General features: G+C 36.9%; 2 protein-coding genes across 2 annotated transcripts; both read right to left on the bottom strand.

Annotated features, from left to right (window-relative positions):
- Positions 1–35,350: 35,350 nt before the first annotated feature.
- Elp3 (elongator complex protein 3) lies at positions 35,351–46,246 on the bottom strand. The gene is made up of 11 exons (XM_071592860.1): positions 46,133–46,246; positions 45,797–46,038; positions 45,523–45,726; positions 44,021–44,175; positions 41,748–41,970; positions 41,558–41,623; positions 41,216–41,433; positions 40,057–40,189; positions 39,736–39,863; positions 36,804–36,991; positions 35,351–35,462 (listed from the first exon to the last, which is right to left on the bottom strand). The coding sequence occupies exons 1-11, from the start codon at positions 46,149–46,151 to the stop codon at positions 35,386–35,388; spliced, it is 1,653 nt and encodes a 550-aa protein (XP_071448961.1). The 5' UTR covers positions 46,152–46,246; the 3' UTR covers positions 35,351–35,385.
- Positions 46,247–54,626: 8,380 nt separating this feature from the next.
- Positions 54,627–56,892, bottom strand: LOC139694358 (heterogeneous nuclear ribonucleoprotein H2-like). Its single transcript, XM_071592861.1, has 2 exons — positions 56,062–56,892; positions 54,627–55,980 (listed from the first exon to the last, which is right to left on the bottom strand). Exons 1-2 carry the CDS (start codon positions 56,762–56,764, stop codon positions 55,565–55,567), a joined length of 1,119 nt encoding a protein of 372 aa, XP_071448962.1. The 5' UTR covers positions 56,765–56,892; the 3' UTR covers positions 54,627–55,564.
- Positions 56,893–72,089: the final 15,197 nt, after the last annotated feature.

Here is a 72,089-nt window from a genome sequence, read left to right as displayed (position 1 = left end):
AAGAATCATATGTACCAGAACTCTAACGTTCATCAATTTAGGTATTTTAACTAATAGGTTTATTACAAATAATTATCAATACCTCTAACTAAGCCTACGAAAATGATATATTTAATTTCGAGGTAATCTTGGCTCAATGCTCCTATGCAAACCTAAAATGCACCCATATAGCTCCACCATGAATGATTATGTCTTATCTAGAAGGTTAAACATCTTGAGAAATATTATTCTATGTCTAAAATGACTGAAAATAATGAAATTTTACATCAATAAGTAAAAATCAATAGGAAATTGTGAGTGGGGTACAAATTCACCAATAAGTCGGCGAGGATGTCCCTATTAATTATTAGTGCCTATTGGGCAAATGTAAATAGTAAAACCGCTTTCGAAAACCTGGTTATACTTAAAAGGTTAACTGGAAAACATAATTGCAAACTTTAAATTAACGTATGTGTTGCCCTCGCTCTTTACATCTAGATTAGATGGAATGGCAACGTAGTGATTAGAAATTTAGGCTGCTAATGGTAGGTTCTAGAATGAAATCCCAATGATGCCTTTGGCAATCACGCATAAGGTGCGTGATGTTCGAAAAGCCAAAAAAACTTCCTGCTGGAAACCGCAGGAAGTTTTTTGGCATTTCGTAAGGGAAAAGGGATTACCACGGAAAAGTCAATGTTACATAAAGTAGAGCTTAATACAAGGTTATCTACATACTAACAATAAACCAACTACATCGAATTGACCGTAAGTTGTTATTCCTAAATTAGACTACACACTCGTATATAGCTCTCATAGCCCAGAAATCTACATGCCACAGATCTAAAGTTGACGAGCACCGATAGCGAAGAATTCCATTTCCTGGCCACATTTCACTCAGGATACAACAAATACTTTCTAAAAATAAAATCAAGACAGCTTTTTACAGCACACATACTTTAAAAAACATAATAGGTTCACCCAAAGAAAAAATTGACAAAATGCGACAAAGCGGGGTTCATAAGAGTAAACTCAATTGTGCGGACTGCACCGCCATCTACATTGAACAGACAGGGAGGACATTCGATATTAGGATCAAAGAACACCGTTCATACTTCACAAAGAAAGACAACAGATCCCAATTTGCCAAACACCTCTTAGATAAAAATCACACCAGTAACTTCACAGCAGACATTCTTCACACTGAAATGAAGGGATGCAGGTTGAATTCTTTGGAGGAGTTGGGAATTTGGCAATCCCTTCAGTCTTACAGGTTTGAGGTGATCAATGAAACATATTACATCTCCCGTTCTCCCTCCTAAAATTCTTAAAAGACTCCATTATCTTTCCGCGCCAATCCTACCCCCGCCAAGGTAGTGGTGATGATCGACCGTCCCTTAATAAAGTTCAAACCATTGTACACAAACACCCCCCCTAATTAAATGTTGAACACAATGAGTTTGTTTTTTCCGCCGCTATTTCTAAGAACGGTTGAGTATTACACTGTGTTCTTCATTCAATGATCATTTAATTAATATAAACTTTCACAAATTTGAGCCAGTAACCTTCCAATACATAGCCTCCCCCTCCCCTAGACCACTAATAGGCTGCTGCACTTAAACTCAACTTACCCCCTCGCCCTTACTCCCCCTACCTTACCCCCTCCCCTATCCCTTACTCCCCTCTTGTAGCCAGACTATTTAAGTTGAAAAAATGTTGATGTATGTCACCTGATGATGATGCGCAGCATCGAAACCATGGTCGTGAAATAAAAAATTTTTATTGTGGAAGTGTAAAGTTTCTTTTTTGCCCTCATACATACTCGTATGCCCATTATAAATAGGAAAAATAGCAAGTCACACAAAGATATCCATTCCCTAAGTTCTGTCGGGTCAAATATTTCATTGTGGATGTACGGAGATAGAAGAGAGCTCGTATTCGGCCACCCACACGATACACTAGCCCGTAAGCCGTCGCAAGGACGTTTAGTTAGGTGTGCTGGGTCACCAGCCGTTCTCTTTCTTCTCCTCTATTTCCTCTCCTCCACGTACAAGTGGTACTCCACGATCCGCTGAAAGGGCATATGGAAGAATGGCGACCCAACTCCATTCCTGCGACATCCGTTATATACATCAAGAATATTATACTGTTTGTAACTACTCCCCTGATTACACTAAGAAGGCAAATAAGGAAACCCATTTAAAGGGCTGACTCAAGTATTCATAACTAATTCCCATGCACCATTCCTACAGTAATTTGGCTGTTTTAGACGAAAATATTCCGGAAGTACGGCACTAACCGTATCTTTCCGTCATTTTCTTACCATGAAAGCTGCTCGAGAAGGAAAGCGCGTTTATTTATGGGCTTTTTTCGTGATGATTGGTGAGAACTAGCGGGAGGGATTTTATCAAAATCGCATTAATCATTTTCTCAGAAACTAACGTTCTTTCTTTTCAACTTTCACGTCCCTGTGTTAAAGAACGTCAGTTAATGGTTTGTTAATCCAAGGAGTCTGTTGAATATAGTTCGAATTTTAAGGGAAACTTCTATAGTTAAATACAGAACATTTCGATTGTTGATGATCGATTGCATTTTGAAGAGTGTGGTAGAGGAGAGAACATCGGTCAAGCGAGGTAGGGATAGGAAACGCACAGGCATGTTGGATGGCACGAATTGAGAAAGAATTTACGCAGAATTGCGAAAGGGTGTATTGTAATGTGTGCCGACCGGTTGAATTGTTAGTCGAGGCTAAAAAATGTAAGGTTGTTCAGTATGTGTTCATTCAAACCCTACATTAAACGATAGACTACAAAATATTAATGAGCAGTTTGTTCTCGCGTGATTCTTCAGAGAGCGATCAGGGTATCGAGGAAAGAAAATCGTGAAGTCCCCAAGTCCACAACTCTCTCACTCCTCGTGGGAGAAGGTTGTCGGACTGCGTGGGCGTCGTCTGCAGTTAAGGTCAAGGCGACTTAACGGAAGGCACCCAATCGCGCAAAGAAAGTTGCTACGAAATTAACTGCTTAATATACAAACGCTTTCCATGCTCCCGTCAATGCCATCACACGACCTTAAGCTTATGAATGGCGGCGAGGAGATGCGGAGAAACAGCCGATGGATCAAAACAAAAATGTAAGGGCGTTCGCTTATCGCATCACAAGAAATTACCATACGACCAAATCATCTCTCAGAAGAATGTGAACCAACTATACCGATGGTGTTTCCTCTTCGTTTGCCCTCTGTTTTTTTGTTCTCCTCTCTTTGGTCGTCACGGTCGGATGGACGTGTTGATTCCCGGTGACACTGTTGATCTTTGCGAAGACCGTGGAGGGGAGATGGACGAGGTTTTTGGGCGGTGGTCAAGTTCATAGGTTTGCCTTCACTAAAATGCTTCGAGCAGGTGTTTGTCCCGTAGGCGTTCGCAAATACAAAGAAACCGCCGTGTGAGAGAGAAATTCCATGAGAGAGGAAAGTGTACATACCTTGACTGTGCTGAGTAAACAGCTGAAAAATGTCCGCGCGTGGTGACTCGAAATCTTTTAACCGCAAATCAATTCCTAGTAACACATTTAGTAAATAAGTCCTCACCTACCTTCGAGCATGGTCGGGATCAATAAGTTAGTTAAGTATAATCGTTTGCCCGAGAATTCGCTGAGGAATGTCTGTGCGCGTGCGGGCGCGTGCATTCTCTGTCTCCTGCCTACCTCGAACCACTTGGATGACCCCTATTAAACAAGCTTTTAAGAAGCTGAGGGGGCAGCAATTTATTGTTAAGTGTCTCAAAATTATTACGTCGATTCACACCTTGTGAATTTAGGGCATTGCCGTAGCGTTACCACTGACAGTTCCTCATCACTGTAAGCCTGTTCATGTACAGATTTAGGATCACAGGCTAAACAATTGTGCATAGTGTTATTACCCGCGTACACGGGACAATATACGTCAGGATATTTTATAGGTCATATGCCTTCAGGGATGAAAGGAGGAAGGAAGTACTCAGAGATGGAGAGGGATCTGATGCAGAGTAGGTTACTGGATTGTGTTTTACTAGGAGTCACAAAATATTTATTCGGTAGTTGTGTCCATCCAAACACCTACCTTAACCAGTAGATTACCTTATAATAATGCCTTCAGGAATGCTTAAGTAAAGAACTCGCAAACTACTTATGAATGCACGTTTTCTCGATAGTAATCTTCCTGTTGCTGCGGTGAACTCGTGAGAATTTTCGTCCACGATCACAAACGTCATATCCTTCGAATGATAGAAATGTTTCTATTAATATAAATACGCATTCAATCTATAATTAATTTTGCACGCACTATAAATACAGGGTTGCACCCAAAAGTGGTAGGACTGATTTTTTTACAAGAATTTCATTGACGATATACTTACATCGACTTAATAATCTTCAAAGTATGCTCCTTGAGCTGCTACACACTTAGTATAACGTTGCTCCCATTCCCCGTACGCCCGCTGGAAATTTTTTTGGGGATGCCGTTGATGACCCTCGTCGAAGCCTCTTGAACGGCCTTTATCGAGTCAAAACGTCGTCCCTTGAGCTGTCTTTTCATCAGGGGGAAGAAGAAGAAGTCCGGTGGTGCCAGATCGAGAGAATAGGGCGGGTGCGGCAACGTGGCAACGCCGTATTTGGCCAGGAGCTGTCGGTCGACACTCAGAATTTTCGGCACCATCTTGGCGCACACCTTGCGCATGGCCAAATCCTGTGAAATAATTCGTTGGACGTTGGATACAGACAGACCCAACTGGTCTGCATTTTCTTCACTGGTTAAGCGTCGGTCTGTGTTCAGCAGTGTCCTCACTCTGTCCACACTCGTGTCGGTTCTTGCCGTCGACGGCCGTCCGGAGCGATGGTCGTCTTCAACGAGCTCCCTACCCTCTTTAAACAACTTGTGCCACTCAAATACTGTGGAACGGCTTAAGACAGTGTCCCCATAAGCCTGCTTGATCATATCGAGGGTCTCAGTTGCCGCCTTCCCGAGTTTCGCACAAAACTTCACGGAATAACGTTGCTCTAAATTCAGATTCATTTTGTTTTTCGACACGGACAAAAAACTTGCTTCACTAAAAACGGTGTCCTCACTCAACGACAGCCCGGAGGGGACTGAGGTTGGTGTCGGTCTGTTGCTAAGAGCGCCCTTCACCTTATCCTGCCAGGCAGACCCCCCTCCACCGCTCCATTCGTGCCAGAGAAAATCAGTCCTACCACTTTTGGGTGTGACCCTGTAGCAGCATCACATCAAATAAATACATTTATTCATCATTTTTAATCATTATCTGTGAATCTGATATTACTTCAATTGCGGTATAGGTGTGCGTTCGAGTTGATTGAACGTCTTTATAGACACTAGAGGTGAAAACTTAATAATTTCTCAAAGTGTTCTTAAATGCAACAATGTCAAAGTGTACAAATCACTCGACTAAATGTATGCGCTGTAGTGCGCATTAGCGAATGACTCAGTTGAAAGTTACTGTTGTGACATCTCCCGCAGTTTCTCAGAATTGGCATACTTAAATATAATACGAGAAGAGGAATAGTAAAAATAGCCAAACCATGCTAGAATATAAAAAACTAAACGGAATATTAATTTATCTCTATTTTTTGCCAAGTTTAGCATTTTGACTAAATGATACGATATTTTGTTTTAGTTACTTCTTTTTTACTGCATAATCTCTAGTAAATTTGTGCCGCACGTAATTTGTTGGTTTTTAGTTTTGCAATTATTATGTAAAAGAACAAAATTGCTGGAGTAAGTTTTTCCTTTAGCGGAAAAAATGATTTTGCATATGAATATATATCTGCACGTTGGAAATCAATGGGAACAAAAATATTAGTATGAAAAAAGCATAACTTCAGAACCTAGTGAAAGGAAAATATTGCAGAGAGTGAGAGACCACTTTATTCGCGTAAATTCGGGCGAACTCTCATTTGGTGGTTCGACATAAAAATATGTATGCTTTACGTTTCCAAGTAAAGTGGAACACAGGCAGCAATATTCCCTTCGCTAATTCAATTATTGATCCGTACCATGTACTCACATGCTGTTGAGAAGTATGGTACCCCCATAGAATTGCGGGGTTACCTGATCCTCGCTCTCATAAAATGCAATCAATAAAATGAATATTAAAAAATTAAGCAGTAAATACGGCTCTAGAGTGGAACCTTTTTTTTAAATCATGATCCTATATCCTCATAGGGTTTTACCACCCAAAATAGCATCCGAATCTCCAATTCGCTTCCGCAAACAAAAACATGAACTTCACCAGCTATCCGAATTAAGGGTATAGAAAGATGCCCTAAGTCTACTTAACTTCGCATTTTAAGAAATTGAAAAAGGTACATGAGATATTTCGTAAAAATTAAACGCATTTTTTGCAACTTCCAAGGGGATCATTAGAAATAATGCAGATGAACTGAAAAACTTCACGAATGAGACTACTTGATATGCTACACGTCTATCCGTCGGTTTGTCAGCGATCAGTTTTCTATGAATTAATTTTCCGAGATAGGATTTTATTTCGGATACAGCCGCAAATCTGCACAATTCTCCTGTATCCATTTTAGAGTGCATAGTAATGTAAAGATAATCTCTGGGCTAATGACCCTACTGACACACGGCCATCGAAACATATTCTTTCTTCGGAAGCCGACAGTCTACCTTTGGAATACGAGTTTTATTTACGAATGAAGCCTAGAATTGTATTAATCGCCGAGCATTACTTTGATGTGTACATTAGGAGATCAGAGATAAGCCCAAGGAAGCAAAACCGGATCGATAATAAGAACGAAAGGAAGGCGAGGAAAAAGAGAAAGTAATTTTAGAAAAACCCTAGACTACCCGCAAGCTAGCAGGATGAGCAGTTGAGTGATTTCCGCGAGAAAGACACCATAATCAAGAGCTTAGCGAACCAGGACCAGTTAGGAGGGCGCCCATAGTGGTTCCCTCACACCGGTGTTCTAATACGGAAACTCTTGTAAGTGATATCTAGATGTATTCTCGGACGCTCATGAGTCAAGGTAAATTTCTAAAGCGGAATACTTGGGAGTTTGCCTTTCTCCATACCCAGGAAGCACATACATTAACATGCATAGAAATTTCCATTAATGAATAATCTGAAATTAGAAAAAAGAATAAGAGAGGAGACGGTCTTCATCAGAACAGCATTCAATAGTAGATCTTACACATTAGCAATGGTGGAACGACGATAATGAAATAAAACCGACCTAAAAACCTCGGTTCTCGGTATGTTTCAAAACTGTAGTTCGGTCCGGTTGGTATGGAGTAAAGAATACCAAAATATTCGATAAAAAGTAGAATTTCCATGCAAAAATTTGGATTTAATTGACCGCTTTCCATATTAATATGATCGTTCATAAAAAATGGATGTTACTTTAAATGGCTGGAGACAAACATTCTCGTGTCTTTAATAAATTACACATCTTAATAATTGACGTCAATTTTTACAACTCCTAAATGAGAATTTCGAAACAGGCGTTGTCCATAAAATGTTCACTTTTTGCATGTTCGCGCCGATAGTCTTATGAACGAATAATACAGAATATACATGTGTATATCAATTTTTACATGCAGACATATGAGCATGAAAGTAAAAACTAATGAATATATTGGAGAAAATGTAAATAGTTTGGAGGAATATGAGGCTAATCCGCAATCTGTACATGTATCAGACTGCTCTGTTGCGAATGGAAATTCCGAATGGGCAGTGTTAGGAAGAAGAATAAAACAAGAGTGTCCATTATCACTTCTGCTGTTCCACGTGCGTAGGGAGGAATTGTTTAAAGAGGCATGGGAAAAACTCTTAATAGGAATGAAAGTCGGTGGAAAATTCATTAAATAAGTTAGGTTTGCTAATTATCAAGCTTTAATTTGTCAGTAAGTCAAGGGGATACAGCCATTACTGAACGCACTGAAAATTCAGTGCAATAGATATGGAATGAGAATAAATGTAAGTAAAACAAAGGTTACGGCTGTTTTGAAGAAGGAGAAAGGCTAAGTTAACTATTAAATAGAAGGGCAGAAATTAAAGAAGGTGGAATAGTTTACGTATCTCGAAAGTGTTTGGACCAACATAGTCAACACAGTAGAGACGTAAGGAGAAGAATTGTACTAGGCAGAGAGGCTTTCACTAGGAGGAGAGAACTGATTACAGGGGCGTAGAGCAAGTATGTTAAGAAAAAGTCTCGTTAAAATTTTGATAAGGTGGGTAGTTGTGTACGGCGCGGAAACGCGGTCATTAAAACAGGAGGACCTGCGTAGAATGGAAGCTTTTTAAATTTGGGCGTGGGGAAGGATGGAGAAGGTGAAATGGGCGAAAAGGAAAATAAACGATGAAGTGCTAGGCATGTTTGGCGGGAGAGGGGATGGTTGGGAGAAATCCTATGGAGGCAGGAAAAGTGGATGGAGGGGGTATTGACCGGCAGCGGGATGTTGAAGACTGTAATTGAGGGGAGAATTTTAGGCAAACGAGGAAAGGAAAGGAATATAATAGGGATGTTGGACGGGCTGAAGGGAGGAAGGAAGTACAGAGAGATGAAGAAGGACTTGTAGAATAGGATGCGTTGTATTTTGCTCGGAGAATCAAAATATTTATTTAGTAGTCGTTTCCTTCCAAAACCTACCCTTACCGGATTATCTAATAATAATAATATATGTATACACACATCTATTAAGTCATTTATTTATCTGTTTGGTGCTAAGATCCACACATTACTAATAAACTCGAAACATTTTGGCTACCAAGCATAAAGTTATCCATTACAAGGTGAATTGTGGTTTTTAATTTAGTACAGTTAGTTTTGAATGCATCATGATGTTCATCTGATTTGTGAAAAAAGTGTTATAAATACAGTATGCCTCCCTAGAGATTTTACAGATCCGTAACTGCCCCCACAATACCCATTCAAAAATCAATGAATCGGTAATTACACTATGAAATCCCCACGAAAACCTGACATTTCTTTCATATCCTAAGTAATTCTTTCTGCACGAATCAGCAATTATGCACAAGCCCTCTCGTGTCGGGCAGCAAGCCCACTTAGAGACCTATACTTTCTTCGGCAGCGGTCAAGCACGGCGGGTGCCCGTCAACGTTGCCGCGGTGGAGACAAAGACGGACGTGCAGCAGCCCGTCTGCAATGAGTAGGGTCCGCGCGGAAATCGATTAGAAAGTTCCTCGAGCAGTCGTAAAACCCACATAGCTGCGAGGCGAGCTGAGGAGCGTGAGAGTGTTCCACTTCAGTTGCTCGTCGGAAAGCGACCAATGAGATGCGGAAAGGTCCTGAGGTTAAGTCTTCCTACGGATCGCTTTTAAAAAATTGCAAGCGGAATAGTCGGAAGTACCTTTGGCGCCAAACGACAAGATGAATGCAGGTATGCGTGGGTGCTTGGAATATGGGTTGAAGGAAGTAAGTCTGTAGATACGGTAACCGACCTCCCTCGTCTTTCCCACTGCGTTTGTCGGAAATGAATATCACCGCACTCCCAACTTTTAAAAAAATAACGGTTGTTTTTAAGTATAATGCACCGCTAATGAATCGATTGCTTCGTATTCGGTACTAACTGGTTTGATTCCTGAAATACAAACTTTTTCCGCAAACCGCAAGAGTTCAGGATTTATAAAACATCCTCGACAGGATATTTCTTTGGCAGTGTGGTCAGGTATATTTTTCGTGAAATATTCAAGTTAATCAAACTTAAACTGGAATTCCTGAATGTTTCATCGTTTAGTATAACCTGCGTAACATCATTAAAGGGTTGTGTCAAGTCAAAAAACCTTAACGAAAACAACGGGCAACTATTTCAGTCATTCTTACCCGTCAAAAACTCTAGGACAATAATAGATAAATCTTAGACCTTTTCTTTGAGAAAATTATATGAATTTGTATCAAATGGTTGGCCATTTGGATGTTGATATGAATAAGAAGGAAATGTTAGTTGAGAGAGAGGATTAAAGAAAGAGTTTTTCTTTCGGATACAGGAAGAGAGGACTTCTACGGAGGAAATTGAAAGTGAACTTGAAAAGTAGAAAGAGTATATATTGAGAGGTGGCGGGAAGTTGACGTCTGTAAAAAAGATGATAGAGAAAAGAGAGGGGAAGGGTATTCTGGGACGCATAAAGGAAAGTAAAAAGTATGAGCAGCTGGAGAAGAATCGTGAAGAGAAAGACATTTATTCAGTAGCCATTGTCCTTCAGAAATTCCTAAGGAAGACTATTGTTCTTTTGGTGATACCTCAAATCTAACCTCAGAACATCAGGATACTGATAGTAATGTCATTATGAAAATCGAATAGCTGTCCTTTCAAACTCGTTTTATCGTGAGAAATAATCATGGATGTATATCTTTCATTATTACCACAGGTAATTGGTATTTAGGAGAAAAATTGGTTTTCCTTAAATGAAATTACTTTCTCCTCCAGTGAATTTGTTTCCCTATCATCGTAAAAATGTAACTATCGACTGCGGGACAGGACAAAACCTACGATTCGCAATAATTGATTTCCAATGTTGTAGAGGTAACAAGTATCTACAAGGCCCTGAAATATTTGCCGAGTAAAAATATTTATTTGCGTTGCATACATGTATAATTATAAAAGACAATTTCATCGCGATACCACGCCTAATCATCTTAATTAGCTTTTTAAGTCATATATTTCCGTTCGTCTAAAACCTCAAAGAGCCATCTATCGGAGAGCATTTTAAAACATTTTTGCACTTCGTCCAAATCATCAATTGGTTTTGGTTTGCAAGTCTTTATGTATCCTGCAAAATCAATGACGAAAAGAAATATGTACGAGGGGTGAACCTTGTCTAAAAGTGTATTGCCTTCAGCTGATTTTCGAAAACTACTGCGTTGGGATTTTTCAATACATTGTATCAAAACATTTTCCATGAAAATAGCGAAAAATGGTGGTTCCATCAATGGCGACTGTATTTGCTCCAAAATTTAAGTCATTCGAATAGTATTCAAATCAGGGAAATCAATAAGTTTTATAGCAGTCGAGATAGAATCGAGATAAGGATAATGGACTAATTTATACCAGATACTAAAAGGAAAAAATGCTACATAATAACCAACACAATGCTAAGTCTTTTTTCGGTGTTTCCAAATCTTAATTTAAATACCTAAATTAATGAGCTTAGTAACTACTTCCGTAGTCATTGCTAGCACCTCTTTTTAACTGCGGCGGCTGAACTGTGATTCATCGAATCCATGTCTTTACTCTGCATTAATTACCTGCTTCCTTGAATTCCATGGTTTAAGGGTCAACTATTTGGAAACTCATATTCATGAAATAAGAAACAATGTAGTCTTTAACTGAATTTTATTAAAGAACTACTAGTTTAACGCTTCAGCGTCATCATCAGGTACAATTTTAACATAATTAGGCGCAGGTATACGATAATACTGGTATACTTTATCCCCCGCAGTGCACCTCCTCTCATTGCCTTACCAGACAAACCTTCCCAAACACTCTCCACCTTCCACCTTGACAAAGCATAACAAACAAACATATCCTCCCCCTTTTCCCCAATCCCTTTCCCTCAAGAAAAGATGTGTGTGTCCATATACTATATATATATATATATATATATATATATATATATATATATATATATATATATATATATATATATACACGTATATTTATAGCTACTCATGCTCAAATTTTACCAGATAATGACGTTGAAGCGTTGAAACGAGTCGTACAATAAAATAAAATTCAGACGGTAAATACAGTGTGCTCCTTATTTCATGATCTGCTTTTCTTGTTTTAATTTAAGTTGCATGCGTGCATAAATTATTTCCATTTTACACTTTTTTTATTTTTACCCCATCATCAAACAAAAGATATATTTTGCACATGCATAGATTACTGTGGCCACGTTTTTTTTAACTCGCAAAATTAACGATTAGGTTATGAAAAATAAAATAATGAGAAAGTACTTGATAGCAACTGAACCTCACCATCACGAAGAAATATTAATGATAATAATCGACATTTAACATGCAATAGGTGCCAAACATTATTTATTTATTTATAACAGAGCACAGGAAAATCTGGGAAGGAAAAAATATTCGAATGATGCGTGGTATGTTAAAATGAACATCTTAATAAATGAAAAACAAGCTAGTAATGGCAAATGTCAGCGTAAGGAGCTAAAATGAAATTAAGAGACTTGAAGGGAGCAGGATAGCTTGGCAAGCTGCTACAAACCAATTCTCTCATTGATAATATGTTGATGGAATAAAAAAAAAACATTATTGCATCTATGTTATGCCATAAATCTTCTACATGGGAGGCAGGAGGCATTGAAATGTCCGTTATCAGTTTAGTAACTGAAACTAATCAAGAATTGCTTTGTGATATTTAAGGGGAAAACATACGTGTCTAAGACTATAGCTAAGACTAATGTCGACTCTTCCTAGACTGGGGTGATTAACTTTGTTGCTGTGATTAATAATTGTGAATGATTCCATTTATCAGATAAAATGAATGATTCCATTTATCAGTTCTGAAATGTATCACTCTTCAATCTCACATATAGTCTGCCGATATGAATAAGGCATTTACAAAAATTCCCTCGGCCTCAGAAGTAAACATTGTATCGTATGTATCATTCTAAGCCATGGCAATGGGCTCCAGGGAGGATACCCAGCGCTCTACATGAGACTAGAGGTGGCTTCCATCATCATCATTTTACAACTCCATAGCGTGCATCTTACAGAAATAAAAATTCTAGTGGATCTCTATTGAGCTTCGACTGCTTCATCAAAATCAAATATTAGGTAAAAAATTAAAAACGTCGCCAGACGTTTCTTTGCGGAACCAACGCATTACTGACGAAAAATACGCAGTAGACTTCAACGAGTTCCAAAAAAATAATTCATCAAAACAATACAACCTACAATCGGCTTGAATAAATTAAGTTTTGAGGAATTCAACAGAATCTACTGCGTACTTTCAACAAGGGAAAAACTTGATGAAAATATTCTACAATCCTCGTAAAGCATCTTATACTTGGCCTCATTACGACGAAATAGAATATCTTCCTTACATTTTCACTACATTCACCAAAACTTTCGTTTCATGAATACCAACGTATTTCATAGCTATTTCTCACTCCGCTCCAACATTCTCACAGCAGCAACACGCTGACTGGATAATCCTACCTTGTAATTTAAACTCGCGAAAAAATTATGAATGGCAAGGACTCACAGACTGAGCAGCCGGGGAAACTTGGTTGAAATTTTCCTGGAAAAATCGTTAGCAATGGAAGCAAAGTTCTGGAGAAAGGACTTCGTGAAAATAAAAAAATCGAGACATGACTCTACATGTTAGACTAGAACATGTAAGTTTGTGGACGCCTTTTATAAGAAACCCCGAGAACCTTAAGCAAGTCTTAAAAATAATCTAATTACGTAAGTGTGGAAGTTTCACCTAACAAAGATACCCAATCCAATTGAGCAAAAAACGGCATCCTTATTTTGCAATATTAATTTACTTGATTTACCATTATGCCCTAATTGACTATCATAACTGGGGTCTTGATGCCAGCATTCTCATGCTGCAAAAATGAGCGTTTCATCAGGTTAAATTGAAATATTATGCAAAGTGCATTATCGAGTGCCGTGATCGAAATCAACAGGCCTCGAAACAAGTCCTTTAGCCTCCAGCTTCAGAGAGAGAACAAAAGAAGCAACAAACAAACAGAGATGAGTTGCTGCGAACGAGGAAGACGATAAATCAACACGAGAAAGTGGAAAACCGCCTCGTGGTAAGGAGGAAGTGAGATGTCGCGGTAAAGAGAAGGAGAAAGGAGAATCACCACTATTTGAGGGCGAGGAAGACTGCAACGAACGGGATTGGCACTCTTCTCTCGGATGGATCAATGGCACTCGGTTGAAACATTGTCACCCGTTCGTCCGAGTCTTGTGTGAGGTACGCACGTATGCATACACGCGCGAGTGGCGCGTCCTGCTGCCTCCGTTCAAGGTCCACCATTCCCGTCCGGCCCACTTGCTCACCCACTGTGGTATCACAGGCTCCAGTCGAGATGCTCAGCACTCACTCGGCACGCGAGTTTTATCTGCACGTATCTTCGGGAGCGGACGCCCTCATTTGTCGATGGGTGCGCGCCCACATGGTTCGAGTCATAAAATAGAAGCCGAAACTCGAAAGGCTAAATTTCGAGTTTCTGGGGGCCGGGGGAGTGTCCGATTATACTCGCTGAGATTGACTCATCCCATCCGAAAAGATCGATTTTTCACCGTACCAATTCGAGCTCAAAATCGATCCCATCCAAATCTCGAAACGAGTGCCCCACCTTAGATGTCATTAGAGTGACTTTGATGATTCAGAGCACATTTTACCGTTCAAAAAGTTACATAACCGCAGTAATCAACCAGAAGGTTGGTGTGATAAGTGAGAGTAGACCTCCCGAGATATTAAGCCCAACGGCGATCCGTTATCCGTTATTTCACACGCCGAGGCGTGCAAAATTAACACGTCAGGGTGGCCGGGTCAGTTTATTTCCTTTTTCTGCTCGTGGTACCGGGAACCAGAAAGACGTGATACCCGAAAAATCACACAGTTCGAGTGAAGCTAAGATTGAAAAGAGGTATCACCCGTAAGTGAACCCGGGCACTACGGTCAGTAGCCGAGCGCACGCTCCACTGGAATACCATGCCTACGGATTACTATGAGTTCGGGATATCGAGTTCAGCGGAGGGGGGCTAGATTTGTCAAAAATTGTTATGACCAACGCAGTAGCGTAACTACTTTGCTAGAAAATTTAAGCTGGGATTCCCTTACACAGCAGCGTTTACAATATGGATTAAACTTATTAAAAACATTTAAAGATGGGTCCTTTTCCGATGACATCAAGAACATAATACGAACCCCAACGTATTACGGGTATCGGAGGGATCACGAATATAAGATTAGAAAGATTGACTGCAAGAAAGACACGTTTAAATTGTCATTTTTTCCAAGAACAATAAGAGACCTGAATGCTTGTAATCGAAATCCCCTAGGAGCCGGCTCGACATAAAAAGTATTAACCTACAAGGTAGCGACTGCGCATGGTTATACGATTATATTTATGTTTTTTTTGCAGGTTCCCCTTACCTTTCCCCATCCATTTGAAAAACCCTAACCCCCTCATCCCTTACCCTTTCCTCCTGGTGCTGCACCCCCTGCCACACACCTTTTTGGTGGCTTTCAGGGCATTGATGTAGATGTACTATAGAAAAACTTTTTTTTTGTCTGCGTCGATTATCAAATGAGCTGTTCATTTATTTCATTGATATTCGATTAGCATGATCGAGGATTCTTCAACCTTGGATCCGTTTCTCAAAGCTACTAGTCGATATTCTAAAACTCTGGCTACACTTATAATGTAATAAAAACATTAAAGTTCGCATACTTATTGTTTAATGAGGGCAAGTAACAAGAGCTGCACTATTTAATACCATCAGCAGGCTCCGCGTGTGCAAACTCTTGAGACTTGTGTTGTAAATTGTCTTGTAGCTTTGAGAAACGGGACCGTAGTTTCAATGTTACTACCACCTAGATGATGCTGACGACAGATATGAAAGTGTAAGCACTAATCATCTGCTAAGTTTAAAAGGTTTGGTCTCGCTTACGATGCTAATCCATCTCTGGCGAGTCAATTCCAGTGCGTGGGCGTAGGAAACGTAGTAAACCACCATGGGTTTACCTCTATTCCCACGTGTAGTGGTTGAAAAGTATCCATCTACTGCCGAATTTCGTCCTTCATTGCTTTGGGCTGAGGTGGCTTAACTGTATTAATTTACGGAGAACCCAGGCGTCACCCTATTTGGAGAAGAACATGAACGAAAAATAAATAATTAATTTAATATGTACTCTTATGAATGAAAAAAAAAACATTTGACTCTTGCAACATCAAATCATAGGTAAGTCCAGAAAAGGAAAAGTATAATTGAATATCAATACACATTTTTTACCAGGCATTACTGAATGACGAGAAAACTATAGTTCAGCGATTATGATGCCATAATGAGTGTTGCCCGTGGGTAATTAGCCAACAACTCAAAGCAATGCGTATGGTCATATTCCACTATAAAGTTAAGTTTTTCTGCGACGCGCACACCTGCTATGATACAGGTACACGTGTATTCCGTATGGTGCATCAAAATCGGTCCCTGAATGGTCTTCAAGGAAACTGTGGTAGTCCACAAATCGCTATAAAGTCAAGCTAACACGTAAGATTTTTCAACTCTTATATATATATATATATATATATATATATATATATATATATATATATATATATATATATATATATATATATATATATATATATATATATATATATATTTGGGTCGCGGTAGTCCAGTGTGTAGAGCGTTGGACTGCTGACCGGAGGGTCCCGGGTTCGATTCCCGGGCAAGGCACTCTGGGCACCTGCAGCTCCACCCAAGCTTAGTGATTTTTCGGGTACCAGGGAAACCATTTCTTCCTGGGAAACCATAAACGGCACAGGGAAAGGAACTGCCCCCCCTACCCTGATGTGTGAATTTTCACACGCTGTATAGGGCTTAGTACTGGGTGATCTCTATCATCACCTACTAAACCGACCTTCAGGTTGATTACTGTGTTCTTCATATATATATTTATGATGTGATAATAGTGAATGAACTTAATTAAAACATTATGCCTTTCATCTTAAGTTGTAAACAATACGCAAGGTGCTCAAGCTTAAAAAGCAAATTTTATGATTGCTCCTAAATTCTGTGATGGCCTATCATCTTCCCGCCTGAACCCGTCCATAGCAGAAAGAGAGATATTATGGATCATGGAGCCTTAGAATTAAGACGGGAGAAGGATAGACTATCGATAAACCAACCGTAAATCATACGGTCGAAAAAATGTTGAAATGTGTCACAAAAAATGAAAATGTTTTTCACATTATTTTACATTAAAACCTGTATACGTTTACATGCTAACGTTTTCGCTTGTTATAACGTAATGATCGTCATTGCTATTACACAAAGGCCGACATGTAAAATATTTTACACAGTTCCAGAAAGTCTTTATCAAAGGTACGTACTTGAAAATTTTCCAAACAAATCGAAATTAAATTCTCCGCATCTAGTTGAATTTTTAAACCCGATCATTTCTTTGACACTCTACTCAATGAATCCTTCTCAACAGATTCCGTTTCCAATATTTGGGTACACACCATAGATGCATCCAAAAATATCCCTGCTGTTATGAATACGAAATGTGTATGAATTCTTCGGCTCAGTACCTGGGGTGTAACCGAAAAAATAATAAAGAAAAATGTCACATCCACACGGTGGTCTGAATTGCTTTTATTTTACTCGTGTCATCGTAAAATTATTTCTCATTATCAGGATTGATATAAGCCAAAGAGATAATCTCGTTTTTCAAAAAGCGTTCATTTTCTATCATCCCTAACCTTGAAAGCTATACAATGTACCTTGAGCGGTCAGCATAATAATCATTTTTACAATATTCTATTATTGAGAATCCCTATCTTTTGAGTAATTAAAGATTTATCTTTCAATTAAAATAATAATCTAAGAATCAACTTTACCAAAATAACGACAAGTACAATTTTATTCTTTCGTTTTCCTTGTGCTCTCCGGCCAAGTAACCGTATTATTCTTATGTCTTTAAAATACACATGGAACACGGCATAGCTCTAGTACCTTTCATCTAATTTCCTTTTGCGAATGAATATACACTTTTGAAATGTGAATGACAAATTCATTGATGAAGGTAATTATTATATTATTTCGCTGAAGTACATGTAATCAACATTCATCGGGAGAAATGAGAAAAAAAAACTATCAATCGTAAAATGGAGAGCATTTTTTATTTTGACTTTTGATCTGATATCACTGACAGTAGTAGTGTCCCTAGTCTGTCACTAGCATTAAAATCTCCACAAATTTAGCTTCATTCTTCATTCAATATTATTAATTACTTTACCCATTTTCACTTCATTACCATTTTTCATTTAAATCGACTTATACTTCCTTAATTGCTATTATATTCATAGGATTCAGCAATACCTTTTCGCGAACTATCAGTCAGGAGTAAAAACTAAGAAGACTTAGAACCAATGGACTATTGCGACTAGAGTTCCACAGAGAATTACGTATTATTTACTTATGAAAGGTGACTATTCAAATAGCGACCGGATTCCCGGTCAAGGCGAATGATTGTAATGCACACTTAGCAGAGGACTCCGTTAAAAGTTACGGTTGCGGTATCTCCCGCAGTTTCTTGGAATTTACCTTGTAACTCTTTCCTTGCGAGATCTTCACATTTAACTCAGGTAAACAGTATAGGGTGCGGCAACATAGCTTCCTTTTTTCAAAGGCAAAACCTCTTTTAAAAAGGAAGTTATGTGTCCGCACCCTGTATTTCAAATAACGTAGGGGTGATCTAAGAACTGCAACTCTTTATTGCTTCAAATAAAGTGGAACATTATAAACAGTAAACGCTTAGGATTTTTGGGTTTCAATCGTAGAATAGTTTAACAAGTAATATAATCTCTTTCCTTAGCAATTGACGACTTATTCCACTACCCTTGTAACTACGAGGACGTTTCATAAAACTACAAGTTACAAGAATAGCTAGTGACGAGAATAGCCCAAAAGAGCTTAAGCTACCAAAAATGACACCAACCTGAGTCAAAAACGTTGGCAAGTATGAATTAGCGGTACGGTTAATTTAAGCAGCAAAACGCAACTTAACAATTCGTAGCTTTCTCAATCTAATCCCATTCCGAATTCCTTGAAAAGTGCAAACTCGTGTAAATATATTCAGTGATTTTTTTACGGTAAGGAAATAATGTCAGCATATTAGGTTATCACCTCTCAGGGTTTGAATAACATTAATGCAAAACATTAACTACCTAGAGGCCAATACAACGGTAATATTTGATTTCAAATCGACCATTTCCATAAACGGTCAACTCAAAGAGCAACATGGCATACGGTGACCCCCGAAATACCTCCTCTCTAATACCTTCGTTAGCGTCCTTTTTTTTAATGGGCCGAAGAGCGTTTTGACTTCTGATTCGTCACAGGCTTTGTAGAAGGCGTTTGGGGCCCCCACCATGAAAAGTGACTTGCAAATCGACGGAAAGGCAAAAAGAGATATAACGGTTTTCCCCGACTGGCTTGCGCCGTATGCCTTATGTTCTGTTTGTCCGTGTCGATAGGGCGCCATAAACATCTTTCGGACAGCGGCTCTGCGCTTCTTCCTCGTCCTCGAGGCCATTACGAAATGAACGCAGAAGCAAAAGGCGACAGATGGCGATAGGAGACATTCTGCTACGTGCGTGAATCGATGGAGAGGGGTGACGCACCATTTCTTAGGATGATGCCATGAGGGGTGCATAATTCACGGATCCACGTTCGGGAGTCGCGAAGAGTCATCCGGATTTCGTCGAGAATGTCTCACTTATGAAGCCGTTATGTTTACTAGTCTCGAATAACGTTTTCAATCGGAATGTTCACTGAAATACCAGTTCCAATACCAAATTGGTTAAGCATTCGAAAATAATTTCTTTTGGAGAATCTCTACTATTATCTGTGTACAGATATGCCCGAAATTCAACGCTTAACTAAGTTCAATGGATCGTTAAAATTTCCCCATCTGGTTACAGATCAAGGTGTTTGCTGCTGACTAAATTAATGAAAATGGCTTGCACATAATTCATCCCTCACTCCCTTGCTATCAGGTGGTTATTAGGAGAGGTGGCCTAAAGCTAGGCTTATTTTCGCCATTAGTGATTGGTGGGTAATTGGATTGAAGTAGAATTTTCAGGAAATGGGGAAGAGTATAGAGACACCCGGCATCTGCATTAGCTGACTCTTCATGAAAGACGCCAAAGGGTCAGAAATTCAACGTCCCATCCGACGGATGGTGTACTCCACTTAAGGTGTCCTCCTGATAACACCTCAAGTAAGGGTCGGGATATCACTGAGAAATTATATCATCGCCAGGATTCGAACCCTGACCCTTAAAGAGGTAAGCCAGCACGCTAGTTAAATCCCATCCCCTCCTCAATCTATTTTCATCTCCTCAAGAGAGAAAAATTGAAAAATTAAAAACCTAGGTTATGAATGGTTCTCATCATTCTACAAACCATAAAACTTTTAAAATATCATTATGATTAAAAACAGCCTTAATATTAAGATGTAGCGATATTCGAGAGAGATTTTATACACTGATACAAGCATTTATTTAATCTTTAATTATATTCTCACCGGACGTGTTGTTGAACTGCGCATTAGTTATTTACTGTAGTTAATCATTTCCAATCCTTTAGAGCGGAGTCGAAGGATATTATACTGCCAAATGAAATGATACACACAATAAAGAATCTGAAAATCAGAAAAATGTTACCATGAGAAACAAGGTTTTCAAGAATTTTATTTCCCGTTTTTCATAAAAAAACGTATGTGCTCGATGGTAAATCTTTCGCCAGATTTATGACTAGATAAAACCGGGGATTGTCAGAAAATTAACATCTTCATAATCATTCCGGCCAAAAGTCTCATTTATGCCAAATTCCCGTTTTTCACCCTTGAGGTTATATTAGTGTTAAGGATATTATTCGACCTAAAAGAGTATCCTTCCTCTTCCGTTTTTCCAGCGTATTGGTAGTTCCGTTAAATATTCATTTTCACAAGTTGATCAATAAATATCTCGGGCCATATTTAAATTTTGAAGGATGTTGTCGTAATTTGACTGGTGGTTCGATTGAGCACATGCTAGTGATCAAAAGTCAAAAATAAAAAGTCGCCACACGCCGAGAGTTAATCACCAAAACATGAATCATCGATGCGTGAAGATCTTTTTCACATATGTGATAGGGATTATTGCTTGAAAACTTTAAATAAACATTTAAAAACGATTAATGAAGCACGGTGAAAAAAGATGAATATTTAATGAGAATGAATGAAAACTGACATCTTAAAAGGAACGACGGTTGTTAAATGTAAATTTCTTATCGAAAAAATGTGATTCGGTCAATGAGCATCGTAATCGTTGCTAATAATTTTAAATATGCAAGTTTTCAAAGCTTAAAGACACAGAGGAAACATTATTCACGTATATAACATTATTTTGGAAGTACATTTCTCCGAATTGCCGTCTTAAATTTCCCTCAAAATTATTATGCTTTTGAAATACTAGTCGTTCCGATGCAATGGCGTACTATAGCTGTGAAGTCACCGCTCCCTATGCTCATCAAAGCAAACAAATTCCAAAGGCAGGGTTGCCCATTATCACTGTTGCTGTTCAACCTGTATGCAGAGGAAATGATCAAAGAGGCATGGGAAGAACTGGAGGTAGGAATGAAAGTGGGCGGGGAAGTCGTAAAATCAGTTAGGTTTGCTGATGACCAAGCTTTAGTTTGTCAGTCAGCCAAGGGGCTGCAAGCATTGCTTAGTGAATTGGCAATGCAGGGCGACAGGTATGAGATGAGAATCAATATTAATAAAACAAAGGTTATGCGATTTTCTAGAAAGAAAAGGCTAAGCTAAACATTAAAATAGGAGGGCAAAAACTAGAGCAGGTAGAACAGTTTACGCATATCGGTAGTGTTTTGGACCAACACGGTCAAAGTAGTAGGGACGTAAGGAGAAGAATTGCGCAAGGCAAAGAGGCTTTCACAAGGTGGAGGGAGTTGATGACAGGGACGTTGAGTAAGGATATTAAGAAAAGACTCGTAAAAACTTGGATATGGAGGGTAGCTATGTACGGCGCGGAAACGTGGTCACTGAAGCAGGAGGATAGACGTAGATTGGAGGCTTTTGAAATGTGGGTGTGGAGAAGAATGGAGATTGTGAGGACGGGGATTTGTTCGGAGAAATTTTGTGGGGGCAGGATAAGTGGATGAAGGGGATATTGACCGGCAGTGGGATGTTGAAGACTGTGATAGAGGGGAGAATGTAGGGCAAACGAGGTAAGGGAAGGAACAGGATAAGGATGTTGGACGGGATGAAGGGAGGAAGAAGGTACCCAGAGATGAAGAGGGGTCTGATGTAGAGTAGGATTCTGTGTTTTTTTAAGAGTCACAAAATATTTATTAGGAGCTTTGTCCATCCAAAAACCTACCTTAACCGGTAGCTTACCTAATAATATATATATATATATATACTAGTATATATATACTATATATATATATACTAGTATAGTATATATATATACATATATATATATACACACAGACATATATAACCATTAACACAGTAATCAACCCGAAGGTGGTTTGGTAGGTGAAGGTAGAGTTCACCTAGTACTAAGCCCGACGGCATGTGAAATTCACACATCAGGGTAGGGGGGCCAGTTCTTTCCTTGAGCCCGTTATGGTTTCCCAGGAAGATCTGGTACCCGAAAAATCACAATATGTCAAATCATACATACAAATCATTTATATGTATGTGTGTGTATATATATATATATATATATATATATATATATATATATATGTATGTATGTATATATACATATGTATATATATATATATATGTTTATGGCAAAATTTTCAAAAATATATGATCACATATTTTAAAATAATATTTGAATGCGATAAAATCTGTTTATCTATGAGAAAGGTGTTGAAAACCGTTTTTTATTTCCTAGCCTCTGTCTGCCATATCAGTTGAGCGACTATACACATCTGTAATCCGAATTTCTGTGCATTTTCTAAACGATTTGTAATATGTAGGTGTAATAATTGATCAGTTATGTTCGCAACTAAACTCAAATAAAAAATTGAATGCGATTGGTTATCCGTCTTTTAATTTTAATCGAATCTGTCGATTATTCTGTATCCATGCCATTCATCAAAATGAGTTTAGGTTTATTAATATTTCTTCATTGATACTGGAACATCGTTTCTCTTCGTTTCGTCTCTGCGCAGCAATACATTGGTCTACTACGTTTTCTCTTCATTATTTAAGGAAAACCCAAAAAATCACTGCTCTCCCACTCTGGTCCTTTAATTTACTATCAAAAAAGCACTCTCTTGATCTGATATCTCAAGACCAACGTTCTTCTTCGGCGATTTATATTCTCGATGGAATCTCCTGCGATTATATATTTTTCTTCTTCGAAGAAGCAGTACTTCCACTTATAATTTATACATTCAACGCGATCATTCTAACAATAACAACTTATGCAATCATGTTTTTTCCACCAATCCGCTTCCTCTCTCGAAACAACGGGACTGTAATATCTCGATACAAGTTAATTCTGTCAGAAATAGTACGATTGTCATGACCAGTTAAGGTTTTGATAATCTTCCAATTGATGATCTCTATATTCCAATAAAATCTCTTATTCTTAAAATTCGTAGCATTAAAACCTGCTGCTTTAATCATTCATGTGGGTGAAAAACAAGTTGATTATCTTTATGAAGAGCGCCTTTTAGAAATCACGCTGCTCACACTGTAATACCACACTCAGTTCCTCAATCTTATTCGTGCAAAAACGGTCTCACCTCTACATACAGGGCACAAAAGAACTTCATTATGATGTGCTGCTGCTGAGTTTTTTTTCTTTATGAACGAAACAGTCGTTTCTTCGGTTTGCATAATGTCGAAGATGTCCTTTGCAATCATGGCGATCGGTCTGGATGGCATCAGTTTTTTGTCCCTATAAACAATGCAGCTTAGCAGATGTGTTAAACAGGGCAAGGATACAGTGTTATCTTTGATAGAAAAGAATATCCCTTAAGACCATACATCATCTTGATTTCGGCTGAGGACCGCATACCGAATGAAACCCGGATATAGTCGGACAGTGAAGAGTTAAAGATCTTTCAATCGCTAGTTTGGATCAAGAATCATTCTTTAAAGATATTCCAATTGGAAAAGGAAAGTTTTTAGATGGAAATCTTAATGTAGTTTAATTTTCTCTGCTTCTGTATCATCGTATCACCCAAGCTTAGATATCAATTTTTAAATTAATATGATGCTAATTTAGCTCAACGCATTCTCTATGTTAATTATGAACTTAATTATCAACTTTCATTGTTGAATGTTAATTAAATATTCAATTGTTATAAATTCTCTTTGTCGAATGGCTACTCTTAGTTTTCCGTCCATACATGAATAACAGAGGGCAAAGTAATAGTAACTCTACCTACTTCATAAGTACAGGTGAGTTTAAACAGAGATAAAGTTGTAAAATCTGCATAATATGCCTTGCTACGCTAGGTAGACGTACATTCTGTCCATAATGCCCAAACACGTAGAAATGTTTTCTTTATCGTTTTGTCAGAATATCAATCAATGTTCACATTTTTTTGTTATTTAATTCTCCCCAAATCAAAGAAAAATGTAAATGACCTTGTCTAATCACCTTAACGAGACTAATAATTGATACATATTGGTCACATTCTTGGACCAACACAACATTCATTGCAAGAGGATTCTGGATCCCCCAGACATTGTGGTGTTAGTTAGATTTTAACGGTAAGCCCAAATACATTATGATGCTCTTGGATGAGTTTTCTTCATTCTCCTATCATAAAAAATCTTTACCATTTTCATTAAATAACCTCGAAACTCGTTGATGGAAAGCTAATTACAAAATATATTCGACAACATTCGAAACACGTTCAACACGCCTGGCCACCTATTCGCTAATCCAAAAATGAGGTTGTTCGAGTATCGCCTCGTTATGATTCTTCTGTAAGCTTACGATGGTCCGGGTCGTGGGATACTTTACGGCAAATGAAGGTAGGCATTCTAAATGCAAATTTAAAAAGAAATAAGTGAAGGAAAAAAGACATAACAATTAAGACATGGAAAATGCAGTGCTGGCATCAACATCGAATCCACATGATAGTTAAAAGTCATGGAAAATTCAAGTCTTGATTCTATGAATTAATTTTGGGGGAATAAAAACAGACATTTTCCACAAATAAACGTAGGCAGAAGAAATGAAAACCGAAATATTTCAGTGCCACTGAGTCAGAATTTGATGCTCTATTTCAACTACATAGCAATAACACCTCAAATTCAAGGATTTTGCCGATAAAAATTCAGAATGTATATTATCTCTATTACAAATTAACTACGTGTGAAAGGGCAATAGCAGCCTTCAAAACCGAATCTTAAATGAAAACGAGAGCTTTCACGCACGGACGAAATCTTATGTGCATTTCACCCTTCGAAATTGAGCTTTCATCAGGAACAAGTTGGACTCGCGTATTTTTTTTAATTCACGCATCTCACTGCTCTAATTGGATGGCTCGGGTTTTGAAACTCAAACGTTCTTCTTCCCGTGGTCTTCTTACGTCTTAATTCTAAACCATACATATATGTCTCGTAGGCATTCAAAATCGCCACCACCTTCCTATTGATTGCAATCCAGAATGAAGTTGCAATGAAACTTCCGAATTCGAATTAAGCACTACCACTTCTCAATCACTAATACTTCCTACATACTAGTATACCACTTGGCGCTGCTCTCTGCCAAGTTGACTGGTGGTGGGGTATCCAATCTGCCGGTGGCACAGGAGAGTGTGGGTAGAGTGAATTCAGACAGTGCAGACCAGACGCAAGATTTACAGTAACCTCTAGTTCAGCGGTGTTTACATCAAAGCCGAGCATGAAGGTGTTATAAATGGGTAAAATATTTTTTCAGGTCCCCTCTAAGCACGTAATTTAAGCATTATGCATGGCCTGCCTCTAAGCAACAAGCTGAAAGAAGAATTTCGCGGTAGAATGTACGAACCACGGATATGCAACATATTCGTGGTGAATGCAATCAGAAGAGTTCCGCCACCCTTGTCAAAAGTTAAGTATAACTATACTTCTAGAGTCCTGCAATAAATTGTCAATAAAATGGTGTATTCTGACTTTTGTTTCTCTTAGCCAGAGGCTTTTCCTAATCGACATCTGGGCGGTAGGTTATATAGTCAACTATTTAACCACATTATGTTCGCAGAAGTGTAGCGAGGAATGATGTAGTGAGTAAGACTTCTCGTCAGTGACATTAATTTACGGCAGGGAAGAATTTAGATTATAATTTGACAGTGCTACTAGTATCAATTTTGAAATATTTACGATTGTTTGAGAATTACCGACCGAAGTAACACTACCAAATACGCGCATTTCCGTATTGAGTTTATATTATGTATTCACTTATTTACTTTTTATCTTTATGTTACTAAAAGTGGGGTGGTCTGGTGGATAACTCACCCGCCAGCTAACCGAAGGTCGCGGGTGTCCTGTTCTTGTGTCCCGTACTTGTGTTTAAACCTGTACACTATATTCCGCCACTTACACCTTGTTTTTTTTCGTAATACCTGCACTGTTGATCGTCAAATACTAAATACCATTAATGTGAGCCTTAATGTGAAACGCGACGCAATATCAGTGAAGACGGAGATGAATTCACCTCGTGGATGTGGGAATGAAGTGGTTGCCGTTCTGTTCGCGCGGCACTCTACCAGCTACAGAAAAACATCAACGATAAACATATGCTTACGCATCAAAATATGCTAAAACAATTCGTCCAAGGCAAGTAACCATACAATGGCACAACATTTACCCCGAATAGTATCTAAACAACTGGATATAGACCAGAAATAGAATTCAATTTCTCAATATAGAATATTCGTTCAATAAATGGCAGTTTCAGTCGTAACATGGTGGACATCTTAATGATGAAAGAAGACACTTTGCTTTTCCCCATAGATTTTTTATTACGCCCTAGGTTTCGTCACAGCGTAACATCTTTAGGTACCTTACGTAAAATTCTATGTGGAAAAGTAAAGTGTCTTCTTGCAATATTCCCTTACTTTTTTCTTTATTTCCAGTGCTTTCGAAAGGTTTCAATAATGAGAAACCGAAGTAGTTCTCAACAATAATTACGATTATTGAAACTTTCCCTCGATCGAAATTATCAAATAATAGGTTCGGCCATACCGATTACTGCAATAATGGATTATTTACTATGCCAGATTCAAAACCCCATCTCAATCTCCGTCCATTATTCCATTAGACGGTGCATGCAAGTGTAGGCTAAATCTTCTGATTCTAAAATCCTGCTTAGTAATTGTATTGGTGTTCACACTCATGGACATAAGGAAGTGCTTTTACTTCTCCTGCGTTCCGTGAATGAAAACACGTATTTCTGATACTTCTTTCATGTTTATTGAATCAAATTCCACATGTTTAAATATGTTTCGCAAAACTGAGATAACATGTCTTCATACTGGACATTTTTGCTTAGATCTAAGGAACTTTTCACAAAATAACCTGCTCTTTTCCACCATGGGGTATTCAGAAATGGATCGACATTTCGGAGACTCGGTAATTTCAAGTCCATAAATCCGGACCACAAGTATTAGGGGTGGGGCGTGGAGAAATTAAGAGAGAAATGTAAAAGACAATAGTATGTAAGGGCTTCAAAATTAAATCTTCAATCGCGGTTCATTGAAAAACGAAACTAAAACAAGCACTGCAACAAAGCTCTCCACTAATGAGCGATCCAGACAATGATAATATCCATTCGGGGGAGACTTATGACGGGAGCATGCCTTTAATTTCGGTCATCCCCATGATTGCTCATCTAAGGGTAGACTTAATGCTAGAAACCCGTATCAGTTCATTATATTCAATTAACAGCCGAATTAGATGCAAAAGATGTCGACAACCTCGTCTGACGAGAGGTGAAGCGCTAGATAGGGTAATGTAGCATGGAGAAATCCTCTTTCTCGTATGACCACGGATAATCAGTGGATCCCACGATTAAAATTTGCCTCGCATTTTCTATAGAACAATACCACAAATAAAATTTCCATTGATATCATGATGAGTTAGATAATTTGGTCTCGAAAGGTCTCGACTCAAATAAGATGCAAGTTACGATAGTGAAAATTTGTCAATTATTCAAGATTCGACCTATTAAATGCCGGTTTTGGACAATACCTCTGCGTATCGAGTGAACTGCTTTGTTTTTCCAACGGGAGAAGTAGGCACTTTATACGATCTATCGGAAGAAATGATTGGAATTTTGACGGGGAGGAAGCACCTGACAGCAATGGGGGAGAATGAAATGCAGTGGTAGGTAAGGGCAGAGATAAGAGATGAAAGGAGGGACGCAGGAGAATGCGGTTCAGGAATGAGCAATGATCACAGACAGTAAGCAGTCGAGTTTTGAGGAGAAAGAATTTTATAATATCTAACGTCATTAGAGGCGCAGTACGTGGGGGTAACGTTTTTAAGTAATTAGTGCAAAGATATAACTGAGCTATCTAGATTAAATTTATTCTGCATATTAATAGATCCTTGTGTACATATTTTTGTAAATTACAGCAATTAATGTTGATTTGTATTGTTTCGGCAAGCCGTAGATTTAAGTTACTTATTCGGTGACTCGCAGTGTGATTCTTCCTTCTCGGTGTCTCGCAGTGTAATTGAAGTTCCTTCATTTAAACGGTTACAGTTCCCGGAAAATCCACGATGAAATGACTTTTATGGATATGATGTCCCGCAATATGACACAGTTTTGAGGCGGAACAAGAATTTTCAAACTGGCCACATATCCCTCATAGACGATTCAAGAAGTGGAAGGTCATCACTCACGGAAGATCCTGCCACAGTGAAGAAAGTGGAGGATTTTATCCTATTACATCGAAGAGGAACCATCCAAATGATCATGAATGAGACTGATCTCAGCTACGGCAGTGGGTGGACAATTATTTGCGAAGAACTGCGCATGCCGAAGGTATCAACACGCTGGGTGACACGACTACCGTCTCCTTTTTAGGAGGAAACTCGACGCCACCTGCAATCTGGACCATGGCGCGACCGGCATGAAAGCGATGTGGAAATTTTGAAATTTTGCCGCATCCGCCCAATTCTCCCGATGTCGCCCCAAGCGACATTTTCTTATTCCTCGAACGAAAAAATCATTGGAGAGTCGGAGATTCGACAGCAAAAATTACGTCATGTAAGAGGGGGGACAATGGTTTTTGACGTGATCCAATGGCTTCTACAATGACGGCTTTTGAAAGGTTAGGAATGGCTAGAAGAAATGTGTGACTCTGGATGGTGACTATTTAGAAAGTTTTTAGAATAAAAGATAAAAATTGACTTTTTATCACGATTATTTTTTCGTAATAATTAAAAGTTTACGAAACTCCTTTGTGCATATGGGAAATAATGGGATAAAGAGGAGGGAGCCAGCAGCATCAAATGTATAATTGCCTGACAGGTTTAGGTATAATGCTATCAATTCACGCAGCTTTCCGGGGGCGATGAGAAATCCATCAAGCAATTTTCTATGGAACAATACCTTGGTCTATTTTACTCATTTTTTTAATAATAAGACTAACCCAAGCGCTTTACCCATTCTAATAATACAAAATTAACTATTTTTAGAGCACAATACGGTATTTTAATTTGACTGAATGGCAAAATAAAAGAAAAATATTTACGCGCAAGGATTGCGACAAAAGTGACTTATTAAGCTTCATTCTACTCGGAATTATTTTATAAGTTCTTTCATTTTGTACCACATTAAAAATATGAGGGGTAGGAATGATTATGTTTTTGTATAAATCTGCATGTTAATGAATGATAAAACTAAGAGTATGCAGACTTGTGAACTACGGGATTAATTTAGGATGAAAAATAATAAAATACACCTGGCGAAATCAAAATAATGACGAAAAGCCTTAGTAAATGACGGTCGGTCTCCTTGCGGGTAGTAAGGCGATTACGGGTGAGATTATAAAAATAGCAATTAGCCATTCCATGGTACATCGATGGCATGCCTTTGCCCCTGCGGAACCGAAATTCGATAAGTAGTCAACAAAAAAGCTTATAAGGTTTTACAAGTATCCTAGAGGATTCCTGTGTCCGTGCTTAAAAAGTGGGCGTGTTTATACAGCAGAAAAGCTCAGCGCCTGTTTGTTATTTCCCGAAATTTTTTCAAAATATATACATTTTACATAGTTTCGAAGGCTACGTTATCTTGTTATTGTATTCAATATTTTAGTAAATATTTTACTACTTTAATTAAAATTTTGTTCAGGGTTTAAAACACTGTTATACCTATTCCTCTGTTATAGACATTACCAAATATGTCCAATCTCGTTCCAAAAGCACAATTGATCACCCTATCCATTAACTTCATCTCATAATCAGTCACATCACAAGAAGAGTACTAATAAAAATGTCAAATATTACTTCTCAGCGTCCTTACGACCGGCTCACCGACTTTGGGCGCAAGGGGCGACTTTAAATAAACCACAAATTACTATAGGAGTTGAAAAAATTTTATTGATAAAATTTAATTTGAAATTTTGAGTTTAAATAGTGGCGCCAGGGGGCGACTCGTGGGCTTCCGGTAAACGCAGCTGATCGACAACCCAAGAATGCAAATATGCCGAAGACAGGCGGCTAGATTTCATTGCAGACAGATTTAGCCTCTGGTCCACTGACAACTGGCCTGATACAAACATTTGTTATTCGACACACTGAATAATGAAAACTTTCAAACTAGGCCATTATGAAGAATGAACTTTTATAATGAATAAGTATTTTATTTTCCCAACTCCGAATTTCCTTCCACCTAGAGTTATTTTCTCGGCTACATAATTTTTAAGTAATCCATTGCTAATTATCCACGTAGCTTAACTGATTTTTTTATCGAGGAAATTCCTTATTAATATCCGTCGCATCATTCTTCGTAAGATTGGTTAATTGGATTACCTGTTATATTTGAGGAAAAAGAGCGGTGCTCTTTGTCCCCTTGTCCGAGTGAATACTTCCCGCAAATGTAAAATACATTTGACCCAAAATGAATGGAATAAAAAAGTAAATACAAAAATTCTGAAAAGCTATTGTTTAGATCAAAGCCAAAACTAAAATTCCCAAACGTTATTGGTCGATACATTAGAACTGGCTGGTACACCGTTCTGCAGGTCTCGACAAATCTTTGAATTTGAATAAAAACAGCTAACAAATTTATGATATCTGCCAGAAATTTCACGTTAAATTTCCTGAGCTTTATCTCCTTTCCGTGAATATTGGCCTGTGCTTTACCAGAGGATCTTCAGAACAAGTATCATTTCGAATTTCTTGAGTTCACAAAAAGATTTAGTATGTGAACGGCACCAATCAAAACGAACTCCCTTCTCGTCTGCGAATCATTTGAAATGCCATAAGTTCGTATTTTTTTTCTTTTGTTCCGCTACCTCCTTCACCTCACAGAAACCTAATCAAATGGAAGCATGAGTTGCTATAGAGACATACAGCAGTTGCCATTGAATGGCATTTTATATTGCTTTCGCTATCCTTTACATTCACCTCGTGCGTCGATAATTTTGGGGCGGGTTATTCCTTAAGCCTACTATTTTTGTCCTTCGTTCGCATTAATTGAATCCGCAAACTTTGAGTAAGCAAGCTAGTACCACTTGACGAATCTGGCGGGCAAATGAATTATAAATTAATGTTTTTGGTTTTGTTGAAGTAATCGACCAATCAGAATTCCCACAAGTTCAGTAAGATTCAATGGACTTCAAAATAATAACATGCAAATCCTATTCAAATATCTTACAATAATAATCAAAATTACTTTCCGAAAACATTAAGAGGAAGAATTAAAAATATCAGCCGAAGACGTGAGCGAAACATATCTTGTGTAATTATGAATTTCATTATCCTTATCCCTTAAAAATAAAAAATATTCAATAATAACCACCTGAAAGTGTATTTTTCCTTAAATAGCTTAAATTATATGAACCAATAATTGCAAAAATGATTTGAAATTCGGAAAGAATTAATTTTATAACTGCAGGGAGAATAAAGGAAATCATCAACTTTATCTTATATAGTCACTTTCTTCTCACTAGAAAGATAAAATGATGTTACACGGTAACAAAATATAAATATGTACAGCTTATGCGAAGAGAATACCGAAATTTATTGAATCCATTAGTAAAATTAAGAAAAAACTGTCTTGATTTTTCCCTCAAAATTTGAATAAATTCTTCAAATCATTTTTACGAAATTACAAAGCCTAACTAATGAAGTCAATCAAGTTAATAATTATAATAACATTGTCATTATTGACAATAACGCAACTTAAAAACAGAAAATCACATGTTATCAGTTGAAACGTGAGTTGCCTACAATAACCAACCTGATGAAGTACATAGCAGCGATTTATTTTAAACGATAAAAAGTATGAATTAACTTGAGAATCTTCTCCGCTTACACATAAAACACTGGAAAAATTATCAATGAGAGTAACTTACCATTATATTGTCGCAGCTCAACAACTCAGGGGAACGGAGAGTTCCATATAGGATTTCTATGAGTCAATCTGTTTATCTGAATTAAGCCAGGTTATGAATGCTAATTGAAATTGACGTATGACGTGTATTCCACCTTAATTTCACTTCATTAAGTGCTAGTTTGCCTTGGAAGCATACACCAGAACACTTTTTTTAAACAAATCCACTAAATAGTCACCAATTTCACAGAACTTTGATGATCCGCTGAGGCATTCCTCAAACCGCCATCACTTTCCCTCCTTCTCCTTCATTTGTCTTGAGTTATTATTTTGAAACCTGAAACGACCGTTGCCAATTCTCATTTGTCCAAAAGGTAATCATCCATATTGTAGGTAAACAAAAATCTATTCACACGCGAAAATCCAAATGATCACTTTTCGGAGGAAAAATAAGGCTCCTAGGTTTTTCTTAGCCGATCACATTTATTTAACCAAATAAATGTCCATGTATGTAGCATCATGCATTACACTGACATTTTTAGGTAGGTTAATAGCTATGCCTGGAAAATATTGTCCTCACATAATTTATCAAGATTAATTAAATAAATAAATTAAATGGCTGACTATGCCGCAACAGTTGACTCTAGCGGGATGAAATCCGCAATTGTATGAGATGTACAGTTAAATAACGTAAAAAGCCTTAACTTAGTTGCGAACCCTTAACCTCCGATTTTCTTCCACTACCGTTTGGCTAGATTATATTATTTCTCATCACTGGGCATGAAACTGTACTGCGTTTATAGTTCAGATGAAATACGACGTAAATATCTTTGAAGCAGTGGTTCGGTGGAAGCGTATCACGAACCAAAGGGCAATCGAGTTGCATGAAGCATATCGAGACACCCCGCGACCCAAAGCGGAATAATTCATAACGGAGAAGTGAGGAAAGTACAAAGGCATCTGTTACAACGGCGGTACCTTCTATCAATCTTTTACCTTCGTCGAGGTCTTCTCCCCATGTCTAAAGCTGGTTAATTAACGGAATTTTCGCCTCAGAATCCAATTAGCCCATGGGGTCGAGAGGAATAAGAGGACACATATGGTGCCTGGGTTACGGCCAATTTTTCCAGTGCAGTAGATAGGCATCTGCGAAGGCGCATTCAAAGTTCAGAAAAGAACGTATCAATAACAAGAATTCGCCAGCATTTTAATTGCTTCGCCTCGAACTTTGAGTGGCTTGCGTTGGCAATTCTATAACGTTCATTCTACAGGGAGGTACCAAACACCCGAGGAGGATTGTTTTGGGGGGAGTCAATTTCCGACGCTTCCCACCCGCCTCCTTCGGCATCCGTCGACCATATGTTTCCATTGTTCGTCCTCGTCATACCTACACCTTTTCCTTGCAGGAGTGAGGGATTCAATGGTCAATCGCACAGGCGAGCATAACGCACCGTTACATTGGGAAATTTGAAGGCAGCAAGTGCAAGGTCACCTGTGACATCCCCATGACATTATAAAAAGAAAGCGTTATGATATTCGTTGTAAAAAGTATTAAAAAATTGCCTAAATGACTTATGGTAAGTGGAGGCTGGGTCCCAATATGCAATCCAGTGTTTTACAGATAAAATTACAAAAAATATCTGGAAAGCCAAATGGAGAGAATATTGAGATGCTGATAGCACTTAAATAAGGCTTTTTGGATGGCAAGAAGGGTGCCTTAAAGTATTTCAAAAGATAAAAGTAATTTTAAGTAAATGAGTTCCGGCTGGAGGAAGCCAACGTAACACAACAGTTATTAGCAACCACACCCTGCCTTTCCATTGCTAGAACTTAACATCATAGTTTTCCATGAAATGATCAAAGATGCAGACAGCATTAATAATTAATGATAACTAAATGCAATGCTCAATTGGTCAATTAAATATTTCATATATGCCTCTGTGAGTTTAAATGAACAAATCGCCTCATAGGCATCTTCTCTTACAGCTTATTCAAATATGAGTGTTTACTTAAATCTCTTTTCTCTCAGAGAGCATTGATTCATCTTTCACCCTATTAAGGATAATGACCTTATGATAAAGATCCTACAGCGATTTATTTCATAATGGCCACAGAAACCACTAAAAAACTACTTATGATCGACTTTTTCTTAAGTTATCTTGAAAATTATGTTTGATAGTCAACATAAAAATATTTAATCCTTTACTCATTTGCCATTCAGGTGCCATTAAAATAACTCAATTCTTTCATTTTTCCCATGATTGAAAACAATGGTTCTTTCCACATGTTTTTTGTGGCAGCATGTCACTGTCTCAAGCACAGTTGATTTAGTTACGACTGTGTTCACAAATAGAAAAAAGGTTGAAAGTCACCTCAAATGGGCTGTCTGAGCAAAATCTAATTAGTTATTACAATCCTAATTAAATTTTTAAATATAAATAATGTTCTGGCCAGGTAGATAGTTTTTGAGGTGACATTGATAATTGAAGGATTAAGGACATATGCTAGCAAATACAAAATTTTGTAAAAATAATGTTAATTCATCATAATAAAGGCAGAACATAGGATGACATCTGTTAAACACCCTCATAGTTTTATAGTTGGAGCTTTTAAATAGTTGGAACTAATTTATCTTGGCAGAGGGTTATAAAAGGTCAAGCCTTAATTTGGGCTGATATCACGCCATGAAGAGCAGGTGACCTGGTGGGTGAAGCACTCAGGAGTTGACCATGGTGATAAGGATTAAAGCTGGATGATGTTCTTGGACAGCTACAACTAAACTAAGAATCGAATACTAGTCCCGCAAAGGAAATCAAGAAACACAAAAGACAGATTTGACCTCAAAATACCATATTTTCACATGCTATACAGATTAGACTGATAAAGTCCAACTCCCACATAACAGACAACTAAGTTCTTTAATGCTTTTACTTTCTGAAGCCATTGTAATTTTGATTTAAATTATCCCCAAATGATTTAACACAAAATTATAAAAAATATATTGTTTATTAACATTTTACAAATATCAATTTTTTTACATATACACACTTGAAAAACAACCCTATATTGCTCTTAAATCAAAGACTTGGACATGTATGGGCCGTCAAGTTGATAACCAATTTTCCGATAGTAATTTCTTGTTCCAACACCTAAAATAAAAAATAAAATGATTTAATATCCTTATCCAAAGGAATACTTCCATACATATTTTTTTAAGCATTACAAATAAATAGAGCTTGTAAAATGTATTACAATACTGACTACTATACCCAGAAGCTCAAATCATAGGCACTAAGGTGACACCTGGGACATTTTTCTTATGGCTCTAAGTCACAGGGTAATTAGCTAATAAAGACAAAATGCAAATTTCTGGGGATTCTATTGGGTTGTATAAGGTACTCTTTGATTATTTTAAGAGGACTCTAAATTGGCTTGAAACTTCATGAATCATTAGGATACTATAACTTACCCTTGATTTACATATCAAAAAGGTAGAATGGTACTGAAATACTGCTAAATAACATCTACTTTGAACATAATCTATCATATAATTATGAGAAAAATCCAACACTTGTAATACATAATTCATTTATGTAACTCTATGGACACATTTCAAATTAACTGAGATCATATTTTTTGGACCTAAATGGTCTAAGCAGTATGGACGTTAGAAGAATTGCATGAGGCAAAGAGGCTTTCACATGGAGGAAGTTGATGACAGGGACGTTGAACAAAGCTGTTAAGAAAAGGATTGTCAAATTTTGAAGTGGAGTGTAGCTATGTACGGCACGGAAACGTGGTCATTGAAGCAGGAGGATAGACGTAGATTGGAGGTTTTTGAAATGTGGGTGTGGAGAAGGATGAAGAAGGTGATGTGGACCAAAAGGAAAACAAGTGAGGAAGTACTAGGAATGGTGGGTGAGGAGATGGGATTGTTGGGAAAAATGATAAGGAGGCAGGAAAAATGGACGAATGGCATATTCATGAGCAGTAGAATGTTGAAGACTGTGATATAGAAGATAATGTTAGGCAAACAAAGAAAGGGCAGGCATATAATAGGGATGTTCGACGGGATGAAGGGAGGTAGGAAGTACACAGAGATGAAGAGGGACTTGTAGAGTTGCATGCTGGGTTTTGTGTTGTTAGGAGGTATTTATTTGGTAGTTGCGTCCATCCAATGCCTACCTTAACCGTAGATTATCCAATTCTTATAGTTTTTGTGCAAGATTTCCCAGATAAAATAACCATACACAAGAGATACACTTATAACCACATTGTTACGAATACAGTAAAAACAGAAATATTTTAAATAATATTACATCAAATATATTCTCATGCCTCATTGATAATCAGGTGAAACAAAATAATATACACACAATGCAGAGAAAAAAGATGTTGTGGTCACACAAATAAACATGGTATACTACTTTTCATAATAAATATATACTTGAATAGAATATTAATATTTTTAACAAAGAAATACTTCTCACCTGATATGACTACTATCTTTGAGGACCCATGCTCTTCCTTAGCAATCCTTTCTGCTTCCTCCATTAAGAGCATTCCAAATCCTTGGTGCTGGAAACGAGTAGGATCACGAGGAGCACTCACAGGAACCACACTCCCATAGACATGCAACTCTCGGACAATAGAAGAACCACAACCTTTTAGCTCAGGCCTAATCAAACAATAAATGAATACATCAGCACTGAATAGAATTTTCAGAATTATTTTAAAACTGCTAACTTCATATAGTTTTTGCACAAAATAAATATGTAAATGGAATAAATTTTGAGTGAAACTCTTTTCTCATATACTCATTAGGTATACAAGCTTAAAAAGAATAGAATTTGCATTTCCCAGCTGGTTACAAAACAGAAAATGGTTACAAAGGTTCTTTAGTGTGTAAACCACCATCAGACTACCAGAGGTTAACTTGGAGAAAAGGTTAAGATCTCAGTCTTGCCTTGACATTTTGACCAAAAAATTAAAACATGCATTGAGTTGCAGCAGTTTGTCCCTTGATTGATGACTGAAGAGCAGAAGGAAAATCATGCCAACTTTTTTCTTCAACCACTTGAACAAGTAAATGATGAAAAAACGTTCATGCAAAGAATCTTAACAGGGGACGAGATTTGGGTTTATGGCTACCCTATTGAGACAAAAGTTAAAATCACCAGTGTGTTGACAAAGAAGTTCCTGGCCCAAAAAACCGGTACCAATCCAATGTGAAAGTGCTTCTCACTGTTTTTTATTCTAATGGTCCTCTGAACATTTAATTATTTCCTCAATTTCGAACTGTTAACCACCAGCATTATATACAACAATTTTGCAATGGTTGTGCAAAAAAATAAAAAAGAGATAAGATCTTTGGTGAGACAAGTCATGGTTCCTTCACAATGATGGTGTTTATTCAACCTTGTCAATTTGACTGTTTTGCACCCAAAATCAGATGGCTATCCTCCCTACGGCACCCCACTCCTCTCTTCGATTCTCCTCTTATTCAAAAAATTAAAAACCAGTGCTGAAAGGATGCCATTTTGACCCCAGAGTTTAAATTAAAACAGATCGGTCACAGGTATTGAAGGAAATTTCAAAACAAGCTTATTGGTACTACTGTATGAATTGGAAACACTGCTGGTACAAGTATGTGAATAGGGGAGGGGACAAGGAACAATACACTGAAAGTTTAAAAATAAATATTTCGAAAACAGAGTTTGGTTATTTTCTGAACAGACCTTTCACTAAAAAGAAAATTTTCCCATTACCAACGGATACATTGTCAGATTTCAGTTAACGGAGTTAGGCCAGAATTTATCATTTACTACTTCAGCCTTCTTTAGATTAAAATAAAAACTGACAAAAAGACAATAATGGACTCATTTCCAAAAATTGACACACTGTTTCCTTCAAAAGTGCTTGCACCTAGGTTAGCTCCATACATTTGTTTTCAGTCCAATGAACTCTGTCCTAGCATTTATTGAAGTGAAAATTTGACTACACAAATGGAAGCTCATCAGTACAAAAGCACATTTGGAATTGTTAAGTTTGTTCAATATAGTCACTATAAGAAGCAAAGAAATACAAGAGGTATGGCATCCAGATACCAATAAGGCACTAAAGATAAACAAACTCTTACACAGCTATTTTATTTAACAAAGTGATAACCATCATACATAGGTGCCTTCAGGAAAAGTGAGTCTCGGCAGTGATCTATTCACTAGTAAAGTCAACATAGCTTTTTTCTTACTAATGGCCACTTTGTTGGCCAAAATCAACACAGAAAACTGCTTTCTTCAAACTTATTACATCTTCTGGATCCCACCCCTTCTGAACTTGAAATATCCCATATACAACTAAGTGGCATACAATTTTATCAGAATGCCCTTTAAAATTCAACATTAACGTTATTTTACCATAAAAACCATTACCATGCCATATACCCCATTTAAATTACAGTATTTGCATTTCACATGCAACTAAAATCACAAAATAAAAGTGGATTAATTACCCACATGAAATAATAATACGCATCTAGTAAAGTTTGCATTTTTACATATAATGTAACATCCTTCAGTAAACAAATTCCAAGAAACTGTGGGAGATGCCGCAAAAGTAACATTAACTGAGTCATCCACTAATATGATTTCAATTCATCAATTTCAGAGTATAACCATCAGTAAACACATAATCTACATCTACATCTACTTAATACCCCGCACGCCGCCGCAAGGGCGTGTGGCGGGGGGTGTTAGGACACCACCCGTAATTTAGAAAGGAAAAAAAAACCGCATGCAAGAACCACAAAATCATATATCCACAAAAAAAAAAACATGCCATTCATTCATGCAAGAACACTTACACCCCACACACATGCAAACACCAAATCTACATCTTACATACACATGCACCTGAAAGTATACCTACAGCTTTGCAGTGTTTAACTTTGCTCCAACTAGTAAATTCAGTGTTTTCAATATTTCTAAAGTTACTTCGGTTTCTTACTATTGTGATTTCTGATTGTTCGGGGAAAGAATGAGTATTTGTACCTATCTGTCCTGGAATCTATCTCCCTTAGTTTATCTTTGTGGTCTGATCTACCTAAGTAGTGTGGGGCCATTATAATTCCTTCAGTGTCATTGTTAAACTCGTTTGTTCTGAACCTTTCTAAAAGTCTAAGCCTCGCTTGTTCTCTCCGTACTTCAAGTGGTTCCCAGCCTAAATCCCCTAAGAGACCTGTCACACTTGTGTTCTTATCATATAATGTAACATCCTTGCTTTAGTAAACACCAAAGGTGGTTATCGATAGCAAAATTCACGGAATTGTAGAGAAACTAATAAATTACTTTCACTATCAAATGTTATAAAATTCTAATAGCATGCAAAAAAATAGTCAAAACTTGAAACGAGCTCCCTTCATACCTGTAGGTGTCACCTGAACACTTCCGAAGCCTCAAGAGTCCAACAAGGATGTCTTGCTCAGGATCTTCATAAGAAAGGAATGTTTCCCACCCTCCATTTGCACAATAATCCCTTCTTATTAATTCAACCTACAAAATAAATGTTTCAGAATAAGCAAGTTATAAACAAACCACATATCATAATGTGCACTAAAATTCTTTTAGTTTAAAGCAAAGCACCTTGATAAAAACATTGTAAACATTTATACATTAACATTTTTACCCTAAAAGTACACATATAATAGTTTATATCACTAACATATATATATACACGAGGCCTTACCTCATGAGGTCTAATTTTCTGATGTATTTCCTGGATGCCTACTTCCCTTGTCCTCACATCTCTGCATTCCACTCCAAGTTCCTTCATGCGTGCTAGAGCCAATTCTCTTAAGTTTCCATGCTCAACGCCTGAACTGAAGAAGAAGAGTTGTAGAAAAGAAGGTGTTATTAATCATTTCTAAAAATTCTGTGATAACTGAAGCTAAATTACAAAAATAATCGTACCATGCATGGATGGCATGCCTTGTGCTCACGACAAAGACAGAATCAGTACGTTAATTATGGATCCACAGATCCTATGTGGCAATTTTAACAATAAATTCCCTTTACATCTCTGAATATTTCTACCACAAAGATGCCCAAAATGTAATATAAGAGCTTTTAAGGAACGATGGGCACTCCTTCTTTTGCATAAGCAGTTTCAGCGCAGCAATATGAATAGTCATATTGGCAAGGAAAACATAATCAACCCCTACATACTTAACTAAATGAAAATAAAATAAATAAAATCAACCTAAAAATAGAGGAGAGAAAAGCATTCACCCCATGATTAGAGATTGCAAATCTCATAAGTCATAATTTCTATTAAGTTAAACATGCAAAAACCAGCAATAAAAACTTTATTAAAAAATTATGAAATGGCACAAAACTTAGTCAGTGCCAGAATTTCTTCTTAAAATGACCGATTTTGTCAAATAGATGACATCATCAGGTGAGTCCGTAGACATCATCACTGACTAATGATGTAGACTTTTCAAAGACACTGGTCATTTCACAAAAAATTGTGGAACTTTCGAAGCTGTGTCTATCTCTTCACTATGAAGTTCCATAAATTTAAAAGGGATCTTCCATCCAGATGTCGAAAAGTCTACCCACTATACTAACACAATACCCAATTATCAAATATACCACACATTAATAATCAGAGGATCAAATATATTCCTTAGATTAATTGGTTTTACACAGCAGCAAGCTGCACAATATATTTATGGTCAATCACTGAAACTTAAACTTTCCGATGGAGCAAATAATTCAGTATTTGCAGTTAATTTCAACTATTAACAAGAGAAATGCTAATATGGAAACCGAATATTGAAATGCTTTGTGCACCTAAAAGGGAAAAAATTAGGTGATACCTAGGTTAGTAAAAAGAACCTCACCTGACAAGCGGCATTGGAATATCTCTCTGCACTCGGTATACCCTTGTCCAAGGAGGAACAAGGGCTAAAATTCTTGCAATTAGATCAACTAAGGTTGAAGGTGGGTAGGACTTGTATCTTCCAGTTTGCCAGAGTTCATACAAGCCAGTTCCTCTGATAACCAAGGTTGGATATATTTTGAGACCATCTGCCCTGAAAGCTGGATTTTCAAAGAATTCCTATGGGGATAAAAAAAAGACAAATATGCATGGTTTGCATGAAAAAAACTTTCACGGTTTTGAAACAGCTCAAGCTGCATTTCTTAAACCATGCTTATTCCTCCCCATTTGAGGAGCTACTTACAATGAACTGTTCCACATCACGTTCAAGATCAACATTTGGTAAATCAGGCATCATATGGGCTACCACCTAAAAAAGCAAAAAAATGAATTATTACTTTGAGTAACAGGAACCATGCTATATTGTTTGTAATTAATTCATCAGTTGGTACAATGGTGATAAATGTATACTTCTGGCTATTTTAGCATTTTACCTTGAAGCCTGCATCTTTTGCCATGCTGAAACTTTCACATACAGCACGGACGGTATGGCCACGATTCGTGTCCCGGGCTACATCTTCATACACAGACTGCACACCAATTTCAAGTCGGGTGCAACCATATCGCAAAAGGTCACTAAGATGTCTTCTCAAACAATAATCTGGGCGAGTCTCAATAGTAATCCCAATACATTTTGTTTTACTTTTCTCTGAAAACCTGAAAAAAATAATACAATTACCACAACGAAAGCAGTGCAAATCTTTCATTTTACAGCCCTAGAAGCTTTGAGCTGGTACTACTAGTGTGCACATGAGAACATTACACCCTAAATGCTGTAATTTCTCTAAAACAGTACATAAGTACTGGAAATGTGTAATATATACCAAGTGTACTAGAGCAATTATACTGAAGTAAAGGAAACAATAAAAAAATGGTAATTAGGTATTATATAATGCAAATTATACATATTCATTTCTGTAAATTGAGACACATCAAATGGGAAAGATTACTAAAAACTGAAAGATATCTAATATAGAAGCTTATTGTAGTCAATTCCTGGTACCTTCGATCAGGCTCTAATTTGCAAGTCTTAACAGGACCTTAAAAAGATCAATAATTACTCAACATTATACGAACAATATTTTTCAGCCTTTTGTAATATTCTCTATTCTGTATTTCGCAGTTGTAAGATTTCACAGTAGTCTGTAGTCAATAACCATTCTTTATTTACAGTTAATAAATGTTACTGTCCATTAGTAGCATTAAATAGTGAAGATAATGCTTGAGGCTTTCATTTTAGGGCTGTCATTTTGACTCTCTATTGGGGTCATTGTTAAGCATTAAACATTGAAGGTATAATTCAACTCTCCATTAAGATTTAAAATCTGGGTAACATCCAATTTACTTAATTTGGATTTCAGGATGAAACCTCTGATAAACCCTAAACCAAAAATTATTCAAGCAGTATGACTGTGTTCCAATTTAGGAAGTTTCATATGATAAACAAAATTTAATCAATTAACTTTGTAGATGAAATTAGCAATTCGTGAATACAGTATTTTATTTTCATCATTTAAGTCATACATTTTGAATGTAAGTAGTTTATGATAATAGTGAGTAACAATGCTCAGACTTGATGAATTAATAAGTCGAACGACTACTGATGGGGATCGAGATGGTGCAGGGGTAACGTACTGGCTTCCCACCAAGAGGGCTCGGGTTCAAATCTCGGCGGTGTTGAATATTTTTCAGAGGTATCTCGATCCCTACTTGAGGTGCTTTGTAGAGTGCACTTTGAGTGAGTATGGCATCTGTCGGATGGGAAGTTAAGCTGCGGACCCCTTGGCATCTTTTGTAAAGAGTAGGCTAATTCCGATGCCGGGTGTCTCTCCGCCCTTCATCCTTTCCTGTCCATCCCTAATGGCGCAAATGACCTCAGCAGTCAGTCGCCTCCACTAAATACTACTACTACTACTACTACAACTACTGATCAAATCACATTCACTTAAACTAAATTCTACTTACATACCTCCGCTGCAGTCATATTACAATGAATTGTACAATAAAAGATTTGAAAACATATGGGAATCTATTTTTAGCTGGTCACGTGTCTCCTGCGACATTCAGGTGAGTTCTTTTACCAATAACAAAAATAATTTCCATTCTATTACCAATCACAATGGAATTGTAATGCACAAATACAATGATTGCAAACAATGACAAATGATTGCACACCTTTGGCTGATTGGCTGACAAACACTACATAATCTGCAAATCTAACTGATTCGATAAGTTACCAAACTACTTTCAATCTTGCCTCCCTGTCAATTTCCTCCGCACATATATATGTACTAAAAGAACAGGTGATAATGGATAGCCCCGTCTCAATTTCCTATGTAGCATTACCCATTCTAACTCTACAATCCCTCTCTGGATTTGTGCCGTCTGAAATATGTGTGTTCAGTATAATGATTACTAAATTAAATAATTAGAAAAATGTGAAAATATATTTTATTATTTATTTGAATTCATGCATTAGATTTCGTTGCCTCAAATGTTCTATGTTCACCATTCCATTGGCATATTTCACATTAATTTTGTTACCTGATCTTTTGACAAATAAAGAATTATCATAATTATTATGAGTACTAAAATTGCTAAGGTAAATGGTTTTTTAAGTGAGATAATAGACGGATCTCATCAGCTAAGATGGACAAATCAGCAAAATTAAGAAGATGTACCCTTAAATAGTCACTAGATAACTTACTTCACTGCCTCCTCCACTGAATGACTGGTGTGTCCAGAGAGAGCATCATGAAGATTGAGGATAAAATAATCTCGGTACTCATCAGGTAAGCACATAAATGTACCTCCCATTACAATAAATTCTACCTTATCAACACTGTGACCCAACTGCTTCAGCTGTAAGAGAAATATGTACATCATTATATTGTAATTCATAAAGCACAGAGCAACCATTTATATTCAAATCATAAGTACAACAATTTAAGTTAACTTCCGATATGCCAAACCTACTCTATCTGATACTACAACCGAAGGAAAGTAATAATAACTTTTAAACAATTCCTGATGGATATATTTTATAACCCAAGTTTCAACATGAAGTTACCCTCATGTACTAAATAAGGAATTCACATCCTTACTACATGGCGCAAACAAGGGTGAGTAGGAGGCATGGGCTAGAGGGAGAAAATGGATGTTAGGTGGATAAAGAGTATCAATCCTTCATTGATGTAACGAAAATCCTTTTCAGTTAAGTTTCTCAGAAACTCTCGGGAATAATGAGCCAATTACATCAGCCTTTTAGCAATATTCACTCTTCATGTGCATAATTAAAGTGAGGTACATTCAAATTCATTTTACTCACTGTGTTCCCTCAGTGGTCATTTTTAATTCCTAAATCATACTCTCTATCCCATCCCTTCTTTCATGTATCACTGAATTTTAAACCCTCGCTATTATTGCTGCTTCCTTTCTGCGGATTTCCAATTATTTCTTCTTTGCAGTGAATATGTGTCAGCATATACACCTGGATTATTACTAGATTGGTCAGGTCAGCTTTTATCTCTACCATTGAAATTCTAGCACTCACCTGCTCTATATTCACTGCCATTCTCCCTAGTTTCCTAAAAAGATTACGGTCACTCCACGTTAACTTTCCCCCCCCCCCAATATATTACTTACTAACACTCACTCCAGTAATCTTCGCTGTTTCTCCATTTCGCCTCACACCAACCCACCATTTCTATACCTTCTTCCGTTTCTCTTTTGATATTTTCTAGCTCTCCTGTCCTCATCATCGTTATAACGTTCCATGAGCGTATACTAACCGTTTTGGCCCTCTTTTGACATCATTTAACGACCTAGACATCCTACACGGTGTGACATATTTTTCGTGGAAATGATAAATGAGGTAGTTTCACGTTGCCTTCCTCAAAGGTGTTTTTCAAGTGACAAAATCACTTGGATGCCCCCCCCCCCCACTGACACCTTATAGGTTCGGTATCTATCTCACTGAAGAACCAAATCTCCACGGACGACCTTTCATGTCTTTTACCCTTCAACCATTAAGGTTGCCACTCATGGGAGGGAGCATTCGTACTTGTTTGATAAGTATACCTTCCCACTTCATAAGTTTAATAGAATTTATTCCAAATGCCAGTAATTTACAGCAACATAACAAAAGCAAATCGTGCATGAATTTCTTGGAATGAATTCATTTAATTTCCTTGTAAAAACTACTCTTACCTGATCTACTCGATTGCGAGTTTGCAGAAACGGGTCATATCGGGCTCTTATTGCTCTCATAGAAGTTGGTTCATACCCTGTGTAAGACTGAGTGGAATACTCAAAATCTGAGTCTGGCCCTCCCGGGCAATACACACATATATTCCCTGTCATGTTAATGTGAGGGCACCGATGAGGTTTGCACATTACCGCAACAACTGCTATCTGTAAGTAAATAGTTGATTTACAGGTACAGCCCTTCCCACTATGAAAATTAATAGGAAATCTAACTTACTCCACTAGCAGTCCTAATAGGTTTGGCACGTAATTTTGGCAGGAGAATCTTTTTAGACTCTGTCGGGACAGCAGCAATAATATCCACAAGTCGAGGAGACGTTTCTAACTCATACTTGGCAGAAATTCTGGTCTTTAGTTTGTTAAGATTCACATCCTTTCCTTCCTTGTGAGCCTTAAGGAGCTCCTGTATGATTTCTGCGATGGTTATAATCATTCTCTCAGATTTACTAACCTGAGCATCTAAATATAAAAATCAAAATTAATATAAAATATCAAGAAAAGGCTAAATGGAAATCTTTACTTTACCCATGAAGAGTTACACGAAACGCCTCACCTTTTGATGTTCTCCCCATTGCAAAGAATTGATCGAATTGTTCAGTTAACTTATTGCCACAAAAATCAACGTTTAATATTAAATTCCAATACCATGAGGATGTTTATAAATGGTATACCTTAAACATTAGAAGAACAATTTACGAACTCCTTTTCATCGCAGTATTGCTTTTCTTCTGTTCTAAGAAATGAAATACGCAGGCGTGGTATGAAAAGTATAATCAGGGTTGTCAGAGTTATTTTCTTCTTCATACTCGTTAATTAGTATATGTATATTAATAGATGTACTTTTCCTCCTGTCAAAAACAAGATGCACGTGTTTGCATCTTAATTAAATTCATAGTTCAGGATAATCTTTTTTTTAAATTTTCCAGCAAGGAATCCCCAGTTACCCTCAAGCAGGCTTCAAGAAAGATTTTGTCGAATTTGGAAAACAAATGTAATTAGATATTAAAGGTGCTGATTTCGCGGCAGCTCGAGGTCATTTTTGCATCGTCGTCAAAATTTAATTAGCTAATTGAAATCGAGTCTAGTCCCAGGGGGCGGGCATGGACAATAGATACACTAATATTGACATTATGCCAATTACCATTGCGTTACCTAAACGAGGGGGAGCATATAACAAGAGAACCTTAAATTTAACTGCAGTAATTCACAGACGGGAAGTTCAATTGGAAACTACGAAATCAATTGTACCAGTGTATTTATATTCTCGGCGAGGCCGTCTGTAATTGTTAATTGTATGAACAGGCTTGTTGAAAAGGAACAACTTATTGTTTCAGACATATTTATTGAAAAATACTGCTACATCAAAAGGTCCACTCACTGGATGCCCTTTTTCACAAACGAAAATAAGTTTACAAAGTAATTCAAATTAATATATCATTTTCAACTGATCATCGGCATCAGGAAGACTTCTGCCAGATTGGAAGCTTTTAGAGATAAGATGGATCCAGATGAAATTTCACCGGCAACGATCTCTGCTAGTAGCGCAATCTTCGAGCGATAACCTATGCATCTTGTAGGATAATTTTTTTTTAACTTACGTAAGGTTACAGGTAATCCATTATTTAAATTAATCTTTAATTTTTTTAAAACCACAACTGCAGGGGTAAACCAACATGGCAGTTCTCTTTAACAATTAGCATTAATATATTGAATGGACATTGCTTTATTGAAAAATCATCCTGATCATTGAAAATGCTCCACGGCAACTTGCTGGTACTGTTCACATTCCTACTCTAGTATCAACATAATCGCATATTTAAAAAGAAAAAATACACCTTTTTCATGAGGTAGTTCCATCCCCTCTACTGTCCCTTTATAACACATTGGTTTCAAATATACTGCTTACAAACCAAGCCACCATTATATGAATAAAAACACTGCAAAATATTTTGAGTAATTATGCCAAAAGTTCCTATCTCACAAATGTCATTTCAGTGATTGATCCATGCCATATATAAGCGGCAACTAGTGGAACTATTCACCCCAACTCACTGGCATTCAATGTTTACAGTTAATTACAGCTTAGGACAAGTAGTTAGGACTTTTCAGATAAGGCTACACCATAAAACAGAACATATTTGAAGGGAGAGAACAATTTAACAGGTATTAAAACAATGCTTTAACTGCCATTTCTGAGGTTAGGTCACACTTTTCCATTAAAAATTTTTTATTTAATAAATGCATAATAATTTACACATAACATTTAATCCGGTTACATGTACATACTCTTTTCAAGCAATTCGTATATCAGAGAGACGTATATCGTAGCCACTTCAAGATACTGTTGGTGATATCACAAAAACTTCATTTTAACTTTTTCATAATAATCAGGAACATTAATATTAAAACTTCTCAGCCTGAAACCTACACCAAAGAATTCAGTACGAACATTCATCCCCAGGCCAAAGACAAAATATGGGAAAAACCATGAAGAACATAGCACTAAAAATTAACCGTCATGCTATCTTGAAATATTACAATGCACAACCAAAAGAAAGTTTCTCGAAATATTATCATAAACAACCAAAAGAAAGTTTCAAGTGGCCAACCGAAGTTCGGCTAAATTGCTTGAGGAGTAACATTTGCAACATTGACGAAATACACTCTTCGAGTCCAAATGTAATATTGCCGATGCTCAACATTTAGCGGCTTTTGCCATTTCTATTGCATTAACCAGATATCAGTTTAGTGAGTTAGAATGAAGAATTTCTTCCCATGAAATTATAAGTCAGAACTTCAAAAATTTTCCAAGTGTGCATTTACTATTAAGTTCCTGAAACTAATTAACTAGTCTGATTAAAGAAACATTTTTAGGCATATCTCCTAAATAATTACATATAAATTGGAATGATAGCATTATAATTTCCACTGGACAAAATACAAACCTTCCATGGTCATCAACAGGCCATGGACCTTTGCTCAAGGATCATGGCCCATTTAATGACCTAAGACAGGCAACAAATTAGATTCTATGTCACGGACTTCACTCAGACCAACTATTTGGGCCAGGTACAAATTTAGTATAATTTTTTTTAATACTTCACAGCATTGGAATTTTAACTTAAATTTATCAACATGTTCAAATTTAAAAATCAGCATCACTAAAAAAGATACATTCTAATTCATTTATTAGAGGCCCACAGGCTCAACTTGCGAGGAAAAGAAAGGTGTCCATATTTTGTTATAAATCCTAGCTGAAAACTTAAGATCACAATGAGTTCCTCAGTTCTTACAGCTGTAATTATCCAACAATGGAAAGGCTGAATGGCAGGAAATCACGCAAGAAATTCTACAATGGAATGTGAATTTGAAAAAATGTGACCTGATGAATTTTTGTTTTTGATCGGTATTTTTCCTTAATGTTCAACTAATAACATTTTGGTAGAATTTTATCCTCTATAATAGTTGAGAATGTAGGTACCTTCTAAGTGTGATGGAGTATATAGTACACCAGTGAATTAAAACAGCATGCCATTCTACAAATTAAAAATTCTAGCATAAATTACATTCATGTGTGATGTAGGTCCCATTTATTAAAAATTCTTGATTAAGACTAACTATTTTAAAGTTAGCCTCCCCTAAAGTAGAGAAATCAGAGAAGTTTCTACGAGAAAAATACTTGAGAATCAATTTAGAATAAATATTTATGCTATAATTTAGATGGTACCAGTCACAGTGTATAAAAAAATTCATTAGTCTGTTATTATTTTATAATGTTTAATTATACCGCCTGGGTGGTTTCTCCTCCAAATAGGGCTTGGGGGTATGAAATTGTCAAATTGTTATACCATTGTTCTAAGTCAAATAAAGGCCGAAGTGCTGTTTTGGGACTAATGACAAATAAATAAAAATACTTCATGACTTATTCTTAAAAAGGTCACTTAGGGCACACATTGAAAATCCTTCATTTTACACTTTCTCTACATTGCTTAGAAACAATAAATAAAATGGTGCTGAAATAAAAGGTGACCAGGATTATTTCAATTAAAAATTCTAAAACCCAAATCAGTTTGAACCTGGGGCTTGTTTCTCAAAGCAATGAGATTCCTTATTAATTTGCTCTCACATGGAACTATTGCAAAAATATATCCATCAAAACCCTTGCCACTTGTTTATACTAAGGATACATTTTAGTGTCACATTGCTTCCAGCTGCTGACTTAACTTTCAGAAACAAGTCCCAGGAGGCTGGTCAGGGCCACTTGGTAGTTTGTGAGATTTGCATGTACAGGTTACGGGGTTCAGCTTCCCAGAATACATCTTGGGTTTAAATCAACACCTTCACAAATATCAACTAGATTTGATGGTGTAACCTTCCACCTTCTAACTGTACACCTCACCCAATAACTGGCCTACCACACCCTCACTTCCCAATTTAAGTATTCCACAAGCAAGCAACAACAGCTATTTGAAAATTGAAGGTATGTAAGAGCTTGTTTCGGCACTCAAATGACAAAATCTGACCCAGTTTTGTTAAAGAGGAAGGTCAAACAGGACAACTCATGACTTATTTCCACTACGCCATTAGTGACTTTTTTATAAGTCAAATGACCAGTGAATAAATAATAACTAATAAAAGGAATTACTGAAGCATTTGTAATTAAGATTAGCTTCTCTTCCCAAAACCAGGGTAATCATAGAAGTTTGAGAAAATCTCAAAAAGATTATCTAATCCTTCATTTAAGGTTAAACACAGGAAAATTATTAGAAATACAGCTTACGCATTACATGAAGCAACTCTGGCAGAAAGTCAAATTAGTCCTTTCTGAACCTGGAGTTAGCTAAGTATCGGCCAAAAGAAGGTTATGAAGGAATCTGCCAAAAGAAAAGCAATATCATTATTGAAAATTAATTTTATTAACATCTTTCATAATAACTTCCAAGTAGTACCACCTCTAAAGCACTGCAAACACAGAAACATAAATACCTGCCACAGTGTAAAGGGTAACACTTTAAACATTATTGCTTTTCGTTTCACACTACTTAAATGTAGAGATACTCTGGCGTGAAGCACCAAAATTTCCACAGGCACCTAGAAGTCATTCTCCATTCCAGATAATTGGCATTCATATACCACCGATACATTTTCAAAATCCTGTCACTATTTATGAAAGTGGTTAATACAAGACAACTCTTTGTCAATTCCTACACATGGCCACAATTCAATTGTTAGTTTATCTACCCCAAAAGATTCAACGTTTTAAATACTTAGCATTTTAACATACTCATTTAATTTTATTACAAACAATTACAATTCATTATAATGATGTGCAATGGCAAATTTAGATCGAAACAAAAATGCATCGAGTGCTCACACCTCATAATGCAGCAAAAATGTAAGTAATTAAAATAAATGGATACCTTTTAAAGAGTAGCTCAGTGGACACAAAAAATGTATAATAATAATTTACTCACTTTTTCAAGGATCTTACAACAGGTTTCTGTGCTGAGGATTTAATCTCGGATTGAAGTAGATTTTATCCAACTTGAAATATGCTCCAGTACTCCAAAAATGCTCTCCCGTGTGGGCATTTGAGGGTAACCATGTTATGAGGGCAGTCTCAGCTGGTGCATCAAATTAAAGGTCACTTGCTCCAAAGAAAACTAATGTAAAATCTAATTCTTTCCAATACTTCGCATGATCACTTCCAAAGTGTCCACCAAGGAAAATGTCACAGAGTGAGATTTATTTATTCCACAATGAACATATTTTTAATTGCCAGTCCTTTTCTTCCTGCGGCATTGTATGACTTTTTTTAACTTCTTCTCATTCCACAAAGAGGATGGATGGTGAAGAATAATCATATAATTAATCATCAAAAAAATTACCAAGTATGTTTGGAAAGCCTGATATAGTCAATACTTACTTTGAGTATAAAAAGACTTAATAGCTGCCCATGCTTGGAACATTCACTAACAATGACATCCGTTTTATGTCCGCAAGAATTCTCCTTTCATTGCATAATATGAGTCTGCCCATTGAAAGAATATAGCTTCCATTCAATCTCATATTTAAAAATGATGAGTATAAAATTAATAATGTAGGAAAGATCCTTATATACAACTAACTTCAGGAGACTATGATTTTTGTACGGTGGCTGATTATATTTCACACTCCTGTCATTTTAATACTGTATACGAGACAATTTTTGTTGGCATCTCTCCAAGGCCCACAAAATATTTTAAAACATGCATGCAATACATATGATACATTTACATATTCAATGGAATTAGAAATTTGCTTCTAAAAAATCAAACATCCAATTAAGAACCAATTCCAACAGCATTATTTTTTCAACATGGGTTAGGACATATCACAAACATGAAAATACAAATTTCTAAAGAAGCTGAATAAAATTATTTACTCACACCAGTAGCATGCCAAGATAATTTTCACATGGGGAATAGACTGATGTTTAATGGAAGAAATGTTAACTTCACTATATTTAACAACTGTATGCATACACATTGAGAAAAAATTTATCGAGTAAAACAATCCCTTGAACACCATGTTATCATGACAATAAATAGTTCAAGATTACATGAAGAGGAGAAAACCGCACATCAATCAGTACAATTTGATACTCAGTTATAGAAGGCCTCTGGTCCTAACCAATGCAATTTTGAAGATGACATGATAAAATAATCAACCAAGCAAAACATTTTAAGCATAACTGGCAATTGGTTTTCACCTGGTATATTCATAGCTCCAGATTTTTCCAATAACTATTAGTATAAAAAAATAAAAAAAGGATTATGTTATTCTCTGACCAAGTGAATAAGCTTACTTATGCATGCTGACATTTCCACAAGCCAACTTAAGGAGTAAAAGGAATACAAAAAAAAATCATAAAGCTACTTTAATCTTACAAAGGAAGTTGATTATTTACTGGCTCAGGTACTGTGCTAATATATGGAAAATTAAAATGGGCCATCAATAAATGGAGCAATTAACAGTCAAATTTTTATGAAGTTCCCGATGCACTTCAAGGCACGATACTAAATTTTCTGAATCAGGTAAGATGACAATCAAAATGAATTAATCTTTTCATGGAACACACCATTCAATCATTTCATTCACAAGCACAGACGGAAGACCTCACAGCAAGTGCAAGAGAAAAATTTTCAATTACCACATTATCTTCCATATCCCTTGCATTACCCATTGCTCTGAAAAGGCGTGATATATTTGCTCAGTATCAGAAAAAACCTTATTTAAAACTATCTACAAAAACCAACAATTCATTGGTGTGTGTCACCTTTGTGAATTGGGTGGCCTGAATAAAGTTCTGTTCCATCAATCAGCCTTTTATGACATGATAAATAGTCCTTACCTGGACTGCTGAATAAACTCCTTCCTGCCGATAAAAAATGTAATTACACTTACCAATCATTTCTAAAATTCATATTTGGCTTTACTTTACCTGGCAGTATCAAAGCTGGCTGCTGACCCCTGACAAAAGGCACAGAAAATTCGACTTTTCAGTGGCACAATTTCACCAATCAGAAAAAGGATAGCGGTGAGTTTATTTTGAGCTGAGCTATTTCCCTCATTAGCTATTATCTAAACAAAGTTAAATATTAGCATAGTACCACAGGAGTCAATAATTTCATACAGTTCAGCATAATTTCTCCATTTGGTAAAATATAGCGACATTTCAAAATTCCAATTCATGGTACATTCAATTATATTACCATGCATATTAGAAACAGGTCAAGCAACATAGTAGTCTTAATTAGGCCATAGGAATTAAATTATTGTAAGACCAAAGAAAAAATCACTAATATTAATTTGGGTAATAGTTGTACCCAGCCATGACATTTTCTATTGATTTAAATTACATCAGGTCTTATATCTATACACTATGTAATGGACATTAAGTAATGGACATGGGGCTCCCCCCTACAATGATAGTTTCTGAGGCAATTACCTATCAATTAATTGCTCCTCATCCAAGAAACTGTGGGAGATACCAAGACTAACTTTTATCAGTCATCCCCTAATGTGCATTACAATGCAACAATTGTGGAATACTAATTTTGATAGCCCATGGTTTTTCCAAATGCTGAAAAAAGTATACTTTCGATTTCAACCAATTTTTAATAGTCAACTCCTTGCATTGAGACGTGTCTAAGGCCATATTAAGTATTAGGCCGTTTCATATTATCAGTGTTTGTGATTTAAATGATGTATCCAGTTTCCTATGACTTCTGAACATCAAATGATTTTTCAACTGATTGACAAAATCTAGCCCAAAGGAATGGAATGGCCAAAACTGAATGAGTTATTCCACATTAATGGTTAATTATTCTGAATATGGCACATTCTGGAGCAAGTTTCAACAGGAAATGGAAATATTTCCCCATGTTGACATTCAGTCTAGTCCCCATTACCTATTTCTTAGCATGCCAAAGGTACACAACATACTACAAACACGAAACAGTTCAAGATTCACCCCACAAATCAAACAATACTAGGCCAAAATTAAGATGGATTAAAAATTGAAAATGAATATCAGCAGACTAGGAGAAAAATGAGTAACTACATGAAATTCTACCCCGAGAGAACTTTTCACCCAAGGTCATACAGGCACTAAATTTATTTCGCCTTATGAAGAGTGTTGTTTGTTCCCATTAATAGATGAAGTAATTCTCTTTCACTGTACATACAGAGATGTTGACTAACACTAACAATACAATGTCATGCAAAATAATGGGAGAATTGCTCGTGTAGTACAAATAAGCAAAAAATGTGAAATACGTTTTGCCTTGTCATAAAAAATCAACCAGTTTAACCAAACAAGAACCTAAATTTAAAAAAGCTTCTGTGGAATAAATCTTGGTTGCTACATTAAAATGTTAAAACAAAATGGCAGTTAACAAGCGTGCATTAATTATGGCTCTCTTGTATGCAAGTATTATCAAATGTAAAAAAGACAATGCAAGGTAGGATGAGGGGAATTTGAATGCATATAGAAAATATTCACACACAGGAAGAAAACAAATGTATATTAACGTAAAAATTCACTATCAGAATGCATATGTTTCAATATCTACCTTCAACATATATCGAAGGTAATTCAAAACTTTGGTATAAATGTTAATTCAACAACACATTTGTTAGGTAATTGAAACAAATCTCTGAGGCTAATACAGACTATTGCACGACATTCAAAAGATTTGAAGAGCATGTAATGCCTTAACAATATTGCAAAAAAGGAATTAAATAATTCATGTACCTACTTCATCATTATTAATTAATTAATTCAACTTGAAATTCTATAAAAGGCCAGCTGATTTGGCCACCACATAAACAACTGTAATAGTTTTTATAAATAATTACACAGCTGTAAGAAAAAATTATTTCATGTTAACTACATTACAATATATTTTCCTTCAACTAAAAATTCTGTATAAACAATATGAAAATTAACTCCCAAAAACAATTCCACAGTGATTCCACTGCATTAAAGGAAATAATGATGGCAGATGAAGACTGATACATTTGTTGAACATATACCACTTTATTTGCAATTGGGATTAAATGTCAAAAGTAAATCCATTACATTCAAGCAGTAGGATATAAACAAGTGAGATAAATTCACAGTAATTTAGTGGCTACTAAATCTGAGAGATGCAAACGGTTAAGGATAAATTGAACAAAGCAATGTACAACTAAAGTCACAATAAAATAAATCTGTTGTGATGAACTGATGTATTTCAGTTAACCCAAAATTCAAATTTTTTTCCTCAGTCAACAAAGCACATAACATTCACTCTTTAACATGCATCACAACTACTAAGGAAACAATATTTTCAAATTCAGTCAATGATCAAAATCGAAATTAAGTCAAACTTATACAATAAGTTCCCCTCAGCATTAATTTAAAATACGGCTATGAAAATTATATGAAAAATACGACAATTCACTTTCTGTGCCCATAGCCTTGACCGTTACTTGAATTTGAACTCATGAAAAGTTCGATGTATCTATGCTGCATATGACCTTTATCTTTACACATAGCCTTAACGGCCTCCTCATGAGTGGCAAAATCTACATCTGCCTCTCCAGATGCCCGTCCACTGCTGTCATAAATGAGACGGATGTTAAGGGGGTTTATGGGTCTGAAAAAATCTGCAATTTCGCTCTCTGTGGCTCTGAATGGGAGGCCCCTCATGTGGATTGTGTGACCCCCATCGCCCTGCCAGGCGCCCCCTCCTCCACCGACCCGTCCCGAGCCAAACCCAGGTTTCATGCCTCCGCCTCCCCCACGACCACGAAGACCGCCTCCCCATGAGTTCTCCCCGTAGCCCCAGCCACCATCCTCATAGTCTCCATAACCTATGTACACATACGAGATTGATTTTTAAATTTAAACAAATGAGTAACATCGTTGCTAATACATCACAATTCTATTACTACCTTTGAAACTTCGTGATCCACGTCCCATGCCGAACCGGTTCATCCCCCCGAAGCGATCGTTACGATCGTAAGGTGTTGGCCTCTGGGAGAAGCCCATGGGTCGCATCTTGGGACCCATTGCTTCCCGTACCTCTGACAAGCTGCTCCGAAATATCTCGATGTACCTATGGCCTATTTTTTCTTTATGCTTCTCTAAAGCCCGGTCTGCTACTTCCTTGTTGAGAAACTGCACGTAGGCTTCACCTGTACTCCTTCCTTGATAATCTGTTGGTAACGATATCCCATTGGGTATTATCTCAAGCCCTGAGAAAAAATTAGATATCTCCTCTTTCGAGCAGCCATAGGGTAATCCCCGCAACCTCACACATCCATCGTCCATCACATTCTGCAAATTCTGCCCACTTCTCTTAATAACCCATTCCATCTCAGACTTCTTGGTTTTGAAGACCTCAATGTATCTATGACCAATGTGCTCTTTATCTTTCTTCAAACCTTTCTCCAGATCCTCATCGCTCTCAAATTCAATGTAAGCTTCACCGCTAGGTCTTCCCTCCCGGGACATTATCATATGAATCCCCAATCGGCCATCCTTCACTCTGCAATCGTCGAAAAATTTCAGTAGCTCTTCGGCCTGCGTTGACCATGGCAATCCACGAACTTTCAGGACGTAGGTCTCATCATCATTATCCCCAGAGGCAGACATTTTTGGAACAAGTAATTTGTAACGGTCGCAGGGATGTATACGTACAATAGAGATTATTAGTAAACACAGTTCCACAGACCTAATGAATTAATACCGCCAACTTCACTTGGGACGCGGCGGACGCGGTAATGGCGTACTACCCAGAATGCTCTGCACAAAATGAAAGCGATAAAATCGAAAATGGCGCTCTACATTGCATAGCGGGGGTTTTAAATATCAAAACAGAATACTCGGAAACGCATCGCAATAGGCCCATATCCGCAATGTTTACATTCATCTACAACACTCCTCATTGACTATATTTTGTTATGCTTAAGATAGAGATTGGTACATGAAACTAGCCGAACTTGAGGTGATTATTTCTTATACTCTGCCAAGTTGAACAAGATCTGTAACGAATGGAAAACTCATTTTAAAGCACTGCTCACATTTCCGGAAACATCTCCGATTTTTATTTGCCTCGTACCTCAAACACATATTGTATGCACTCCCATTCGCATTAAACGTCAGCCTTATTATTTGCTTCCAAAAATAACTCTAGACGAATACATTGTCATCGAATTTCATATACCACAGATTTTTCTGCTACGATTTGCTTGTGGAAATATATATATATTTCGTGCATACTAAATTACGTACAATAATTTTCAAAAAAAATACTTTTAATTTGTAGACTTAACTGGTAAAATGGCGGTAAAACTTAAACACCTTCGTAAATAATCAGTTGAGAAGATTTCCTTAAATGGTATATCTTTTTATGCCATTAAATATTTTCGGATGGAAGTAAACGTTAGATTGAGCTGAATAGTCCTGCGTTACAAGGACTTGCAATTTACATCGTGCAAATGTGCTAATAGACATAACAACGTAATTTCGAGCATTCCCACGTTTACTAATTATACTTCCCTTGGATTATTTTTTTGATGCCAAGAACTGTTGTGGTAACATTTTGTGAACGTACGTTTTGTAGTTTATAGAACCATTAACACAGTAATCAACCCGAAGGTCGGTTTGGTAGGTGATTGTAGAGTTCACCTAGTACCAAGCCCGACGGTGTGCGAAATTCACACATCAGATTAGGGGGGGCAGTTCTTTTCCCTGTGCCGGCTATGATTTCCCAGGAGGATCTGGTACCAGAAAAATCACACAGTTTGGGTTTAGCTGAAGGTGCCCGGAGTGGCTTGTCCGCGAATCCAACCCGGGCCCTCCGGTGGTCCAACGCTCTACCCCGGGACCACCAAGACTCATTTTTGGAAGTTTTTTTTTAACCATTAATAAACCCCTGAAATCACTCATTTCATAAATTACTCCTAGTTAACATTTAATTGATAGAAACTTGATTTACGATAATTGAACAGGATTTTTGGGCTAATTTACAATGAAGGATAGAAAATAAAAAATATAATTATTATGTGGCACTGATGCACAGTCATCCCCAAGAAAAGATATTTCTTCACTTTTTCATGCTTTCCAAACTCTTGGATTACCATATCATTTAAATGGCAGCATAGAAACTTACTGGAGTGATTACAAGCCTCATTTTCTCATGCTGACCAGGGAATGTAGTTCTCTTCAACATGTACTGAAGTAAATACTTGTGATGCATACATTTTAACTAAATGTCTACTCTGGATAAAACATATTTGAGCAGCAGTTAAGTTCCTAGGTATCATGCTACTGCCTGTAACACTTCCATAATCCTTTGTGAAATAGCTTCTCTGATATCAATAACTTCATTTCATTGCCCTCTTAAAATGTCTGAACAAAATTAAAACCACTGGAAAAGGTATTTTTCAAGATATCCAAAATTACGTTCATAAATTTCATTTCCTATTGAAGGTCATTAAACATTGTCAGAGTACACAAAGAGCATAAAAACAATTTGATTTATCTATTTCACCTAGCCAATCAGTCTCCAGTTCCTGCTCACCAAAAAACTCCAAACCGCTCAAACCCCCCTTCCTTTCATCAACATTAGTATATATATGCCAACAGGCATGTAATTTCCACCTGAAGATGACACTAAGTGTTGAAACCTGGGTTGTGTGAATAAAAATACTCTAGCGGAAAACACAATTGCTAATTATCATTTCTCTCCAATTTGATTTGTATTAGGCCATGCTAAATCAAATGTTGCATGCCATATTAAACTAAGGCTGAGGAGTCATAAAAGAACTTTCCCGCAAAAGAAATTTCATACCAAGGTAGCTTACATAATTTTCTGAAACCTATGTGGAGCATTTTTGCAGCTCAATTAGGGTAGAAGTCATTACTCTGTACGTGGGGGATATATCAAGTCACAAAAATTATTCAAACACAGCACTCTTGAAATCTACCTCAGCAAAAACCAAATACTGAAATTACATACTGTTAAAAAAAATAACTTGAACACCGATTATATTGATAATTAATTGCACTGCAAATGGGGGTTTCAGCTCAAAGAGGACAAATCTGCCAAAAATAGTGATTGTTTAATAACAATATAAATTGTATGCGTACACCAAAATCTACACAACACTATTAAAACCAAATAGTTAAGGAGCGAAGGGAATTCCTCTTCAGGATATGTAAATCATTATTGCAAATATTCAACTTCAAAGAATAATCTTGCAAAACATTATATTTTCTGAGAAGAATCCCTTGGTGTGATTTTTGGGCCTATACCTAAATGCTGGCCCTAAGTGGGGTATTTCACTTGCAAACCCAGAGATTGCAGTTTCTATTCCTATCTACGAGGGTCATCCGGAAAGTAGTACCCGTTGGTGCCGCATGAAGTGCTGACGACGCGAGTAGCCGCTGGACGAGGTCAGATAGCTTCAGTGGCTTGTCTGCCTTCTCTGAGCCAAGTTGCGTGACGCTAGCATTGCCTGTGTTGTTTCTGTGATTGTTTACAATGTTTAAAAAAATTGAGAACGCCGCCAGTTGTGAAGTGAGGGCAGTAATTAAATTCCTCAATGCAAGAAACGTTCGCCCATGTGATATTCATCGCCAATTAAAGGAGGTGTATGGAGACAATGTAATGGACGAGTCGTCTGTTCGGCGGTGGTGTCGCAACTTCAACATGGGGAGGGGGAACACACACGACGATGAGCGTTCGGAGAGACCGTCTGTCATTACAGACCAACTGGTGAGCTCAGTTGACGAATTCGTGAGGAACGATCGGCGCGTCACAATTGATGACATCTGTGAGCATTTTCCCAATGTTTCTCGAACAATTGTTCATGAAATTGTTAAACACCATCTGCATTATGCAAAAATTTGTGCAAGATGGGTCCCTCGCGTATCTCAATGAGCTGGCGGCGAAGGACTATGCAGCAGGAATACAGAAACTTGTCACACGTTATGACAAATGCCTTAATTTGCTTGGAGATTATGTTGAGAAGTAGTTTAAAGTATCCTCTTTCAAATAAAATTTTTTATGTTTGTTAATATTTACTTTTGTCTTTATTTCACGAACGGGTACTACTTTCCGGATGACCCTCGTACATAGGTAGTTTTCCTCCACCTAGAGTATGGGTGTTTGCAATTGTCTTTGATGTTATGCTTAGGGTTTGGATGGAAGAATGAACCATGTACATAGTCTCAGTCTTACCCAAATGATGACAAAATTATAAAAATAAACAAGAATTTGTTCAAACAATATGCAATTATAACAATCTTGGTCACAGTTCTTCTGTAATATATTTGCAAATATTCTGCTAGGTACATCAACAACTAACTATCAATGCATGACATCATGTAAAATGAAAGGAGCGTAACTCTTAATTACGATGCTAGTTGGTTTAAATTGAAGACATTCCATTTTTAATTCTTTCTTTTGCTGAATATTCTCTAACAACATTAAGAATATAGTTGTCTTGAGTAATGAATGAATTCTACCGATTACTTAACAACAATGCTTAGTAAATGATTAATTCTTCTAATGTAGAGCCGTGTTTCCCAAACTTTTTTGGATCCCTAAACTTAAAACCACAGTTTTATGTCCTCTCTATTGCATTAGCTAAGCAAGTTCTGCAAATGTATAATATAAGTAGAGCCTGAAAATAAGATAGAAATAAATATACTTTTTAATTTAGATTTCTTCCAGGAACATTAATGGCCCTGACAATGGTTTTTTTTACCATAATAGCTATGTAAAGATGAATACAACAATTTCTAAGCTGACTCACAGAGCATATGCACCTCCATTCTGAAGTAGTTTAACAGTTTATAATAATTTTTATTTCAGAGAGGCACACCAAATTTCTATAGTCAAAATAGGTAATTGAAAGTATCAGAGACAAAGAGCCAAGGAATATCCAATGTTATCCCTTTTTGAATAGCAATAGCTTTGTTTAGTAGGTCACCTTAAATAGATTTCTCATTTCATTCACCTGCTTCTACTGATATGCATTGCTTCTTAGAAGGCTGTTACAAGATATCGTTAACCCTATCAAATAATTTGAAAGCTCAATTATAGTCACTTGAAAATTTATAATTAGCTCCATTGTTTTCCATACAACCACATCTACCCTTCCACTATTACCTAATACAATACTTATGAAACAACAAGAGTAAATTGAATAAATTCAAACTTCAAATTCCTCAGAATAGAGCAAAAATACCAAACCAAAGCGGATTGAGATGATGCGATGGCTAACATAATGGCTTCCCACCCAGATGGCCAGGGTTCAATTCCCAGAGGTGTCAGATATTTTTCAGCGGTATCCCAATCCCCACCTGAAGTGCTTTGTGGAGGGACTTTGACTGAGTATGCGGTCCATCAGATGGGACATTAAGCTGTGGACCCTTGGCACCTTTTGTTATGGGTAGGCAAATGCAGATGCCAGGGTTTCTCTCCACCCTTCATCCTTTCCTGTCCATCCCTAAATGATGCAAATGACCTCTGCTGTCAGTCACCTACCCTAAAAACTAGTACTACTGTCAAACCAGAAGATTGGATGGGAAAAATGAAAGTTGATGTTCAGATGAACATTTGCCTATGAAATCAGAATTAGTGATATTTACTAGCAAATATGCTGGTATTGTTTTTATGTTATTATTACTAAGAAATAACTGAGCTATCAGGATAAAATTTATTCTACATATTATTTGATCATTTTTCACAAAATTTTGTCAATAATAGTTCTTAATGTTGATTTATATTGTTTTAATTAATTGTACAGTTAAGTATGGAAAGATAGAGGAAGAAAGGTTACAGCACCTGGCAAATAAACATTGAAATGATGACTGTTCATGAATACCATGTCCTGTCATATGACAATTGTGAGGTTGAAAAAGAATTTTTTAACTGCCACATATCTCTTGCAGATGATCCAAGAAGTGGATGACCATCACTCACCGACAATATTTCCACAGTAAAGAAAGTGGAGGACTTTATCCTATTATACTGAATCATCCAAATGATCATGAATGAGATTGATCTTAGCTATAGCAGTGTGTAGAAAATTATTCAAGAACTGCACATGTCAAAGGTGCCAGCAGGCTGGGTTTCATGTCTACAGACTCGTTTTCAAAAGCAAATACAACGCAACCTGCAATGAAAGTAGTGAGGCTTTGAAATTTTGCCACATCTGCCCTATTCTCTTAATCTTTTCCAAGTGACTTTAATTCTCAGCTCAAACAACCACTGAAGGGCTGGAATTTTGACAGCACAAATGATGCCATTCAAGAGGTGGAACAATGGCTTTCAAGGCAATCTGCTGAGTTCAAAAATGAGGAACTACCAAAGTTCAAGAAATGCTGGGAGAAATGTACAACTCTGAATAGTGACTATGTAGAGAAGTCTTAAGAAAAGCAAACAAAAATCAAGTTCTTCCTCAACTACATTTCAGTAATAATTAAAGTTGATGATACCCCATCATATAATAATTTTATTGAAATGGTATAATTTCCCATACTTACTGGAATACATATGCAATTGGTTTATGAGAAGCAAATTACTAGACAGCAAACCATTTAAATTATGTAAAAAGCAGCTTAAAATCTATGTATTGAAAAGAATGTTATTAACAAATGAATATCTTGGTAAACTACTCGCCAGTTTGGATTGAACAACTGCTTAGGTGATGAAAATCTTAAGTAGCATTATGTTCCTCAAAATCTTTCACAAAATAGCAAACAAAGTCATTTTTCAAAGAGGCTGACATGCCTATCCAGGTATTGTTGAAGTATTTAACCATGCATGAATATGAATTTTGAGTCAAAGTTCAGTAATCAGTGGTAAAAAAGAGATATTTGTGAAGATGTGTAAAAATGCACTCACCTATCTGAGGCTAGCACAAACTTGCCTGATCAGAATTTAACAGCAGCAACAGTTTCTGAAAACTATAACATCAAATTGACGCAAAAAAAACTCCCATATCTACTTCTCAGTACTATTTCAATACTTTTGCGATTCCAGTAAAAACTCATTATCTAGCAAGAGAATTGGTATAAGTTTCCAAGACTCAATTTTGTGATTCTTCATTAGCTGAGGGAGAGCAGTTTGTGCCACCAATGCAAGTAATTCCTTTGCCCACCAGCCTTCAGAAGAATTAGAACTAGAATTTTTCTGAGGACCCAATGAGGATTTAGTACATGAATTCTTTTGAAAAAGTGAAAATATGTTTCTGTCACGGAACTTTAAAAATTTCATACTGTGTTACATTTTTGCATGCATGTCAAATTCAGACAACCAAGACTTATGCCAGGGAAGATTCAGGATTCCAAGATTCATGGCAACCTAACAGCACTCTTGGGTTCAGACCCTGGGTATGAAAACCCAGAAGAATGTGCAGCTGACCTAAAGAGTTTAAATAGCTCGGCTGAGAAACTATGACTCTTCTTGCATCTCCTATATAGGGTCCGTACAATAAGTATTGTGACTGGTTCGCTGTAGCCTCAATGGAGCGGTGGAAGGGGGTCCAACCAGTCGGCTTGGTAAAGGGGTCCCCCATCACCAAGGCGAACTTAAGTTCAGTTGCCTCCAGGCATGTATGAGACAGGAGGTGGATTTTTGTGACGTGTCATTGTTTGTGGTGTCGTCACGCCAGCATGGAGTGAACCATCGAGCAACGCTACGCTGTGAAGTTTTGCGTTAAACTCGGGAAATCCACGTCGGAAACCCATGAATTCATTAAACAGGCTTCTGGGGATGATGCCTTAAGCTGCACAAGAGTTTTTGAGTGGCACAAAATGTTTAAGGAAGGCTGGGAGCTCGTCGAAGACAAGCACCATGTCGGACGACGGACAACTGCTTGAACCGATGCACAGGTGGCCAGAGTGAAAAAAGTTTTGGACTTCGACAGGCATTTAACCATTGCTCTTATCAGTGAGGATACCAGCCTTTCAATCGGAACCATCCACACCATTGTAACAGAGGATCTTGCGATGAGGAAAGTATGCGCGAAGCTGGTGCCGAAAGTCTTGAGTGAGGAACAAAAACTGTGGCAGGTGGAAATTTTGGACTGCATCCAGGAAGATGAAGATATTATCCACAGCGTTATTACCTCTTAGGATAGCTCAAAAGGAGCCCAGAGGACATCGGTTCGACTGCATCGAGGCGGTTTAAGCAGCGACGACAAAGGCTCTGAATAGTATTCCGGAAACCAACTCTCAGTGGCCTTTTGAAGAGTGGAAGACGCGCCGAACTAAGTGTATCGATGCAGGAGGAATGTATTTTGAAGATAATTAAGTAAATGTAATGATAACAGCAATAAATTTTGATATTTGGTACCAGTTCCGATACTTATTGTACAGACCCTGTATATTCTGCAGTGAAACTGAGAACATGGAGACCTACATTTATAGGATGCAGTGCAGCATTTTATAATAATAAAATATATTCCCCTGACATCAATCACTTCTTCATGTTGGATTTGGAGATAATGTAGCTTTTCTACAATTTTCTATGCTAGTCCATCAAGCTGATAACCTTGGGCTTACAAGAGAAATATGAAGTCTATGCATTAGATAAATCATAAAAACCCATGGAAACTTTTCTTTGAATTAAAAAACAAGGGACAAATTGATAAATTATGCTATTAGCTGAAAGAAAACTAAGTCCATGACCAAAAGCAAAAATGACAATTTACCGTTATTTCTGTAAAAATAGCTTATCATTCAATAAAAATTATTTCTGTCCTCTAAATACTATTATCATTATATGAATAGCTGGCATGCATTCTGCAGCCAGTTAGAAGAATATGCAATCTTCCATCACACCAAGACCATATTTGCTGAGTGTATTTGAATTTCTTTCAGGCCAAAACACTCTCATAGTAAGTAAAATACATGAGAGTTAAATTTCATCTGAGTTGCTCTGTGTGGAAGGAAAGAGTGGAGAATGCAGTAGCAGTTTGTAAAATGCTTTCCGATTGTATTGATATAAAACAATCTGCATTTTTTCATGAAACAACACAAGGATTGCTTTTAATCAAGGATATCAAAAATATGAAGTCAAAATCCAAGGATGCTAGTTTATGAATTTAATCATTAATTTTGTGTTTTTGGTACCACTGACTCAAACATGTTCCAGGAAATTCGATTTTGAAAAAGTTAGTTAGACTCCATGCCCAACAGTCCTCATAAGTGTAGATAATAAATAAATAAAAAGTTTAATAAATTTGATAGCTAACCTAGTAAAAACCCAGCTTACAGTGAAAATATCATTTCACTTGGAGTTTATAACTTTCATAAGCATCTTGATTAATAACTCTGCTATGACATTTGGACTTTTTTATTGTTACCATTCACAAAATACAAATATGTAAACTATTATGAATGCAAGCTCATTAAGCATTTGAATAGGAATTAACTGAGACCTGTGGTGGTTTGTTCATAACAACTGGGCAGCACTCCCTTGGTTATCCAATTGGAAACTTTTCTTGTTAGCTCAGTAAAGAAAAATTTCAAACCACGAAGTGAAACCAAAAATATTCTCACATTTTATATGTGCAGCTTCCTCAGCCAAAATGTAATCTTATCATGTGGCAATGTAGTCAGGAGCTTATAGACTGACCAACAGAACTGCCAGATAGTGTTCAATTGCAGTTTGTCAAGAAGGGAAAAAGAGGGCAAAGGGTGGTAGAATGAAGAATAGAAGAGAAATTGAGCTGCAAGATTCTCCAGCGTCTCAAAACAAATTTGTCAAAGAATAATAAGATTTCAGCCTAGCTGGGCTGAAATGACTTGTACTATTAGAAAGAAGGGTGGATATAAGTTGCAGTAGGAAAGGAGGCAAGCATGATTAGGTCGGAAGACATATGATCCTAATGAAATGACAGAATTGTAGACAATATTAACCAATAATGAGCAGGGTACTTCCAAAGACTGGAGTTAGGCACTGTTGTTTGAGAAACCACAGATCAGTCAGTTGTAAACTAGTGACAATCTAAGTGGAAAATCCAAATTTGTCTGAAAACAGTGCATCCATGCCTAAAAAGAAGTCTTAACTGGCCAGAGTAGAAAAAAAGTGAAATTAAAACCAGAATAACACAGTAAATTGAATTTCATAAAGTAGAAAACAGAAATATCACTGTAACTTTAAAGGAGGCCTATTCCTTTATCATAGCTTGTCATATGACCATAATACAGAAGTATTTTCTTTCCGAGGTGGTCTTCCATGGAATGCAATGATGTAAATGACAGTAAGGAACATATCTTTGAAAAGAAATAAGCAATATGCTTGACAAAGCCTGGAAGCATAATGATAAAGAGTATAGCGTAACGAAAAAATAGGGAAATGCTTTCCAAAATAAGTTTCCATCAAGTATTGTGGTAATAATGACTACTTATAAAAGGCCAGCACAAGCCTGTCAACCTTGGCTTATTTTCTGGACTGCTGGAATATTCTAGCAAACTTATTGAAAACATGCAACAGTAGTTTGAACTATCTAAAGGGCTTAATGGATATTATAAAATGAGAGTGAACTGTAATGAGTGAATTTTATAATGTAGATGAGTAATAATAAATTTATAAAATCAACAAAGGTTAAATCTTGGATGTAATGACACAATAGATATTTCAGTAAACCCTGGAGGTACTTGTAAATTAGCTACAAGAATGAAGGAGCAGTGCAGGGACAATTCTATGCATTCAAATCTGAAGTCCAAAAATGGCGAGGTTCCATCATCTTTTCACATATTAATCGAACTAAGAAGAGAGCTTACATGGTTGAGGAGGAATCAAACTCTTAAAAGCACCAATGAAAGGTAAGAGTAATTTCATTTTATACACTCATTATATGAAGCTTTCATAAAGAGACAGAAGTTGATGACTTGGCACCAAGTAAAAGTATTTAGTAAGTTTTCCTTGCACCTAGTCCTGAAGAAAATACCAGTATAATATAAGATTTAATACTGAGCATAATTTTGTAAGGCTTGAAAACTAGCCCATTGAGGCAAGAGGATAAGCTATCATTTAAGACTTCTGAGATGTGGGTGCAGTGAAGAATGGACAGAATAACATGGACGGAAAGGAAAATAAATAAAATAGTAGGCATTATATTAGAATGGAGACGGGTGGAAGAAATTCAAAAAGACAGAAGTGACTGCAGGAGATACCGAAAGGCAAAGGGATGCTGAAGCTTGTAATATAAGGGAAATGCTGGGAGAGAGAGTAAATGAAGAGGCAGAATGAAATAAAGCACAATAGAGAGTATGCAGAGATACATAATGAGTAATTGTAATATGCAATATGGGGCTCAAGGACATTTTGTCATACATTAGTCAGGGCTTACAAGTGTAGTAGTGCATGGTGCCAGGGTCTAATAGTCATTCATCATGAAATTTAAACTGTGTATTTCAATAACTACAAAATGAATATCGTTTTCTGAAAAATGGGTTAAAATTTCCTATCCATTAAAGGGCTTATTATACATGATTTTGCATGAAGTGCACCACTACTGAATAAGGTCAACACTTCGATAAGTGCAAGAATAAATCTGGAGTAACACAAATTCCACACTTACAAAATGGCATAGATAATGGTCTGGTACAAATACTATCAAGGACAGAAAATTGCATTCCACATTTTCTAAACACTAGTGAGGAAATGGGTAAGATTTTCTACCACCAAAATTCATTAAGTGTAAAACCTTGGATTCTAGATGCTGTTTAAGAGTCAAATGAAACATATGTAATAAGTGTGATTGAAATTTTGATTTCAAGCACATGCTCTGAAGGTGCACCTGAATAGATGGGAGAGTTTGTAATAATCAACCATTAAAAGACATTTCAATAAACCACTACTTCTCCATTTTTGCTTACCTAACCAATTTGGAAGACCACTCAGACACTGCAGATCACCACTGAATAAACAAAGTGATGTCAGAAACAGCAGACAGAAGTTAGAATAAAGAAAATCAAGAATGTGCGATTGCAATGTGTATTTATTGGTTTCTACATAACAATTATGATAATTAGAGAATTATATTTATTCATTAAGGTTTTTGGGTATTCACTTTGACTTGCACAAGAGTTCAATGAAGAGATCATACATTTTTTACTAGATAATGTATGGCATAAACATTTAACTTTAGGTTACATGGCTAGCTTAGGGAGTAATGAATATTAGACATAAGTTTCACAGATTTGATTCCAGTCTTGCATCAGCAGTGACCATTGGAAATTGGTACCTGTTCAGTTTGTCTTAGCCTGTTTCTGATGATGAAAATGCTTTCCACAAAGGTGTGCATTCATATTGAGTAACAGGAAACTATAGAACATGGGACTGGGTATGAACTAGAGGGAGGATGAGGAACACTTAATATACATCTTCAAGACATAAATGATGCTTAGCAGAACCCCCACCATTCGGCACCTCTAATATGCAGTTTTTTTCTGCCAGGAGTGGGTGGCATTCAACAAAATTCACAATATTTCTGAAACTTTCACTTAATGTAGCTTGAAAATCCCTCACAACAGCAGCAGGAGGAGTATTAGTGTTTACTTCCATAAGTGCAGTGACTGGAGCCCAAGGTTCACCTTCCTTAGGAATTATTTCAACATTCTAAACCATTTCGCCACTTAATTAGCCCTTCCCTAAACACATGCTTCAGGGAAGAAAAAACTATCAAGCACCCTTGTAGCACTACATAGGCCTTAAATGATTTTTTTTCAGGTAAAGGCAAAATTTTAATCTAGCATCATATGAATAGAATGTTTCAAACTTGTAATGGCTGCCACTGATGCAATATTGGAATAAAATCAATGACACTTGTACCACATACACATTACACGTTCAGCTAAATATACAGCCTAAAATTAAATACTTACGCACTAAATTAAGCAAATAAAAATATCACAATCACTCACTACTGAACAGCCCTCACACAAAGGCAGTAACTGAGTGCAGAGTAGCTTAAACAGAATGAACAAGTTTTCGACCAGTAAGTCAGTTTCATATGCAAGGACAGAGTTCCATGGGACTTAGACTTATGAAATCTGAACGTTGAAAGTGCATGTTTAGTTTAATTCCTTACCACATAGGGATGGGAACTAACACTATTGGAACTGGTTCCCATCAAATCCCCACAATGCAACATTGAGCCCACATGGAGATTGTTTGGGACATCCAAAGGTCTACTGTGGTGATATTGCCCCATTTGTATACTTCATAGTCAGCCGATTGGACCAAGTACCTGGGTCTCCTATCAAATGTCCCTCATACCCATAATCTGGGAATTATCTTTTCCATGCCCAGAGTCTAAAAGAAAGTTCTGGTTCAAATAGATATCTTCAAGGGCATGCAAAGGAATGGTAAAATTGACACTTTTACACTCAATTTTAACAGATGGATGAAAGAAAATGAGCCAGATGAAAATTTATTAACACAGTGGCAATATTATTTACAAGTAAGCGAAGGTGTCACTCAAAAATGCTACTGAGGAGAGCAAAAAGTGTTTATATTATGTTCACATAAAAACAAAATGACAACTTCATGGTGATAAGGATATGCTCCCTGGGGTAGGCTGGTCACCATTTCCCGCTGGGCAAAAGGTGACCAGCATAATACAAATCTTTTCAGTCAATTAATTACCAGCAGAAAAGAATGGACAGTCACTGTATAACTTGAGTATAAATTGTTAAACTGGTGTTAGGGTAAGAGAAACAACATCAAAAGACAGATGGAGAAAATGAATGCTACATATGAACGATAATAGGAATCACTGGGGTGAAAGCAACCAATAACAGAACGGGGATGAGTCTATGAGCAGTAGTTACAGCACCAGAAAAATCTACATATGGTAGTAATAATGGGGCCAGTGAGTGACTGGACATTAATACGAGAGAGATAAAAGAAAATCTAACAATTAAGATGCAATTTTCGTTTACTTCCTGCAAAATAGTTGCCAAGATGTAGAACCACATACAGACTTGAGAGATTACATAATCAGGAATTTTCGTACAAAATATCAAAGCAATGAGCAAACCGGAATACAGTAAAGGGTAAAAATGCATGGGAGTGATACGAGGGAGTATGACTTTGGAATAAGAAATGATAATGTTGAGTGACAGTCACATAAAAAAGGGTTAAATAATATGCAAGACCAAAGTCCACTTGATCACAGCTTGGCTAACATGGACCCATAATTTTATATTAATGTAAGAAATAAATTTACAAAGAGAAGAACCAATTCAGTTTCTCAGAGTCATCATATGATACATGTAATTAGAAAGGTGATTGTGAAATGCAGAAGCTGTAGGGGTGGAACCTGCTGAAAATTTTAAATTAAGACAAAAAGGATGGCAGAGCAGGAATAGTGAACCACTAGGCAATTGGGTGCCAATGTCTATGTACTTGTAAGTAATAAGAGCATACTCAAGACTCACATCCCAACCCATTGAGTGATCACCATGGAATTGCCTGTAACAGCCTCCCAGCTTTTCGTGCCATAGATTCGCCACCCCCGGTATAGAGAAAAAATAAGGATATTTTTAAGAAATGATAATCAGGGGGATTCAGTTCGTACGGTGGCTAATGTACTGGCTTGCCACCCACAGTGCCTGCATTCGAATCCTGGAGGCAGTAGATATATTTCAGTGGTACCCTGATCCCCACTTCAGATGCCTTGTGGAGAGCACTGTGAGTGAGTGTACCATCCGTCGAATGGGATGTTAAACCACAAACCGCTAGGCATATTTTGTCAAGAGTAGGCTAACGCTGATGCTGTTTCTCTCCGCCCTTCCTTCTTTCTGATCCATCCCCTAGGGCACAACTGACCTTAGCTGTGAGTCACCTCTCCTAAAACTACTAAAAACAATCAGGAGAAGAATTAGGAAGCTATCACTTAAAAAGAGAGGTACCAGATGTAATACAGAAGGAAACAGACGAATGAGAACAAAAACTTGGGGATTACCATGAACATTGAATTAATAAATATGCAAGTACTAAGGAAAGAAATACCATGATGTACGAGCAGTAAAATGATATGAATAAATATTGGACACGAAGAAAAGCTAATACAAGAGAAAGAATTCCCTGGAGTAAAATAGAGAATATTATAGCAACAATTTAACTAATCACATTGAACTAATGTAGATTCAAAAGAGGCATAAAAAATACTTGTTTATGGAAGAACATAATGGCAAAGTCAGCAGGTCAGTAATGCCATATGAATGAGAATAACTTGGGTTGAAGAATAGAAAATATCAAGATATAAAAAGTACCAAAGGAAATAAAGGCAACTAGAACGTTAAATTGCCCTATTGTAACAATACTACTTTATTGACCATTTAAATTAAGTTTTCTTTTAGCTGATTTGCAATACTAATGAGGAAAAAGTTCAGTTGTAAACTTTATACACATTTTCATTTCACAGCATGTAATGAGTAAACCACTAATTTGTTAGAGAGATAACCTTAGATGCAAGTTTGTACACGTAAAACTATTAATTAACAAAAAGTTGGGAGTGTAGGGCAAAAATTACTCAGGCGATCAGTTTGGGTGTATAGATTCAGGGAACATACAATAACAGGACTGAAATGAGAAAATTTATTGAAAGGAATATGTACAGTGTGACCTGCAATTGGATGAATTCTGATTTCAGGTTTTCAAGGATAAAAATTTGTTAAACAAGGCTATGTGCAACCAATTTAAATTCTCAATGCAACAATTTCAGAGTGTAAAAATCATTTGCCTTGACTGGGATTTGAACCCAGATCCCTCAATATCCGGTCAAGTGCTTTAGCCAGTTAAGCTATCAAGGCGTCCTCTTAAACTTCTTTGGAAATTTTAAAATCTCGTTTCTTTTACATGGCCTAATGGATACTGCTAAATTCAAAAGTGCAAATACTTCCGCATTTTCCCTGTAACAAACAATCTTGATTAGATAATTAATTA

This window comes from Hetaerina americana, unplaced genomic scaffold (assembly GCF_022747635.1).
Source record: "Hetaerina americana unplaced genomic scaffold, ioHetAmer1.1.p SCAF_5, whole genome shotgun sequence".
In the NCBI taxonomy this organism is placed as follows: domain Eukaryota; kingdom Metazoa; phylum Arthropoda; class Insecta; order Odonata; family Calopterygidae; genus Hetaerina; species Hetaerina americana.
This window is presented reverse-complemented; position numbering and strand designations above follow the sequence as displayed.

Coding starts and splice junctions, on each gene's coding strand:
- Elp3 (XM_071592860.1), bottom strand. Junction 41,624..41,747: donor CAAAAGATGCAGGCTTCAAG/GTAAAATGCTAA, acceptor TTGCTTTTTTAG/GTGGTAGCCCATATGATGCC. Junction 41,434..41,557: donor GTGATGTGGAACAGTTCATT/GTAAGTAGCTCC, acceptor TTATCCCCATAG/GAATTCTTTGAAAATCCAGC.
- LOC139694358 (XM_071592861.1), bottom strand. CDS start 56,764: ATGTCTGCCTCTGGGGATAATGATGATGAGACCTACGTCCTGAAAGTT. Junction 55,981..56,061: donor TGGATCACGAAGTTTCAAAG/GTAGTAATAGAA, acceptor ATGTGTACATAG/GTTATGGAGACTATGAGGAT.